At 42.4% G+C, this 68930-nt stretch overlaps 1 protein-coding gene and 1 long non-coding RNA gene across 3 annotated transcripts; one reads left to right on the top strand and one right to left on the bottom strand.

Moving 5' to 3' along the window:
• Positions 1 to 16278: 16278 nt before the first annotated feature.
• LOC140121351 (uncharacterized) lies at positions 16279 to 58001 on the bottom strand. 2 transcript variants are annotated; one of them, XR_011854067.1, is made up of 6 exons: positions 57793 to 58001; positions 46944 to 47023; positions 45530 to 45663; positions 27939 to 27969; positions 25871 to 25944; positions 16279 to 17391 (listed from the first exon to the last, which is right to left on the bottom strand). It is a non-coding gene; the product is annotated as an uncharacterized lncRNA (long non-coding RNA). The 2 variants fall into 2 exon arrangements; XR_011854068.1 differs by lacking the exon at positions 27939 to 27969.
• On the top strand, positions 36939 to 56538 carry GALM (galactose mutarotase). Its single transcript, XM_072140803.1, has 8 exons — positions 36939 to 37060; positions 40680 to 40870; positions 45952 to 46106; positions 47325 to 47531; positions 48651 to 48732; positions 50618 to 50756; positions 53905 to 54079; positions 55352 to 56538. The coding sequence occupies exons 2-8, from the start codon at positions 40684 to 40686 to the stop codon at positions 55427 to 55429; spliced, it is 1023 nt and encodes a 340-aa protein (XP_071996904.1). The 5' UTR covers positions 36939 to 37060; positions 40680 to 40683; the 3' UTR covers positions 55430 to 56538.
• Positions 58002 to 68930: the final 10929 nt, after the last annotated feature.

Raw genomic sequence — 68930 nt, 5'->3', positions numbered from 1 at the left:
ACACCCAGTAATGTGTATGTATATACAATATATTCTATTACTACAGCCACTCCTGGATATACCCTGAAGCAGGAGTCACATCCAGTACCTGACCATATACATGTACATATAGAGACTCATGCACAATAGCATACGGGTTGTACATGTGGTTACACTAATATATACACACTCACTGCAAACACTTGGCTATGTATATATATATGGTAAAACACATAACACCTGGAATATCTATAGGTACACGTATAAAGTCTACTATATTATAATAAGTACTATCTTGTAATTACTCTTATAAAGTTATATACATACAAAGAAAGCACACACAATATATACATATGACCTGGTTCCTTAAAGGGGTTGTCCGAGTTTTGATAAAAAAATATATGTGGCCGGGAGCGGGCTGACTAAAACAATAAAGCTGTACTTACCTCCCGGTGCCCTCCCGTATCCAGCGCTGCTGCCGCTCCGGTCCGGGCGCCATGTAAACAAACATGGCCGCCGGAGCAGCGCCACACATATATTTTTTTTTAACTCGGACAACCCCTTTAAGTTAAGTGCTGCTCGTCCAGGGGGTCAGGAAGCAAGAGGGAAAGAGCCTGATTTCTGGTTTTTCCAGCTCTAAATATCCCTGTGTGTAGTCCCTGCCCACCCCCTATAACTCCACCTTAGGAGACCCTCTTAGGATAGACCCTAGTGCAGTGATGGCAAACCTTTTAGAGACCGAGTGCCCAAACTTCAACAAAGACCCGCTTATTTATCGCAAAGTGCCAACACAGAAATTTAATTTGTGATTTATACTCCCTTCTCTGTCACAGTTTTCATTGATACCAGCCCCTGAGCCACCCATAAAGCAGAAAATAGTCCCAGGTAGAGCTGTCACTTTAAAATACCTCTTTGCACAGCAAGTCCTGGGCTGTCTGGGACTGCAGGAAAATACCTGGAGTCATCTCTGGTGATGACCTGAGTGCCCACAGAAAAGGCTCCGAGTGCCACCTCTGGCACCAGTGCCATAGGTTAGCCATCACTGCCCTAGTGTGTGCAGGGAATCTCACACCTGGTTCATGGTGGCTTCTTACTGTTCAAAGCCTTTTGATATGTTAATGACCCAATGGCTTCAGTACACACAGATCTCACCACAGAATATCAGTGACTGCTATTAGTATATACTGTAATATCCTAGAGCAGACGGTCCAGTTAGGAAGAATGTTTCCCTGTAACATTGTGATTTTGCAGCGTGTGCCCGGATATTAGTGCTTAACTGCTACTCTATTATTCGTCCCACAGTGGGGAAATTCACAGCGTTACAGCAGCAGAGAGGGTACAGAGAGTGAAGTACAAACTATGACAACAATAATATTAGGGATAAATGAACAAAAAGAAAAGGGGGGATAAAAAGACAAAAAAGAGACAAGCAACCTCTATATGCATAATATTACTGTTATTTAAAGTTATTTAATGATAAACTTCAATCATGCTCTTATAACCTATCTATTTAGGAAAGCCAATCACATTCCCTAACTGCATGAAACCATCCACCCCGACTACTGTCCAGACCAGATACTCAAGACAGTGTAGGAGATGTGGACTGCTGCCACTAGCTGGCCCGGCCTCTGTGCTCTGCAGTTGGACTCCCCCCTCATACTATAAATACTTGCGTATATTGCATATATTTTTACCACAAAGAAAAAAGAACTGGGAAAAGTTACTGACCGGAGCATAAGCCAGCTACCTATAGGGTAGGAAATGCAGCCGCTACTCTAATAAAATGTTCAGCAGCAGCCATGTCTCATTACTGAAAACTCCACCCCAGATGCCCCTTTTAATGAAATGTCCACCCCAGATGCCCCCTTTTAATAAAATGTCCACCCCAGATGCCCCCTTTTAATAAAATGTCCACCCCAGATGCCCCCTTTTAATAAAATGTCCACCCCAGATGCCCCCTTTTAATAAAATGTCCACCCCAGATGCCCCCTTTTAATAAAATGTCCACCCCAGATGCCCCCTTTTAATAAAATGTCCACCCCAGATGCCCCCTTTTAATAAAATGTCCAACACAGATGCCCCTCTTTAATGAAATGTACAGTCCAGATGCCCCCTTTAATGAAATGTCCACAGCAGATGCTCCCTTTTAAATTAAATGTCCACCCCAGATGCCCCCTTTATCTTAATGTCCACCACAGATGCCCCCTTTAATGAAATGTCCACTGCAAATGCCCCCTTTTAATAAAATGTCCACCACAGATGTCCCCTTTTAATAAAATGTCCACCCCAGAAGCCCCCTTTTAATGAAATATCCACCCAGATGCCCCCTTTCACTAAATATCCACCCCAGATGCCCTCCTTTAACCCCTTAAGGACGGAGGGTTTTTCAGCTGATTTCTCGCTCTCCAACTTCAAAAATCCATAACTTTTTCATTTTTACGTGTACAGACCTGTGTGAGGGCTTATTTTGTGCGTAACAAATTTTACTTTCCCGTAATGTTATTTATTTTAACATGCCGTGTACTGCGAAGCTGAAAAAAAATTCCAAATGTGGTCTCAGTTTTTACGACTTTCACTCTTCGCTCCAAATAACACGCCTACTTTATTCTTTGGTTCGGTGCGATCGCGGTGATACCAAATTTATATAGGTTTTATTGTGTTTTAATACATTTTCAAAAATTAAACGAATGTGTACAAAAAAAAAAAAAATTTGCCATCTTCTGACGCTAATAACTTTTTCATACTTTGGCGCACGGAGATGTGTGAGGGGTAATTTTTTGCGAAATGAGGCAATGTTTTCATTGCTACCATTTTGAGGTCTGTGCGACATTTTGATCATTTTTTATTTCATTTTTTATGTTATGTAAAAAGGTGTAAAAGTCGCATTTCGGACATTTGGGCGCCATTTCCCGCCTCGGAAGTCACCGCCGGCCGTAACCGTTTTTATATTTTGATAGATCGGGCATTTTGGGACGCGGCGATACCTAATATGTCTGTGATTTTTACTGTTTGTTATGTTTTATATCCGTTCTAGGGAAAGGGGGGTGATTTGAACTTTTAATATTTTATTAATTTTTTTTATTTTTTAAACTTTTTTTTTCTTTTTTTTTTTCCACTATTTTTTAGATCGCTCCTACCATTTTTGCAGGTCATATATGGCATTTTTGCAGGTCATACATTACAATGAGCCACTGGCTCATTGTAACGAACCTGCATAAACCATGTAGCCTCGTGTCAAAAGAAGACCCGAGGCTACCATGGTAACCGATCGGCGCCCCCCGATGACGTTCGGGGGGCGTGGCGATCGAAAAAAAGATGGCGGCGCCCGTGCAAAGTCGCCGGCGGCGTTTAGAGGGTTAATAGCCGCGATCGGTGCAAGCACCGACCGCGGTTATTAGCGGTGGGGGTTTTGTGCAAAATGCAAAAACCCCCACCTCTGTATGAAGAGGACTCAGCCCATGAGCCCTCTTCATACATCCCTTATACCTCTGCGCCGTAGAGCTACGGCGCAGAGCATTAAGGGGTTAACAAAATGTCCACCCCAGATGCCCCTTTTAATTAAATGTCCAACACAGATGCCCCTTTAATGAAATGTACACTCCAGATGGTCCCCTTTAAGGAAATGTCCACAGCAGATGCCCCTTTTTAATTAAATGTCCACCCCAGATGGGCCCCTTTAAGAAAATATCCACCCCAGATGCCCCTTTTAATGAAATGTCCACAGCAAGGGCCTGTTAAAAGAAAAAAATATCTTCTTATCCCCGTGGCTACGTCTTCTCCTTCCAACCTGGACGCATCACTATGACCCTGTGGTGTTACGTCTGCATGACGTAATAGCGCAATGGCCCGCATGACGCATACACTATGACGTCACGCGCCCACGACACCCTGCGTCACAGTGATGCACACAGACCAGAAGAGCAGAAGACGTGGGGCTGGGAAGAAGAAGCCGGAAGGTGAGTATAGATTTTTTTTTTTAGACTGATGGCGTCTCTTCATTTAGGGCCCGGGTATGGGCAAATTCAAAGGCCCCAGGTGCCCGCCCATAATGCCAATATGAAGATCCATTGAGTAGAGTGGCTCTGTGTAGTAGCATTCCATAGGCACGTAAGTGGTGGGGGGTCCTAGTGTCATTGTGCGCCCCTGGGCTGTGCAGCAGGGGTACAGTAGTGTCTCTACCTTGGCAGGGCGGACTGGAAACCAAAGTCAGAATCCCACTGTTCCATAAAGCATGACTTAATGTCTGGTGGGGGTGCATTGAAAATAAAGTATAGCAGAGAGATTGTTCCTCTACTGAATAGGTCATTTATACAGATATTTACAAATGCCGTGCGGGAGATTGTACCTCATGGGATTGATTGCACAAAATGTTATAATTGGTTAAGTAGGAAAAATTAGGAGGGAGGAACCTCGTTATGATACAGCGGTTTAACTCTGGACATCAGGTGCCGAAAATGGGTGATACCCTTTATCACTTCAATTCTACTCCTGGGGGAAAAGCGGAGTAAAGATTTTTTCATTAAAGGAAACCTACCATTTGGTTTGATGCATTATGAAGCAAACATACCTGGAGAATGTGATAGCTACACTGTTGCAGGATCATATCATGGTTAATCCCTGTGTGAGTGGTTTTGCTGATAAAACAGATATAACATCATGATAATGAAGCTCTGTCCCTTCTATAGCTGGTTCAGCGCTTTGTTCAGTGTAATCCCTGGGTTGTGCCTGATGCCAGAATAATCAATTGCTGCACCATCCCCCATCTGCTGTGTATGAGTGATCCGGCTCATGTTGATTAGTCATGTCTTGACTAACCTCCATTTTTAATTTAAATGTCTTTTAAACAAAAACTTATAGAGACAAAGATTACATTTTTGTTTGTGAGGAACCTTTATAGGAAAAAAGAATCAGTTATCTCTAATACAGTAATAAGCTAGAATAAAATTCTGTGTCGACACTGCTCAGAATATACGGCACTTCTGTCCAAATCTTTGTAGAAAATCAAGATAGCAGATATTCAACCAGTATTTGATTTTCCGCCAGAAAATTTGGGTGGAAAACCATTGTGTGAATTTGGGTTTTTGCAACAGCTATTTCAGTTTGATATATCTTATAACTGATGGACACAATAATATTTCAGGATTGAAATGAGGTTTATTGTACTTACAGAAAATTTAACAGGTGAAAAAGTATGGGTACCCTTATCATTTGCTTGATTTGAATCCTCCTAACTACTTTTTACTGATTTACTGAAGCACTAAATTGGTTTGGTAACCTCATTGAGCTTTGAACTTCATAGCAAGGTGTATCCAATCATGAGAAAAGGGATTTAAGGTGCCACTTGTAAGTTGTTCTCCTATTTGAATCTCCTCTGAGGAGTGGCATCATGGGCTCCTCAACACAACTCTCAAATGATCTGAAAACAAAGATTGTTCAACATAGTCCAGGGGAAGGATACAAAAAGTTGTCTCAGAGATTTAACCTGTCAGTTTCCACTGTGATGAACATAGTAAGCCCAGAAGTGGCAGGCCTAGAAAAATATCAGAAAGGCAGAGAAGAAGAATGGTGAGAACAGTCAAGGACAATCCACAAACCACCTCCAAAGACCTGCAGCATCATCTTGTTGCAGATGGTGTCATTGTGCATCGGTCAACAATACAGCGCACTTTGCACAAGGAGAAGCTGTATGGGAGAGTGATACAAAAGAAGCCATTTCTGCAAGCACACCACAAACAGAGTTGTCTGGGGTATGCAAAAGCACATATGGACAAGCCAGTTTCATTTTGGAAGAGGGTCCTGGGGACTGATGAAACAAAGATTAAGTTGTTTGGTCATACAAAAAGGCGTTATGCATGGTGGCCAAAAAACACAGCATTTCAAGAAAAACCCTTGCTACCCACTGTAAAATTTGGTGGAGGTTCCATCATGCTTTGGGGCTTTGTGGCCAATGCCGGCACAGGGAATCTTGTTAAAGTTGAGGGTCACATGGATTCCTCTCAGTATCAGCAGATTCTTGAGAATAACGTTCAAGAATCAGTGACGAAGTTGAAGTTACGCCAGGGATGGATATTTCAGCAAGACAATGATCCAAAACACGGCTCCAAATCTACCCAGGCATTCATGCAGAGGAATGTGGGATGATGTGAAGTGGGCTGTCCATGCTCGGCAACCAGCAAACTTAACTGAAGTGGAATTATTTTGTAAAGAGGAATGGTCAAAAATACCTTCATCCATTAAAAGCTACAGGAAGCAACTAGAGGCTGTTATTTTTGCAAAAGTAGGATCTACTAAATATTAATGTCACTTTTCTGTTGAGGTGCCCATACTTTTGCACTTGTCAAATTTTGTTTTAATGCATATTGCACATTTTCTATTAGTACAATTAACCTCATTTCAATCCTGAAGTATTACTGTGTCCATCTGTTTTTAGATATATCAAACTGAAATAGCTGTTGCAAAAACACAAATTTTGATAAAAATTATTAAGATTAATCATATGACTGTATTACATGCCATGTACTGGGGAGGGGGAGATGATTCAAATAAAGTAGAATTCAATAATAAATTGCATAATTATTTCACTTTTTTTTTTACGCTTTCTGCCATATTGCTGCTGATGAGCACTACAAGAGACATCATCAATGTTTTAGCAGCAATCAGTTGCCATGACAGATGGGAGCCAGTCAAAAGTTTGTTCAACCCCTTAAGGATGTAGCCAGTTTATAGCTTATGGCCCCTTCCACACTCGCGTTGCAGATCACGTCAGAGTTTGATCAGGGTGCGATCAGGGTTTGGTCAGTGAAAAACTGACATTTTGCATCAGAGTTTAATCAGTTTTCAGTCAGAGTTTAGCCTTTCTAAGGGGGTGGTCGAATTTTGACCCCTCCCCGATCTATGTTTTTAACCAATAGCAACAGGTTAAGGTTGTGGGTGTGTTTTGTGTGACGTCAGTGAGTTTTGCATGGCGGCCAGCATAAATTGTTTGGAGCGCCATGCAGTAGCAGGCAAGATGAAGCGCTAGGTTAGCGCGAAACGACTCGTCCCTCTAACCCTCACTTTTTTCCAGCTGTCAGATGTCTCTCCCTGTGAAACAGAACATTTTTTAAATGATATGAAATAAAAGAAAAAGTATTTTTAAAGAAGAACGGTGAGTGCCGACTATTTTCTTTTTTCTATTACTCTGTTGCGCTATAGATGAAGGACTTTACCTTTTTTGACTAAGTCAGAGCACCTCCCGTGTTTTTTCTCCCCAGGAAAAAATGAACTCTCTATAAAATATTATTGTTAGCCCTATAAGTTAGAGGGTAACACACAAAAAATTGAGGATACGAGCAGTGCCCCTATAAACCTCTCTGTCGCCTTCCAGTGATACTCAGAGTTTGTTCAGTGTCTCAGTTTTTCACGCGCATTTTCAATGCAATTTCAATGCGTTTTTAACCCGCAGTTAATGCGCATGAAAGGACTCAGGACTGAGCTCTATCTTTTCTATGGCAATTGATGCATGAAAAACGCATTGCACTTTTATGCATCTCCATAGACTTGTATGGTGCATTTTTCACGCGCGCGCCTTGCAAAAGTTGAGCATGTCAAGATTTAAACGTGCGTTTAAAAAAAAGTGTGTGTGTGTGAAAAAAAATGCAACTGTGGAAAAGCCCATTGATTACAATGGGTCAGAGTGCAATGCAAGTTCTGCGCGTCAAAAGCGCACGCAGAACATGTGTGTGAAAAATGCTAGTGTGAAAGGGGCCTAAGGCTCCTAAGGTTATAACTTTTGAACACTGTTAGTTATCAAAGCGATTATGAGATTACTTTAAATTTTCATAATTTTTTAAATGTCTGGATAATTTATTTTGATGTCACGCAGCTTACAAATCGAATATTGCTTTTCTGGATTTTCAGTATTTACTATTTTGGAGATAATTTTTGAATGAAATGTTGAATATTTAACATTTAAGCCCCCTATATAATAAACCCATTTTCAAATCTGCACCCCTCAAACTATGAGAAACAGCTTTGAGGAAGACTGTTAACCCCTTGAGATCTTCATAGTAATTTAATCAAAGAGAAAACCCACTTTAAAATTTGCTACACTGTGTCATATATGCATAGGCTGACACTGTGCCTTTAAGATGACATTACAGACGTTGCCGAATGTTGCCGATCCTCCCAAAGACAGCGCAGAGACCACCAGAAGGCAGTTAAACACTCACGATTGGAGCCCACCTATCAGCAGTAGATTACCACTGACAACCCGGCTCCATTGAAGAGCCAAACTGGCATCGGCTCAGCGCTGTACTAGTATGGCGCTGAGCGTGAATCGTGGGTGCCTGCGCCGTACTAGTATGCCGCAGAGCGCTAAGGGGTTCAAAGGTATTCAGACGTAACAATATAAATTTGGTATCTCAGTAATCATACTAACCTAAACAATCAAGGGGATGTGTTATCTGGATTGCAAAGTGAAACTTGTAAAAACTTTGTTTTCCTGCTTCCCAGTAGACATTACAAATATTGAAATGGGGCCACTAGGAAGTACATTGCCAAGCAGATGTCAAGCCCTTATCGCACCTCTGCCCTATAGTCCCTTAGGCTCATTTACATAGTTTTTTTTTAATAAAAACCATCATTGGGAGAGAAAAGAACTGGACAGCACATCCACACACTATACAATGATCTATTGCTGCTGGGCTGCATTTACAAAACAAACTCGAGGTTCTTAGTTATTTCTAAATAGAAAAATATAAAAGATATGGTTTAAAGGAAATCTACCGCCAGGATCAAGGAATGTACACCAAGCGCAATTTTATACAGGTTTAAGCCCCTTCTGGCAGGATCCACTCTTCTTTTGGTTCCTTATGCCCTTGTTTTTATAAGAAAAAACTAAGTTGGGAGAGAAAAGATCTGCACCGCTCATCCACACACTATACAATGATCTATTTCTGCTGGGCTACATTTACAAAACGAACTTGAGGTTCTTGGTTACATATTGATCAAATTTCATGAGCCACTAACCACTTCACGGTAAACCTCATTGTAGTGGATCCCTATGCTATTGTGTGTGGCATCACATGGCATCCACCACCGCCGCAACACAGCACCAGCAGGGACCAGGACCCAGTTGCCCCCCAGCACTCATACTGGCAGGTATAGCCCCTATGGCTCTGGGCCCCAGGTCCCCACCAGAACCGCACCACAGAAGCAGCAGATGCCATGCAACACTGCACCATGTGAACAGGACTGAAATGCTCACTGTTCCATGTGGTCTCCTGCTAGTTTAAAAGCCCCTGGGTCGAATGTGACCACTGGGTCGAGTGCTGGTACCAGGTAAAAAAAAATAAATGAGGGGATAGAATGGAACAAAAGAAACATGGTGCATAGAAGCATGATGCATAGCATCTGCTGGTTCTGTGGTGCGGTGCTGATGGGAAGCCGGGGCCGAGAGCCATGGGGGCTATGCCTGCCAGTATGAGTGCTGGGGCAACTGGGTCTTGGTCCCTGCTGGTGCTGTGTTGCAGCAGCGGTGGATGCCATCTGATGCCATACACAATAGTGTAGGGAACCCACTACATCGAGGTCACCATGAAGTGGTTAGTGGTCTAATGCACTTAGAGATGAGCGAACATACTCGTCCGAGCTTGATGCTCGGTCGAGAATTATCGTACTCACAACTGCTCGTTGCTCAGACGAATATTTTGCCAGCTCTAGAAAATGGCATCTCCAGCCGTTTAGATTTTTGGCGGCCAGAAACAGAGCCAATCACAAGCCAGGGGACTCTGCAGTACACCCAGCATCACGTGGTTGGCTGGCCTGATCAGGTGACCCTGGAATAGACTAGCCACTGCCCGCGGTGCCCGGATCATTCTCTGCCTGGAAGCCGTAAGGGAGAGAGCTGCTGCTGGTCAGGGATAGCGTTAGGGTGTTCTATTAGATTAGTGTTAGGCAGGAGTGATTCTATAAGAACCATACAGCCCTTGTTAGGGCTACAATAGCGTTATTTTTTTTTTTTATTTGCTTGTGGCTGGGCTTGCTGGCACTAGTAGTGCAGCTACTACCATATTGTGACGAATTTGCAGGGAGACTTGCGAACGTTATTTTTGGCTCTTAGTGACACACATATCCATTTCAGACAGCTAAGTGGGACAATTTATTGGGGGTTGAATTAAGCACAGTCTGACATTTTTTTTTCAAAAGTGAAAGTCACAGCACAAAATCCTTTTGTGTGCTGTCAGTGGTGCAAATGCAATTTCACCTAGCTTAGTCTGCCTGCTACTGTTTAGCAAGCTAGTCTCCAGAAATCCCAATCCACATTCTCTCTGTCAGAGAAGCGTACTGTACGTCACGTGTGGCGTAATCTAATACAGTTTTTTGTTCACATTAGTACCGGGACATTCAGCAATCCGCATTTCAGTTTGCTTTCTGATTTCTTCTTCGTGTTTCGTTCATAAAGAAATAAAAAAAAAAAAGTTATAAAAAATTTAAAAAATAAATAAATAAATCAATTTTTTGTTTTCATTTTTTGGGGGGTGGGAAATCTCTGTTATAGCAATCAAATTTTGTCTACTGTAGTTGAACGGTTGTGCCTGCTACTGATAAGCAAGCTAGTCTCCAGAAATCCCAATCCACATTTCCCTGTCGCATTCTAGTTGCCACCACACGTCTCCATAGCAGCCTCCACATGTCCTCTCCATAGCTGCCTCCAAAAGTCGTCTCCATAGCTGCCTCCACATGCCGTGCCCTTAGCAAATGAGCTGTGTCAGGCTCATTTTTCGGGTGTTTCACCAGATACGTTATGGAACTTGGTCACTCTGTCGCCGCCATGCTGTGTTATCGACTGAATATACCGTCAACCTTTTGTTCACATAGGAAATCATTTCAGCGCTTCTTGCTTACCTCTTTTGGTTCCTCTCTGCTGAGGACTGATACATACAGTGCTACACGTTATCCTCGCCAAAAGGAATTTTTTAAATTGGTGTGAAGCCTGAGTCCATTTGGTGTATGTCGCCATGCCACTCTCTAGCCTGCCGCTGCCTCCCCATTCCGTCCCCTATAGTGTCAGGGTCAATTATTGGGTGTATTAGATGCTATCTAGCCTCACTCAGTCACTCTGTCATCGCCATGCTGTTGGCCATAATTTTGGCATAAAGGTGCGATTAGGCAGCCTCAGAGGCATCCATGCATGCTGCCCCTGCTGTTTCCTGTCCATTCCGTGGTGTTTCCATCATTTTCTGAGGTTTCCAGATTTTTGTCCAAGCTTCCCTGTGCAGAGCCTTGGTCCCCTTGAAAAATGCTTGAGTCTCCCATTGACTTCAATGGGGTTCGTTATTCGAAACGAGCACTCGAGCATCGGAAAAAGTTCGACTCGAGTAACAAGCACCCGAGCATTTTAGTGCTTTCTCATCTCTAATCAAAATGTAACTAAGAACCTCAAGTTTGTTTTGTAAATGTAGCCCAGCGGCAATAGATCATTGTACAGTGTGTGGATGTGTGATCCAGTTCTTTTCTCTCCCAATGTTAGTTTAGTTCTTTTCTATGCCCTAATTTATTACGTTTTTTGCCTGGTACCAGCACTCCGCCCCATTTCAGGTGTTTTGAACTTAGCAGGAGACTAATTTAGTGGCAGCCTACTTCCTCTCAGCCAGTTTCTGTGACCACATGGAACAGTGAGGGCGCATTCACATGATGCGTTGCTTCACGTTTTTTGATACTTTTTTGACGCATTCAAAAGGCTTCAGCCTTGATCACATGCTAAGGTTATATTGCATTTCCACTGCATCTGCTAAAACGCAATGTGATCAAGGCTGAAGCCATTGGAATGCATCAAAAACGCATTAAAAAACGTGACGCAACTCATCGTGTGAATGCGCCCTGGGTATTCAATATCTGTTCACACATAGTGAGCATTTCAGTCCTGTTCACGTGGTGCAGTGTTGCATGACATCTGCTGCTTCTGTGGTGCGGTGCTGGTGGGGACCCGGGGCCCAGAGCCATGGGGGCTATGTCTGCCAGTACTGGTGCTGGGGGGGGGAGTGGGACTTGGTCCCTGCTGGTGCTGTGTTGCAGTGGCGGTGGATGCCATGTGATGCCACAAACAATAGCATAGGGACTCACTACAATGAGGTCACCATGAAGTGGTTAGTGGTCTTATGCACTTTGTGAAAAATGTTACTAAGAACCTTTTATTTTGTAAATGCAGCCCAGTGGCAATAGATCATTGTATAGTGTGTGGATGTGCGGTCCAGTTCTTTTCTCTTCCAATGTTGGTTTTTATTTCAAAAAAGGCTTTTAAAATTATGCAAATGAGCTTGTGGGGCTCTAAAGATCGGGAGGATGCTGGACATAAGCCTGCATGGAGGTGTGCATAATCAACAGACAGAGCCCAGAGTCCCTCAGGCTCATTTGCATAATTAAAAAATATTTTTTTGAAAAACTAGGGAATAAGGAGCTAAAAGAAGAGTGGGTTCTGCCAGAGGTGGACACACCTGCATGTAAGTGTTCTGGATTTGCAATCCTTGATCCTGATGGTAGTATTACCCATGAGTGAGTTTGATGCTTCGAAATTGCATCAAACTTGCATCATGTTGCTGCAATTTCTGGCCTGAATGCTCAGAAATTGGAAAAGGACTGACATGCTGAGATCATATCTGGTTTCTGAGCATTAGCTCCAGACATTGCTGCAAGCACACAATACAAGTTTGATGCCATTTTGATCCATGAAGGGCAAGAGGCCTTAAGGAATGAAGTGAAACAAACACTCAAAGGCCAGCTATTGGACGTGTTAATATCTATAAATAAATGTTTCATCTATGGGGGGAGCTACTTTTGTATTGTTGTAACTCTGAACTTTTTCTACTTGAATCATCAGTTTATGAGTGGAAATATTATTAGGTGTCCTACAGCTTCTAGCATGTACGCCAGAAGCTTTCTTGCCTTGGATGCCAAATGTGTCTAAAAAACAAGATGTAAACCTAGCCTCTGAACGGAGGGGTAGGATTTTAGCATGGAAATTATTACAGAGAAAAGTTTTCAACTTTTAGCTAAGCTCCATAAAACTTCCTGATTTATTATAGACAACCACCAAAAATTGGGTCAATTGTTAGGTTACACAAACTTTAAAATCATCTTCCATACATTATGTTTCAGCTAAATAAGTCACACAAACAAAGCCAATAACAACATATAAATAAATATAAATAATTTGATAATAATGAAGAAATTTAAGATATAACAACCAGATATGAAATAAATGAGAAATAAACTGCCACAGGTTCTCCCGTGCCCAGGCTCCCTGACTTCACAACTTACCTGTCTGCGTCCCTGCTTCACCTCCGGCGGTCAGGGGCCCATGTCCCCATCTCCTAGGGTGCGTGCGCTGGCTCCCGAAAATTTAAAGGGCCAGCGCACCATTGATTGCCACTGGCCATTCCCAGAATTCTTCATAAGCCAGCCTCTCCCTGCACACCCCGCCTTTGAGAAAGCTTTGTTCCTGATGCCCTGTGCTCGTGTTCTGAATTCCTATATTGATCCCAGTTCCGTTCCTGACTATGCTCCTTTGCTTCCTGCCCTGACCTTCTGCTTCGTCCCTGACTCGGATTCTGTGCGGCCTGTCCTGACCTCATGCCTGTCTCCGACGACGATTTTGCTCAACATCTCTGTACCTCGCCTTGGCTGCCACCGCAGAAAAAGTGACGCCTGTGGAACGACCTGGTAGTACCATGCCGCAACAAGTCCAATCTGCTTTGTGGTGGGCTCTAGTGAAAACCGGGTCTGCAAGTCAGAATATTTCTAGTTGCCCATGGCGACCAATCACAGCTCAGCTTTAAAATATTCATGAGCACTGGTAAAATTAAAGCTGAGCTGTGATTGGTTGCCTTGGGCAACTAGAAATATTCTGACTTTCAGACAGCTTGATAAATCTGCCCCAGTTTGTTAATAAATGGTCTAAGGTGGCACTCATCATCAGCCTTCTCTCCAGCTACTCCTACTGGGACAGAAAAGACCGGGTCACAGCTACTATTACATCTTTCTTTGCTGAGTTTGGATCCGTCATTGAAAAACCTGCATGGGCGTCTTCTGCTAAGACCGCACTGCTGAACCTGTGTCAAGGGACTCATCTGTCGGTGATTACGCGGTTCGGTTCCTGTCGTACCTGTCCTGACCTCCTGCCTGTCCCCGACTACGATTCTGCTCAATGTTTCTGTACCTCGCCTCGGCCACCACCACAGACAAAGTTACGCATGTGGAACGACCTGTTGTTACCACACCGCAACATGTCCAACCTGCTTTGCGACAGGCTCTGGTGAAAACCGGGTACCAGTTAGACTCCATTCCCAGGTTCAGCTTATGTCATCGTCTGTGGAGGTCCAGTGGATCCATTTCCCCGGGTGCCTGACATAAGCATCAGTCTGAGTTAATTCTTCATCACATTTGCACCAGAAATGTGGAGTTTGTCTTTGTCAAGTATAGAGAATTTTTTCCTGGCAAAAAAAGAGGGTAATTGGAGCAGCAATTATGTAAGGAAAAAGCAGTGAAGCAGCACTCCATAAAGATTGTTTCTTTATTCCACCATAACAAAGAGATAATGCCTTCATAGAGAGGACTAAACGTCGCTGCTTTTTTTAATGGTGGAATAAGGAAACAAATTTATTTATGGAGTGCTGCTTCACTGCTACTTCTTTTAGAATTTTTTTTTCCTGTGTCATCCCCCCATGCCTATGTGAGATGATTTTTGATACACATATACTGTATATGTGTGTGTGTATCAAGACTGATAAATATGATATATATGCCTAAATGTTTGCTATGTGTTACATCCTGATGCACATCTGTATTCACTATATTGTATCAGCAAGAAATCATATGCCCAGAACAGCATTAAGACCCCTATTTACTACCTGGAAGCAGATATCTTTGAAATAGTAAACATTTGATGGACAAAAATGACATCAGTGCGTGTTTGCGCTTCAGCGTCATCCTCTGTCTGTTAAGTTTGATATTCTGCCCTATACTGCCCTCAACACTGCCTCACTTCATTCCTGGCTGTCTTAACTGATTATCACCACAAGTGTGTGTCTCCTGTTGATTTTGTTCTGGGCTGGAGCCAGTTAAGTTAGCTGTGATAGACAGATCCCTCCTCTACTCACAATCCTTGTCTGCTAGTCTGCTTTGTTTGGATATTAGGAATCCAATCACCTTTTGGACTGAGATACAGATTATTCTTACAAAAAGGATTATCTTCCAACTTATCAGTGCTTGTTATAAGTGTTCCTTGGAGCTTGCTAGCAATTTCTGGACTTTCATATTGTGGAATTTTTGACCCTTACATGGTCTTCTGGTTGATTTTGTACTGTACAAACATTATCCAATCGTCAACTTCAGTTTAGGGTAGGATGGGCAATTAGGTAGGGACAGCTGGTGGTCTAGCTTTAGGGCTAACTGTCTTAATCTGTCCTACCTTTTCATTTTATTGCCAATTCCCTAAAAAAAGCATTACCTGACCTTTTGACAGGATAGGTAATTAATATCATATTAGTGGGGGTCTTAAATAACTAACCCAACCAAACTGATTCTAGTTCTCTCCTAAGAATAAACACTGAGAAAGAAGCAACAAGAGCAACTGGACAAAAGTGTTCTTTTGTAACGGTAATCTTCCTATATTTGTTAACCATGACCGCCTTCCTTTCTAAGATAAATTTGTAAAATTATGCTAATGAGTGCCTCAGTGCTGTATTTTTACAGGCTGTTACAATGAGCAAAGCAGGTCTCCCCTCCCCATGCATTTCCTCCTACTGATCGATTACACAGACAGAGGGAGGAGGGAGACAGCAGGGGGAGGGTGAGACATGTTCTGTTAATTGTAACTGTGACACTGCAGCAGTGAGGGGCTCTGGAAACGAGAGCCCCCCAGGGTCACTAGTATATGCAATATACAAGTTTATTTTAGAAGGAAGAAGGTCATAGATAATAAATATAGGAATATTACCACAGATATAGCCATAAGTTTACTACTGCCTTTACTAGTGGCATAGTGTGAAGCTGATGGGCCACAGTGCAAATTCTGTGCCAGGCCCCCGACTTTAATCTATGGATTAAATTCCTTCAATGAACTAGCAAGTGCTAGACTGTTGTGTTCAGTCTCATAGCCTTTCAAACTAAACTCAAAAGGAGATGTGCAAGTCATGTAAACCACAAAGGAATAGGGATCTTGAGAAATGCATTTCACAACAAAACTTGAAAGGGCTACTAGACCAACAAGCAAACAATCTACATCAAAATGTATGTTACATAAATAAGAATATTACCCATATTTAAATATTTCCACATGAACACAGTATCTGATACTGAATAACAAGACAGGTTTGACCAAGTCTGCAAAATTTCTGAAACCAACAAACAATGACATATATTTACTCATAAATAATGGTGATGCGGCAGATTGACTTCTTCAGAATGGTGCATAAATAACATGTTTCAGTACAGGAGACGCCCCCTCCCTCCTGCAGGATGGACACCCTCTCACCACCACCATGTACATCTTGGGACCTTAAGACAGCAAATTAAAGGGACAAGACACGGCATAGATGACCAGCTTTGTTGTACCTTGCCATCACGGGAATGAACGGTGGCCCGACCCCAGGGAAAAAAATACTTGCAAAACATGCAAAAGATTGACGGGTTTCAGAGTTAGCCTTAACCTAGATAAAGCACACTCCCCCCATATATATGTAGCCCAGAACACCCCCGGTATATATGTAGCACAGCACACACACCGCCAGTAAATATGTAGCCTAGCACAAGCCCCTAGTATATATGTAGCCCAGCACATGTCACCAGAATATAGGTATTCTGAGCCTCGAATAGAACAGAACTGAAAGCACAATGCAGCTGTGAATGGGAATTTATCACATTCTTTTCTCTTTTTTTGCCATTTTTTCAGATGCCAAAGCTGAGTTTTCACGTGCTATCCCACTTCTTTGAAGGCTGCACAAGGGGAAAAAAGTCACAATATGGTGCAGTTTGTAAAGTCCTGTTTGGCAGAAAATTGCTGTACAAAGCATGTTAAAGGGACGGTTCACTTTCAGCAAATAATTGATATGGTTTGTGTAAGGAAATGTTATATAATTCTCCAACAAACTTTCTTCCCCATCTTCTTCCTGTTGTGTCTGTGTTTTACATCTTATATTTACAGGTCTTAGTTACCTCCTTGATACATGTGAAACTGACCACTCCAGGATGGCTTCCTATTTTGTGTTTTTCTTCATGCACCTGTTGCCTTCACTGGACAAGTTTCACACATGACGGGTCAGAATAGTTTCTCAGATAGGATTGGATCAACTAGCCATGGAAAGCATCTGAAGTGTCCATAGCACAAAATACTATAACTTACTCAGTTTTCGGACTGCACTCGTATGATAAAAGCTGTTGTGGACAAGTAAAAAAATGTGATTAAAAACTTCCTAAAACATTCATAGCAGTACAGTAGAAGGTTCATGTTTATTTTTGTGAAGTGGGAGAGTTTTAATAAAAGGTAGTGGTAACTCAACACAGAAAGTAATGGTGGTGCTTTGTGGTTTAGAGGTTGAAAGAGGCAATAGTTTGTTCATGAAATTCTGAATGCTGTTTTGCAGAATAATCAGTGGCATTATAGATTGAATGTGTTGAATTTTTCAACTTTCTTTAAGGTCACTGGTGATTTTTTACATTTTTTTGGATATTTTTTGCATGTATGCGGCCTAAGCATGTCCACACAGAGCACCTGCCAGTGGTAAAAGCATGAGAGTCACGGGTGCCCCCCCAACCCATATCTTGAGTCGCAGGCTCATTCATGCCCCATGGCAGTCGCCAGCGCTACGATCACACAACTTACCTCTCCCTGCGTCTGATTCTGGACCTCAGGTCGTGTGCTCACGTCCCCGACTCCTAGGGCGCATGTGCCGGCTTTGGGAAATTTAAAGCGTTGGTGCTGGCCATTTCCCAGAATTCTATATAAATCTGCCTCTCCCTGCACACCCTGCTGGATCTTTGAGTCTATGCCATTGATAAAAGCACCCCTGCAATATTCCAGAGTATCCCTGCACTCCTGTGTGTTCCTCTTGAGTTCCCGTGTTCCTGTGCTCCTGTGTGTTCCTAAGTTCCTGTTCCCGTGTTCCTCCGTTCCTGTTCCCATGTTCCTGTACCCATGTTCCTGCATTCCTGTTCCTGTCTGTTCCTGTGTTCCCGTTCCCATCTGTCTGGACCTCCCGTTGCTGACCGCGGATTGGACTTGACCTTGCATCTCTGCCGCCTGCCCTGACCCTGTGCCTGAACCTAACCTGCTGAGGTACGTCGACCTCGGCTGCCACCGCGGGTTAGTTGCACCTGTGGAACGACCTGGTGGTACCCCGCCGCAGCAAGACCATCCAACTTTGGCAGGCTCTGGTGAAGACCAGGTACCACCTCCCGATGTGGTCCAGAGGATCCACTATTCTTGAATCCTGACAATCACTACTATTCGCCAGGCTGTGCCTGATACAGGTACAACCAGGCAACTAGTGACAATCCAATTGAGTTTACCTACACAAGGATGCATAGTTTATGGGCATTGTAAGAGTATAAAATTGTCTTCTTGGCCAACATAACGAATGTTTAAGCTTAAAGAAGAGTACTCAGGAGGAAGTTCTGCATATAATAAAGCTGTGCAACTATTCACTCTATTGTGGGTCTCCAGTTGGTCATCACCATTAGTGATACAACGGACACTAAACTATTTGGTTATATGAGCGGGAAATCACAGGGCCACATGTGTTGGCTGGACTTCCAAAATGTTTTTTTTTTAAACAAGATAATGCTCTAGGTACTATGGAACCAAAGACAGGGGTGTCTGAAGGGGCATTCTCCCTTCAGCCTCTCAGCGTGACTCATCTCTCTTCTTTGCCTCTTCCCAGCTGATTTACCTATGATTTTGGTGGTGATTTGTATTTTATTGGTAAACAGAGATTTAACATATATGAGGGAATTCTAAAAAGGATATCATACCCTATTGGAGGGTGCTATTAGTTTAGTGGGGGGGGGTTAAACCTGGTGACGGTGTTCCTTTAAGCTACAAGGCCTCATTGCTGTGTTATTAGGACTTTAAATAAATCTACAGACCACTTCGATTTTTTTTTAAGTTTTAACATTAAAGGGTTCTAACAAGTCCTTTAACCAATCAGTGTTGGTGAGACAACTTGCAGGGTCGGACTGGCCCACCAGTGTGCCGTTAAAAGCATCAATGCCCTCCCCATGCTTTTTTAGACCCGCCCCATGGTGGATGCTGACGCGCTGCTGTCTCCGCCCCCTGACATCAGTGTCGGGACTTGTCTGGAGAATCTGGAGACTCTTCACCCAAAACACAGACGTGTTTAGACTTAAATGCTTGCATTGCCTAAGTAGGCTTACTGAAGACAAGCATTTAGGTCTAAACACATCTGCGTTGTGGGAGGAGATGTTCCAGATGTGCTTAAAATGCAATTTAAAAGCTGCATTCACATTGGGCAAAATTTATAAAAAAAAACTGCAATCTGCAAAAAAAAGAGTGCTCCAGATTCAGGATTTGTGGTGCCCATTCTTCGCGAATCTGGTGCACCCTGCACTGCTCCGACAGAGTGCACCAACTTTTTTTTTGGTGCACCTTTAACATAGGTTGTGCAACAAATTTCTTTTGGACACTGCATGATAAATGTATCGCACAAGACGCCCCCTTATATGCAGAATTTTGTGTCACGTTAGGTAGTCAGGTGTAGTGCAGCAACAACACAAATACATGTGCAAGCAGTTTGCACTAAAAAGAACATGCAGGGTGTTTAATAAATCTGGGCAAACACATTGGGAAAAACGCACATCAAAATATATCTGTTTTTTTACTTTCATCAAGGCCGCATTCACACAACCGTATGGAGGACGTAAGTACGGCCGAAAGCCTTCCCCCCATAGAAAGGAATGGCCGCACGGAGCGGCATCGTACCTATCTTTCCCCATCTTGTGGGCCATGCACAATGGATCGCTATGGAGAGGGGAGGGGTCACCGCTCCTTATCTTCATCGTGGCTGAAATATGCCGTCTGGCAGTAGTGAAGAAGTAGATGGAGCCTCCGAAATGTTGCTCAATATGCTATTCCCTTGGTGAAAGTCTGCACATCATGAAGTAGAGTTATGGACTACTACTGGTTAGTTCCTATGCTTTTTTTTAGCTTTGATACTAATAAAGAAGAAATATAAGTTTTTAAGAAATTGTGTCAGTGGTATATCGTTTGGAGTTTCATCACAGAGTGGAAATACATTCTGTAAATGTGGTCTAAGTATATACAGAAAATATTTCCATGTAGCAGTAGGTGGGCCCCGAGAATCAATTCCACTGGAGCGATAGACAAGTTTCAGAACACAGTGTGCCTTATTTCCTAAAGGTCCCGCGGCCACATTTCCATCGGGTTTTCCGACGTTTTCGGGGATTGCGCCACTGGGACAGGGATTTAGAAGGGGATCGGATTTTGGCGCATGGGAGACGGCTTCCATGCGACACAAATCGGAGGGCGGGCCGTCGGACGATCCGACAGATTCGGACTAAGCGCGGGATTTAACTTTTAAATTGTGTCGCAAGACAATGCACTTACATGAAGAAGAAGGTGAACTCTGGCGAACCTGAGCGGAGAGCGACATATGCAGGATATCGGGGGGCGCATAATCTAAGTGAATCGTGGCACAATGCATGATCATCTGACATTCCGGATATGGGATCGCAGCATGGATGGGTAAGTAAATGTGGCCCATTGTATCAGGTATGTGGCCGCTCTAGGTACAGATTTAATTGAAGTGAATGAATAAGCTGTGTTCTTTTGGGTCCTAATTAATGTACAGCAACCCCACTAATCAACTTCTACCGTAATAAACAATCCTGTGGATGGATTTTTAGTAGTATAGGAGCCCAGAAACTTTCTTTAAGTCTAGACGCTTATTACTTATTTATCATCATGACTCTTTTCTGCAATATGTGCATTTTAATGGTACTTGCATATTTTATGTATCAATCTGAGTAATGCTGAAACAATCAACAATGTCATGCAGAAATATTTCATTGCTGCTATCTCAAGTTCTGTACAAGTAACAGGAACTGGAAGGAGCAGGTGACTAATGTAATAAACAGGAATAGAATAGTTTCTTATTCCATGTTATTGGCTACTGGAATTATTTTCAGATATTTATGGTATTATGTTCCTACTTTTTACTTTCAAGCATATAAACCCATGCTACAAAACTGAGCATGGCAAAAGGAGGTTCATATAAATTTCACAAAATGTATAGTACTTGTCATTGGATCTTATTTATCAATACATTTAAGGCTATGTTCATATTGGCATAGTGACTTTCCATGCAGCTTAAAGATATCAAAATGTATCTTGAATAAATTCAGTATTGATACAGAGCTACACGATACAACTCTTGTACTATAAATGTATTAAAACTACTGCATATCATTCTGCTAATATCCCGAAAATTCTATGCTTATGCATTTAATAATATTTCTGTATTAATAATACGTATTTCCATAGCTGTGTATCAGGTGTGAATTACCTCCAGCCTAGGCTTGCATTTCCATTCTGTGTAAAGGACCCAGATTGACATGGCAGTGATAAGGAATTGTTTATGCACATCATATTGTGGTACTAAACAGTAGTATACAGCATTTTAAGTTTCATATGGAAACATTATTTGGTCATATTATTTAAAGGGGTTATCGCACCATACTTACACTTATCTTATTCAAAGAATAGTAGAGAAGTTGGCGATTGCTGGGGAGTCTGACTTCTGGGACTCATCATATACCCTATCAGTGTCGGACTGGAGTACCTTGGGCCCACCAGAGAAAATTTGGGGGGGGGGTGGGGGGGTGGGAGGCCCACCCTTCATGTAACAAGAAAGACTACCAGACAACTCCTAATTGAAGTGTAAAACACTTTCCGGTGGATTTATTAGAAGAGAGGAGCAGTGCTCACTCCTCTCCATAGGAGATAGTGGTGCATTGCTGTGCACACAGGGAGAGATAGCACATGCGTGTATCTCTTCCCCGTGTATGGTGCCACACGTGTGTGTGGCACCGTACCACCAGCGGGAACCTATTGCTGTCTATGGGGAGGTATTTAAACTTGCAGCCATATATGCGTCCCGACAATGGCAGTGTGAGTGCACCCTGTGTCTAACCATTGGTGGGTAAACATCTTATTATTTTACTGTGTACTGCTGCTGTAGCTCCATGTATGGCTGTATACTGTGGCTGTAGCCCCATGTATGGCTGTGTACAACGGCTGTAGCTCCATGTATGACTGTGAACTACGGCTGTAGATCCATGTATGGCTGTGTACTGCGGCTGTAGCTCCATGTATGGCTGTGTACTGCTGCTGTAGCTCCATGTATGGCTGTGTACTGCGGCTGTAGCTCCATGTATGGCTGTGTACAGCGGCTGTAGCTCCATGTATAGCTGTGCACTGCGGCTGTAGCTCCATGTATGACTGTGTACTATGGCTGTAGCTCCATGTATGGCTGTGTACAGCGGCTGTAGCTCCATGTATGACTATGTATTACGGCTGTAGCTCCATGTATGGCTGTGTACTACGGCTGTAGCTCCATGTATGGCTGTGTACTACGGCTGTGGCTCCATGTATGACTGTGCACTACGGCTGTAGCTCCATGTATGGCTGTGTACTGCGGCTGTAGCTCCATGTATGACTGTGTTCTACGGCTGTAGCTCCATGTATGGCAGTGTACTGTGTCTGTAGCTCCATGTATGACTATGTACTACGGCTGTAGCTCCATGTATGGCTGTGTACTGCGGCTGTAGCTCCATGTATGACTGTGTACTACGGCTGTAGCTCAATGTATGGCTGTGTACAGTGGCTGTAGCTCCATGTATGACTGTGTACTACGGCAGTATCTCCATGTATGACTGTGCACTATGGCTGTAGCGCCATGTACGGCTGTGTACTGCGGCTGTAGCTCCATGTATGGCTGTGTACTGTGTAATGCGTCTGTAGCTCCATGTATGACTGTGTACTACGGCTGTAGCTCCATGTATGGCTGTGTACTGCAGCTGTAGCTCCATGTATGGCTGTGCACTACGACTGTAGCTCCATGTACGGCTGTGTACTGCGGCTGTAGCTCCATGTATTGCTGTGTATTGCGGCTGTAGCTCCATATATGGCTGTGTACTGCGGCTGTAGCTCCATGTATGGCTATGTACTGTGTACTACGTCTGTAGCTCCATGTATGGCTGTGTACTGCGGCTGTAGCTCCATATATGACTGTGTTCTACGGCTGTAGCTCCATGTATGGCTGTGTACTACGGCTGTAGCTCCATGTATGACTGTGCACTACGGCTGTAGCTCCATGGACGGCTGTGTACTGCGGCTGTAGCTCCATGAATGACTGTGTACTACGGCTGTAGCTCCATGTACGGCTGTGTACTGCGGCTGTAGCTCCATGTATGGCTATGTACTGTGTACTACGTCTGTAGCTCCATGTATGGCTGTGTACTGCGGCTGTAGCTCCATATATGACTGTGTTCTACGGCTGTAGCTCCATGTATGGCTGTGTACTGTGTACTGTGTCTGTAGCTCCATGTATGGCTGTGTACAGCGGCTGTAGCTCCATGTATGACTATGTATTACGGCTGTAGCTCCATGTATGGCTGTGTACTACGGCTGTAGCTCCATGTATGACTGTGCACTACGGCTGTAGCTCCATGGACGGCTGTGTACTGCGGCTGTAGCTCCATGAATGACTGTGTACTACGGCTGTAGCTCCATGTACGGCTGTGTACTGCGGCTGTAGCTCCATGTATGGCTGTGCACTACGGCTGTAGCTCCATGTATGGCTGTGCACTACGGCTGTAGCTCCATGTACGGCTATGTACTGCGGCTGTAGCTCCATGTATGGCTGTGTACTGTGGCTGTAGCTCCATGTATGACTGTGTTCTACGGCTGTAGCTCCATGTATGACTGTGTACTGTGTCTGTAGCTCCATGTATGACTGTGTACTATGGCTGTAGCTCCATGTATGGCTGTGTACTGCGGCTGTAGCTCCATGTATGGCTGTGCTCTACGGCTGTAGCTCCATGTATGGCTGTGTACTGTGTCTGTAGCTCCATGTATGACTGTGTACTACGGCTGTAGCTCCATGTATGGCTGTGGAACGTGTCTGTAGCTCCATGTATGATTGTGTACTACGGCTGTAGCTCCATGTATGACTGTGCACTACGGCTGTAGCTCCATGTACCGCTGTGTACTGCGGCTGTAGCTCCATGTATGACCGTGTACTACGGCTGTAGCTCCATGTATGACCATGTACTACGGCTGTAGCTCCATGTATGACTGTACACTACGGCTGTAGCTCCATGTACGGCTGTGTACTGCGGCTGTAGCTCCATGTATGGCTGTGTACTGTGGCTGTAGCTCCATGTATGGCTGTGTACTATGGCTGTAGCTCCATGTATGGCTGTGGACTGTGTCTGTAGTTCCATGTATGACTGTGTACTACGGCTGTAGCTCCATGTATGGCTGTGTACTGCGGCTGTAGCTCCATGTATGGCTGTGTACTACGGCTGTAGCTCCATGCATGGCTGTGTACTGCGGCTGTAGCTCCATGTATGATTGTGTACTACGGCTGTAGCTCCATGTATGGCTGTGGACTGTGTCTGTAGCTCCATGTATGGCTGTGTACAGCGGCTGTAGCTCCATGTATGACTGTGTACTACGGCTGTAGCTCCATGTATGACTGTGCACTGCGGCTGTAGCTCCATGTACGGCTGTGTACTGCGGCTGTAGCTCCATGTACGGCTGTGTACTGTTACTGTAGCTCCATGTATGACTGTGTTCTACGGCTGTAGCTCCATGTATGGCTGTGTACTGTGTCTGTAGCTCCATGTATGACTGTGTACTACGCTGTAGCTCCATGTATGGTTATGTACTGCGGCTGTAGCTCCATGTATGGCTGTGTACTACGGCTGTAGCTCCATGTATGGCTGTGTACAGCGGCTGTAGCTCCATGTATGACTATGTACTACAGCTGTAGCTCCATGTATGACTGTGTACTATGGCTGTAGCTCCATGTATGGCTGTGTACTGTGTCAGTAGCTCCATGTATGGCTGTGTACTGTGGCTGTAGCTCCATGTATGGCTCTGTACTGTGGTTGTAGCTCCATGTATGGCTGTGTACTGTGGCTGTAACTTCATGTATGGCTGTGTACTGTGGCTGTAGCTCCATGTATGGTTGTATACTGCTGCTGTAGCTTCATGTATGGCTGTATACTGAGGCTGTAGCTCCATTTATGGCTGTTTACTGTGGTGGTAGCTCCATGTATGGCTGAATATTGCGGATGTAGATCCATGTATGACTATGTAATGCTGCTGTAGCTTCATATGTGGCTGTGTACCGCTGCTGTAGCTCCATGTATGGCTGTGTATTGCTTCTGTGGCTCATTGTGTGGCTGTATCCTGCGGCGGTAGCTCCATGTGTGGCTGCGTACTGTGGCTGTAGATCCATGTATGACTGTGTAATGCTTCTGTAGCTTCATATGTGGCTGTGTACTGCTGCTGTAACTCCATGTATGGCTGTGTACTGCTTCTATGGCTCATTGTGTGGCTGTATACTGCAGCTGTAGCTCTATGTGTGGATGTGTACTGTGGCTGTAGCTTCATATGGGGCTGTGTACTGTGGCTGTAGCTCCATGTATGGCTGTGTACTGCTGCTGTACTCCATGTGTGGTTGTGTACTGTGACTGTAGCTCTTTGAGTAAAAGTTAGATTTTCTCCTCATATGAGAAAATAACAGAGAGTCACAGCACAAAAGAGATGCTGCAGCATTGTGAGTTTAGGGGTAATTCCAGCACTTACTATAAATCTTGCTTTCATCTTCTTCTATGACCTAGCCCACTGTGTCAGCTTCATGAAGTCCCCAAGCTTTTTTTCTGTAGAACACAAAAACATTTTAGGCTTCTCACTTTATAAACAGTATAACAGTGTCCCAAAGTGGGCAATTTTACAATGATGACCCCACTGTAGCCAGTATTGTTATCGTGGCCAGTATAGTCTCAGTACTTCCGTAGACAGTATAGTCACAGGGCCTCCTCCCAGTAGCCAATATAGTCACAGGGCCTCCCCCCAGTAGCCAGTATAGTCACAGGGCCTCCCCCCAGTAGCCAGTATAGTCACAGGGCCTCCCCTCACCCCACTATAGATACAGGGCCTCCCCTCACCCCGCTATAGATACAGGGCCTCCCCTCACCCCGCTATAGATACAGGGCCTTCCCTCACCCCGCTATAGATACAGGGCCTTCCCTCACCCCGCTATAGATACAGGGCCTTCCCTCACCCCGCTATAGATACAGGGCCTCCCCTCACCCCACTATAGACACAGGGCCTCCCCTCACCCCGCTATAGATACAGGGCCTCCCCTGACCCCACCATAGATACAGGGCCTCCCCTGACGCCACTATAGATACAGGGCCGCCCCTCACCCCAGTATAGATACAGGGCCTCCCCTCACCCCAGTATAGATACAGGGCCTCCCCTCGCCCCAGTATAGATACAGGGCCTCCCCTCGCCCCAGTATAGATACAGGGCCTCCCCTCACCCCAGTATAGATACAGGGCCTCCCCTCACCCCAGTATAGATACAGGGCCTCCCCTCCCCCCAGTATAGATACAGGGCCTCCCCTCACCCCAGTATAGATACAGGGCCTCCCCTCACCCCAGTATAGATACAGGGCCTCCCCTCACCCCAGTATAGATACAGGGCCTCCCCTCACCCCAGTATAGATACAGGGCCTCCCCTCACCCCAGTATACATACAGGGCCTCCCATCACCCCAGGGCCTTACACTTACCGACCATGACGCTCCAGAGTGCCTGCTGGACCCTGACGACTGCTAGTCCCCTGCGTCCGGCACCTGCTAGGCCCCAGCGTCCAAGGCCTAGCAGGCGCCGGACGCCGGGGCCTAGCAGGCGCCAGATACCGGAGCACAGGATGTCAGGCCCGGGGCCTAGCAGGCCTTGGATGCCGGGGCCTAGCAGGCCTTGGACGCCGGGCCTAGCAGGCGTCGGGACCTACACGCGTCGGGGCCTACCAGAGGTTTCTCCGGTACTCTGGCGGGCCAGTCCGACACTATACCCTATTTACCAAGAGTATAGTTTTATAACAGCTGGAGAAAACCTTGACAACAATTCCAATGATACCCATTTTTACTAGCCTGATATTATAGCCTGGTATTTCAGCCGTATCAGTAAAATCCTCACTATTCTTCTCCTGAAGTGGGCGGCACTTCTGACCTTTCTTTTTGTGTTATTTGTTTGTATTGTTCAAGGTTGTCCCGTAATGTTTAGGAGAGTCCTGTGTTCCCATTACAATTAGGGCTTCTTTACTGTGGGTTAAAATAAGAATTTGATAATATCCATGGTAAAGCCCATTAAATTTTTTTTAATAAGTTCCAAGAGACTATTCTCATAGACTGTGACACATGTGATGTCACACAGAAGAGATCGCTATAATCACATATTGAGCCCGGTACCTATGTGACATCACATGACTGTGATGAACAAGTGAGATCCACATGCCAGATATTATCCTGTGCATCTAGCCACTGATATCTCTTACTTTCCCCAGCCTCAGCTTAATAAGACTAATTGAGCTAGCTACCTAATAAGAGCAAGGCTGGACGCGTTTCGGAACACCTGTTCCTTCCTTGCTGCCGAGAAAGGAACAGGTGTTCCGAAATGCGTCCAGCCTTGCTTTTATTTTACTTTATTGTTGTTTTACTTTTCATTTGCAATCCCACAGAAGAGCATCCAGGATTTATGGTCTTGTGATCCCAAAGACTAAGACTAACTATATAAAGTTTACAACCAACAACTAACAACCTATACAATAGGGACTAACTATACAAACCAATCCTCGATTCCACCCACCTGATACCAAGCCTCGACTGCAAGTGCTGACCTGGAATAGGAGAATGGAGAGGCAAATGCCTTCGATTATACGCTGAGATCCAAAAGCGGCTTTAAAAGATCTACATATAACTACAGAGAGTGGTATTGTATTAACATCATTTTCTTTCAGATCAATTATAAGTACTTTTTACCAACTCATTAGGATTGACTCTTACTGAAAAAACATTTTTTTTTTGCTGCTAATACTTATATGCATATGCAGGTGAATTATTGAATATATGAAGACAACTTTGATCATATTGCAATTGGTTTAATACCTCTGTGTTTTATTATCTATTATATATACTGACTTTGTATTATATATACAGATTTCATATATTGTATGATACTCTATGGGGCTAATTTACTAGCACATTTACGGAGCACATTTACGGAGCACATTTTTGATGATTTCCGTTTTAAGCCTATTTTAAAAGGGGATTTTGTGCACGCAATCGGATTTTGGTGCACGGGCGCCGGCTTGCACGCAACACAAATCGGGGGCGGGCCGTCGGACAACCCTACGGATTCGGACTGAGCACGAGATTTAACATTTCGAATTGTGTCGCAAGACACGCACTTACATGCACCAGGAAGAAGAAGGTGAACTCCGGCGGACCTCGGCGGGGAAAAATTTCAGACACTTGCTAAATCTGCCCCTATATCTACTACTACCGTAATTGCACTTCGCTGATCAGCCAATATGTCATGATTCAGATTCCTTGTTTCCATGATAATTTTATTAAACCTGCCAAGTACTCTTTTATTGACTACTGACTCCCAGTAGTCCTTCGAAATTCCTACGGCAGCATGGTGGCTGAGTGGGTAGCACTTCTGCCTTGCAGCACTGGTGTCCTGGGTTCTAGTCCCACCCGAGTCAACATCTGCAAAGAGTTGGTATGTTCTCTCTGTGTTTGCATGGGTGTCCTCCGAGTACTCTGGTTTCCTCCCACACTCCAAAACATACTGGTAGGTTGTTTAAATTGTGAGCCCCATGGGGACAGGGACCAATTTGTCCTGCTTTATGCAGCGCTGCGTAATCTGTGTGTGCTATATAAATAAAGAATTATTATTACCCAGTAGTAGTCGTCCTGATCTGACTACTAAGTCTCGACCTGTCACAAGCTGAGATTCCTGTGCCCCATGCTACAACTGCAAAGAATAGCATGTTTTCCAACACTGTTCAATAGAAACTATACAGTAAGCGGTTGCAAATATTAGAGGAACTTAATGAACGAAAACAATACAATTTACTCTGAAATTTCTTCACCTTTGTATTAACATGGAATTGCCAATCCAGTTTCTTGTCAACATAGACCCCTAAATATTTATATTCTGAAACTTGCTCAACTACAAGCTCATCTATGCAAAGCAGGAGACACACATTTTCTGCCTAAAATCATTAACCAATTCTTTAGTTATCTCGATATTAAGTAGTAGTCCAATTTCCCTACACCATCTTACATAACGGTTCACTGTACCACGATACTCCGACTCATTGTTGTCACAAATACAGCCTACCACAACAGTGTGATCACTAAATTTTTGAAGCAAAGCAATGTCTGAATTTAACTATTTCATTACAATGTACGATTTACACATTGTAATGAATGATGAGGAAAATCCCCATATACTGGCTTACTGTAGAGAGTCTGAAAAATAGTATAAAAAAATAATAAAAAAGGAAAATAAATAAATACAAAAAATTCCTAAATCTTAAATAACTCCTTTTTTCTAGAACTGATCTAAATATAAATAGACAGTAAAAATCATAAACATGTTAGGTATCACTGTGTCCCAAAATGTCCGATCTATCAAAATATAATAACGATTATTCCCAGTGTTTAACCTGTCACAGAAAATAGCACTCAAAGTCCCATAGCACCCATTTAGCAAAATATAAAAAGCATTTTGAATGTATTTTTTTTACCAATTTCACTGCAATTGGAATTTTTTTCCCCACTTCCCAGTAGACAGCATATTAAATATTAAATATTAAATACCGTCACTATGAAGTAAAATTTGTTACGCAGATTTACATGGAAAAATAAAAAGTTATGGATTTTTGAAGGAGAGTAGTGAAAAATGAAACCGCAAAAATTAAAAAGGGCCTTAAGGGGTTAATCTAGTGCAGCAGAGATGTGCCTAGTTCTACTCTGCACTAAAACACACTATTACATCTCACACTCAAATCTTCTTATAGAATGACAGCAAGTAGAGATCTAGAAAACTGTAAAAAATCGATACAGAAAGTATACAGGCAGTCCCTGGGCTAGAGTGTCTTGGTTGCTTAGTATGTGAAAAGTTGCAGATTTAGCTGCAACCAGTTCTAATTTATTTCCTACAACAAGAGAGGGCTGGATTGGATTTATGGCAAAATTTGCGAAGTTGGATGGAATAAAGCCGACGTGCATCTGGGATCCCTTAACATATCTGGGGCTAACAAGCATAAGTGAACCGAGGAGTAGGTAGGCAAAACTTGATAAAGAAGAAAGCAGCACTTACCAAAATGTCTTCATACTGTTTTCAGTGCAGCAGGACATTAACAAGCAGCTGAATAAAGTATGGAGACACATCAGTAAGTGTGACTCTTTCTCAAGTTTACTCACTGACTGGTAACCTGAGCACCTATGACTTCTTTGGAAAGTCTTTGGAAGTCTTTACTTCAGCAAGTCTTGTGATTACCGCACTGGTATTAGAACAACCTGCAGATTGGCAGTGCCTCTTAGTTTGTAAGTAGATAGGAAAAAGTTGCAAAAACAGTGCAAACTGGCTGATTCTATAATTTTGCAGTAGATGAGTGTAACTAGCAGACATTTACTGGGATATTTATAGATGTATTTGTGTTCTACAGGAAACTGATAGGTAGAATTTTATTTTAATTTGTAAGTTATGTTCATATAATGATGCTACTTATATTAACTCCTCATAACATTGTGCCTGTGACCCTCATAACTGCACTACCCCTATAATACTAGGGCACTGGTTTCCAATCCACAGCTGTGCACACAGATAATAAGGAAGACTTGTAAATGCTTAAAAGTAGCATGTTGAAGAATACTGCAATGTTCAAATCACCTCTCGAAATAGGTTTCCTGTTGCTTGACAAAATGTATTTCTTGATTATAATCTGCTACTTATTTGCTACCTGTAGAATTAAAGCTATTTCCGTACATGATGTAATCACCAAGAGAAATAACCTTTTTACAGGAAACTGAGTTTAAAATTAATAATGCTACAATATAAGAACATTTCACTTTCATGTCAAGCCAACAATTTAAAAGACAAATATGAAAATAAGGTAAATGGAAAATAAATGTGTTGGAGCACTAGCGGTAGCCTGCGCTCATTCAGACACGAGCTATAGCGCAATTATCCATTGAGTCTTTTGCTGCATTGGATATACTATTAGGAGGCTGTGGCCTCCTTAAATATCCGGTTGCCGGCTGTGCTATTGGACAATTGTCCAGCCATAATTTGATATGTATGATGTATGAATAATATATATAAGGTTCATATATAATGACACAGTATGTGATATATGTTCTATGTATTATGTATGTGTATGATGTATCTAAGGGATATGATGTGTAGAGTGTATATAATGTATGTTCTAAGTATGATGTATAAAGTACAAGTTTCTGTACTACGCCTTGGCCGCCACAGCGGACAAAGTCACGCCTGGGGAACGACCTGGTGGTACCACGCCACAACAAGTCCAACCTGCTTTGCAGCGGAATCTGGTGAAAACCGGGTGCCACTTAGACTCCGGTCCCAGGTGTCGGCTTACATCATCGTCCGCGGTGGTACAGAGGATCCACTACCTCCGATCCTGACAGTAAGATCCAGCCATGGATCTCATGAGGTTACGCAATCTTTTCTGGCGAATCTTCCCACCATTGTGGCTCAGCAGACCCAGCAAGTTGCCTTGCAAGGTCAGCAACTCAAGTTTCCGCTATGCTACTGCAGCTACTGTCATCCCAGCAACAGCAGCAGCATCATCATCCGGTTCCTGCGGTACCCTCCACTACTGCGGTCGCATTATCTTCTGCAGAACACAGACTGCGTCTATCTATGCCATCTAAATATAATGGGGATCCCAAGTTGTGCAGGGGCTTTATCACTCAGTGCTCCATGCACATTGAACTCATGCCTACGCAGTTAGTCTCAGAATGGTCCAAAGTTGCTTTCATCAACCTCCTCTCCGGGAAGGCCCTGACATGGGCTACCCCTCTCTGGGACAGGAGAGACCAGTCATTGCTTATATCACCACCTTCTTTGCCGAATACCAGTCCGTCAAGAAGACACCTCTTTCGACGATAATGCCGTCCAGTTCCCTACTCTGGCGTTTAACTTGCCTGCAACGAAGCCGCCCTGGTCGCAACTTTTAAAAAGGGATTGTCTGGTCAGATCAATGACACCATGTCTGCACAGGACCTTCCGTCCAAGCTGAGTGAACTAATCTCTCTGGCCACTCAGATAGACGTCCGGTTTACCGAACGCTCTGAGGAGTGATGTTTGGAACAACCGCAAGTCAGGCCCCGTCGTCTGTCCCGCTTGGCTCCAGTCTTCCAAAGACCACCTCAGCCGTCTTCCGTGCCTGTTGCAGAGGAGCCCATGCAAGTGGATAGAGCTTGTCTATCTCCCCAGGATTTTCCAGACAAAGGCAGAATCTCTATTGTGCCAGCCCTGAGCACTTTCTTTCATCTTGTCTAGTCTGTCCACAGCGCCCGGGAAAACGCCCGCACCTAGGGTTCTTGGGAGAAGCATCCCTAGGTGAGAGCAAAGCTTCTCCTTGTCTGAATGTCTCTGCTCTTCTCAGTTTTGGAACAGGCAACCCACTTCAAGTCCCAGCCTTCCTGGACTCTGGCTCTGCAGGGAATTTCATGGATGCTGCCTTGGTCTCCCAGCATCTAGGTTCGCCTAGAGAAGCCGCTGGTTATCTCTTCCATCAGCGGACAGATTCTCCATGACCCGGTCCAGTATTGCCCCTGCCTCTGCAAATTGGGGCGTTGCACAAGGAGAGACTGTCGTTTTATGTGCTCCTCCACACTACGTCCTCAATGCTTTTGAGCCTCCTGTGGTTGCAGCAACATGCTCCAGTGCTCAACTGGCAGACTGGGGAAATCCTTCGCTGGGGACCGGAGTGCCATTCCTGCGGTCTCATGACCCTTCACCCAGTGTCCGTAATGTCCTCTGTGGACTCTCACAATCAGCTGGCAGGCCTTCCCGCTGTTTATAAGGACTTTGTAGATGTTTTCTCGGAGAAGCAAGCAGAGATTCTGCCACTGCACCGCCCTTATGACTGTCCCATAGAGCTGCTGCCGGGTAAATCTCCTCCACAAGGTGGGGTATACCCATTATCTGTGCCTGAGACTGCGGCTATGTAACCCTACATAAAGGAGAATTTGCCGAAGGATTCATCCGCAAGTCGTCTTCCCCTGCTGGTGCTAGATTCTTCTTTGTGGCCAAGAAGGATGGTTCCCTCCGTCCGTGCATTGATTACCATGGCCTCAATGAAGTCACGGTGAAAAAACGCTACCCTTCGCCTCTCATTACTGAACTCTTTGATCGCCAACGGGGTGCCAAGATTTTGACCAAGCTGGATCTGCGAGGGGCATATAACGACATCCGTGAAGGTGATGAGTGGAAGCTTTCAATACTCGTGACGGGCATTTTGAGTTTTTTGGTAATGCCCTTTGGACTCTGCAGTGCCCCAGCGGTGTTCCAAGAATTCGTCAACGATATCTTCAGAGACTTTCTCTACATCTGTGTCGTTGTCTACTTGGACGATATTCTGGTGTTTTCTCCTGACCTTCAGTCTCATCTGATCCACCTCCGCCAAGTTCTCAAGCGTCTAAGGTCCAATCACTTATATGCCAAGCTGGAGAAATGCCAATTTTCTTAGAGTAGTCTTCCGTTCCTGGGATACATCATTTCCGACAAAGGACTACAGATGAACCCTGCCAAGTTGTCTGCTGTACTTCAGTGGCCTCAGCCAGTGGGACTACGTGCCATACAGAGATTTCTGGGCTTCGCCAATTATTACCGGCAATTTATTCCACATTTCTCCTCTTCTGTATCTCCCATTGTGGCGCTGACCAAGAAGAATGCCAATCCGAGACTCTGGCCACCGGCAGGTGAAGAAGCCTTCACCAAGCTGATGTCTGCCTTTGTCTCTGCGCCTGTTCTCACAAAGCCCGATACGGAGAAGCCTTTTAAATTGGAGGTTGACGCCTCATCCGTTATTGCTTGGCCATTCTCACCGAGAAAGGGCCCAAAGGTTGAACCGTCACCTGCGGCATCTTCTCAAGGACATTCTCAGCTGCCGAGAGGAATTATTTCATTGGTGATCGGGAACTTCTGGCCATAAAGTTTGCTTTGGAGGAATGGAGCTATCCTCTGGAAGGAGCTCATCATCCGGTCTGTATCTCCAGACTGCTCAGCTTCTCAATCCTCGTCAGGCTCGCTGGTCTCTCTTCTTCTTGCAATTCAACTTCCTGATTCACATCAAAGCTGACCTCTCTCGTGTCTCTGATGTTATTGGGGAAGAATTGGCTCCTTGTCATATTGTTCCACTGGAATGATTGGTTGCTGCAGCTCCTGTGGACCTACGGCAGCTCTCTCCTGGCAAGATCTATGTCCGACCGGCTCTTCGGAAGAGGATACTAACTTGGGGAAATTGCTCTCATGTGGCCGGGCACCCTGGGGTGCAGAGATCTGTAGCCTTCATATCTCGTTACTACCGGTGGCCAGATCTGGTCAAAGACATTCGAGAATTTGTGGGTTCCTGTGCTTTCTGTGCCCGTAACAGGTCTTCACGCCTTAAGCCTGTAGGTCTGCTGCTCCCGTTGCCGATACCCAGTTGCCCGTGGAGTCACATAGCCCTGGGCATCTCCTATCTTCCGGTAATACAGTCATCTGGGTGGTAACAGATCACTTCTCTAAGGCCCGTTCCACACTTGCGAGTGTGATGCGATGAACTCGCATCACGCTCGCAATACATGCTGCCGGGAATGCACGGCCAGAACGCTGCACCGCGGGAGTGAACTCAGCATGTCAGTTCACTCCCGCGGTGCAGAGTTCGGGCCGTGCATTCCCAGCAGCATGCGTTGCGAGTGTGATGCGAGTTCATCGCATCACACTCGCAAGTGTGGCACGGGCCTTAGATGTTGAAACTTTGTTCCTCTGCCAAGTCTGCCGTTGGCTCCACACCTTGCAAGCCTTTTCTTTCTGCACATCTTTCGGCTTCATGGACTTCTCCTGCACATTGTCTCAGACCGTAGGGTTTGTTTCCCGTTTCTGGCACTCTCATCAATCCCGTGGCCTATAAGCTCCGCTTTCCTCCCACCATGCACATCCTGAATTTTCAGAGGTTTCCGGTAACGCTATCCTTCTAACACTGTGGCGGGATATTGTGAGCCCCATGGGGACAGGGACCAATTTGATATGCTTGTGCAGCGCTGCGTAATCTGTGTGCGCTATATAAATAAAGAATTATTATTATTAATGTAATCGTCGGACCGCTCGCAAAGCTGTCCGACGTATTCATGAGGGGGCGGGGTTGTGGCTAGGGCGGTGACTACCGCATGACGCGCGGCAGTAACTGCCACCCTATGGAGCGAGCAGGGGGTCCGGAGAAGAGGCAGCGTGTTGGACCGCCCCCTCATGAATACATCAGACCGCTTTGCGAGTGGTCCAACGATTACATTGTACCCCGACGCAGTGTTAGATAGCGTTACCGGAGGTTTCCGGTAACGCAATCCTTCTAACACTGCAGCGTTTGTTCAAGCACTAGTAGCTTTAGTAAGCATCTCCTAGTGCCGAAATTTTGGGTGACAGGTCCTCTTTAAGCAAGTCTTCAAGGCTGAAGCCTTGCAAGCAAGGTGGCCTAAAGGTCATTGAAATATAGGTATAGAACAGACCATGTGCTGGCCAGATTTTACAGACCAACCCCAGTGCAGAGGACGAGACTCCAAGCATCAGCTCTGTGCTCCTAGACAAAATAGGGGACCATTTTTAGAGCAGCACCGTGTAATAAAAATGGCGGGTGCAGGACTTCAAAAAGATCAGACTCAAACCACAGTGATCTTCAATAAAAAACAATGAAGCAGCACTCCGTAGTGAAAAAAGTGAAGTTTCTTTATTCCACCTCCAAACTTTATCCCACCTCCAATGTTTTGCCTCCTCCATGAAGGCATTGTCAAGCATGCCTTGGTAATGCCTTCATGGAGAAGGCGAAACGTTGCTCATTAATGGTGGAATAAAGAAACGTCACTTTTTTTCACTACGGAGTGCTGCTTCATCGTTTCTGAAGCTTCATGCTGCTGTTATGCAGTGAAGAAGTGATCACTATAATGCATACAGTCCCATTCTATGTACTGTGCATGGTATGTGAAATATGACCATTTTCCCCAAGCGACCATGGTTGTCTGCCACTGGTCAAAGATTTGATCCTAAATTTAAAAAGGGAAACATATTCGTAAATAAACTATAGTACAAATAATTGTACATCTGCCCTGTGTGAACTGAACCAGGTATGAGACCAGTGGATTAAAAACTGAGGGCACGTTTACATGTTTTTTCATGCTTTTTTTTTACGCATCCATAGACTTCAGCCTTGATCACATGCAAAGGTTAAATTGTGTTTCCACTGTATCTGCTAAAATGCAATGTGATCATTGATCAGCATGTGATCAAGGCTGAGACCTTTGGAAGGCGTCAAAATGCACCAAAAAACATGCCGCAACACATCGTGTGTATGCGCCCTCAGGGTGCGTCTACATGTTCAGTTTTTGATGTCCAAACCAGGAGTAGAGTGAAAAAAGAGGAGTTGCAGCTTTTGTCAATGATAAGTTCTCACCCATTATGATCCGCACCTGCAATTGGCTCAAAAACTGCATCTGAAAAACTGAACATGTTATGAATACATGCAGCAGACTAGTCCTGACTTCCAGGATTCCTCTGTTCCTACTGAATAAAGTTTTCTCTTCTGTAGTAAGAGGAGCTGTGTCTCCTCCTCTGGCTGCACAGTACACAGGAAGAGGTGAATGACACCCTGTAACGCTGGTCACGAGTCTTCAGCAGTCATTGTCATTCAGGTGCAGTATTTCCTGATTTCCGCAGTTTATAATGGGCCAGATGTTTGCATTTTTACATTAGATTCTGTACAACGTAGAGGATTGCTTGTGCAGAGTTGCATGCACAATGACTGCATTGTGTAATGTCCATGAGAACCCTCCTTGTGGCTTCATTTCTTCAAAACAGCTTTGTTTGCATCTCTGTACTAAATTGTGTCTTACAATCTGCCCGTCATTATGTTACCAGACAGATCATATAATTGATAAACAGTGATACAATCCCTTATACACAGTTACATTGCATCTTCCCTTCTGACAGCTTGCACATATTTAATGAGAAGTGTAGCACTGTTATGTGTAAAATACTTAACAAGTCAGATTTATTAACCCCTTAAGGACGCAGGGTTTTTCGGCTCATTTCTCGCTCTCCAACTTCAAAAATCCATAACTTTTTCATTTTTACGTGTACAGACCTGTGTGAGGGCTTATTTTGTGCGTAACAAATGTTACTTTCCCGTAATATTATTTATTTTAACATGCCGTGTACTGCGAAGCTGAAAAAAAATTCCAAATGTGGAAAAATTTTTTAAAAAACGCACGTGCACGTTCTTGTGGGCTCAGTTTTTACGACTTTCACTCTTCGCTCCAAATAACACGCCTACTTAATTCTTTGGTTCGGTGTGATCGCGGTGATACCAAATTTATATAGGTTTTATTGTGTTTTAATACATTTTCAAAAAGAAAAAATTTTTGGCCATTTTCTGACGCTAATAACTTTTTCATACTTTGGCGCACGGAGATGTGTGAGGGGTCATTTTTTGCAAAATGAGGCGACGTTTTCATTGCTACCATTTTGAGGTCTGTGCGACATTTTGATCATTTTTTATTTCATTTTTTATGTTATGTAAAAAGGTGTAAAAGTCGCATTTCGGACATTTGGGCGCCATTTCCCACCTCGGAGGTCACCACCGCCCGTAACCGTTTTTATATTTTGATAGATCGGGCATTTTGGGACGCGGCGATACCTAATATGTTTGTGATTTTTACTGTTTATTATGTTTTATATCCGTTCTAGGGAAAGGGGGGTGATTTGAACTTTTAATATTTTATTAATTTTTTTTTATTTTTTAAACTTTTTTTTTTTTTTTTTTTTCACTATTTCTTAGACCATCTAGGGTACATTAACCCTAGATAGTCAGATCGCTCCTACCATATACTGCAATACTTCTGTATTGCAATATATGGCATTTTTGCAGCACATTCATTACAATGAGCCACTGGCTCATTGTAACGAATCTGCAGATGCCAGATAGTCTCGGGTCAAACGAAGACCCGAGGCTACCATGGCAACCGATCGCCGCCCCCCCGATGACGTTCGGGGGCGCGGCGATCGTAAAAAAGATGGCGTCGCCCGGGCGTTGAAAGGGTTAATAGCCGTGAACGGTGCTAGCACCGACCGTGGTTATTAGCGGTGGGGGTTTTATGCAAAATGCAAAAACCCCCACCTTTGTATGAAGAGGACTCAGCCCGTGAGCCCTCTTCATACATCCCTTATACCTCTGCGCCGTAGAGCTACGGCGCAGAGCGTTAAGGGGTTAAAGAGGCTTCCACTACTTGATAAATGAGGAACACGAGGTGTTAATTTTTGTAGTAAATATGCAACTTTTTAGTTAACGGGTTGCAGAAAACAGATAATTAGCACATCTAGTTTATAAGCTGTTCCTAAACCACTGAGGGATTGGATTTGCGCCTAAAGTCGGACTTCATAAATCTGTCTAGCACATCTAGATAGTCATATGATAAATACAGGGGCACATTTACTTACCCGGTCATTGGAGTTCACAGTACATTGTCCGTCTATAATGCACTGTGCGGCGATTCACTAAGATTGTGCGCTCGATATTATGAATGTGTTGCTTTCCTGCTCAGGTCCAACAAAGTTCACCATCTTTTTAGAGGTGCGTGTCAGTGCTTGGGACACAATTTGAAAGTTAAATCCCGCACTGACTGCTTGCCCCCTAATATCTGCTGCATGGAGGCCACGTAATTTCACGTAAATGAAATGAAATGCTATGATTTTATGACTTTGTTTTAAGGGGTGCTCCCATTTCAGCAAATTAATGTTTTTACTATAAAAAGTTATACAATTTTACCATATGCTTCTATGTTTACTTCCAGTGGACAGAAATCTGACCATGGTCACACAGGTGCTCGGCTCGTTATATCACACAGCTCTGATTACTCTTTATGATACTAATGAGCCGTGCACCTGTGTCCCCGTGGTCAGATTTCTGCAAACACAGAAGCTTTCTACAGATTGACAGCAAGCAGAGATCTAGAAAACCGTGAGGGCGAGTTCCCACAATGCATTGAGTCACGTTTTTTGCTGCATTTTTGACGCATTCCAAAGGCTTCAGCCTTGATCACTTACTAAGGTTACATTGCGTTTCCACTGCATTCGAGCCTTTGGAATGCATCAAAAACGCAACAAAAAACGCAACGCCTAGTGTGAACGCGGCCTGACGAATTGATACAGAAGTATATATGTAAGTCGTATTCAGTTATAAATAAATAAATAAATGTTGGAAAAAATATGAGCAAACATGCCCACACCCCTATAGGTGCTTAGTATTAAAAAGTGTTGGAAAAAATGCAACCAATATACAGTTTTGTCGCATGAACACAATGGGGGACATTTACTTAAAGTGTCGGTGTCTGCATTGGCTTTGTTACCAACCTGCTCTGGGAAAGAAGACACACATTTAATATTGTGGAGCTGTGCAGAGACATTTCTGGTGCAGAGACCATTTTCTGTCCCTGGGACCAAAATCTGTCCCGAGCACCAGAAATGTGTCCAACAGTCCCTGCTAGATCAGTTTTCTTTTGGTCTACTTTCCGCCAGTTTACAGCGCCCAAAAAGGGCTGCGACACATATTAATTGTGTCTGAGTTTCCACTCCGCCAAAGCCACGCCCCTTTTCGGAGAAGAGTCGGAGCAGACGGAAAAAGTCATTTTTTCTGTCCCCGACAGCTAATAAATAGGTCTGAGAGCAGAACATGTGGTGAGAGCGCCACAAAACTGTCGGAAACACCATAGTAAATGTCCCCCAATAAGTACAAAAAAAGCACCAAAATACTTCCGCAAACTCAATTATATATCTGCCCCTGTATTAAAAAAAAAACTGTTTATCAAAACAGTTTAACAGTAAAGCTGTGTTTGTTACCCTTTGGGAATAATCACAGCTCAGTTCTCATTTTATCATAGCATTTAAAAATAATTTGAACTTTGGTTGCTATAGGCAACAAGGAAAGTTCTAATGATTAAAGTCCAATAATTGTGCATGAAACCACCTTAAGAGTTTATTTATTGGAATGTGTAAACTGATTGCTGCATTGGGGACAGGACTCCAAGCATAATTTTTTTTTTAATCTATATGATGCAAGGATTCCCGTCATATCTAGGACAACATGACTATAACGTTCTGGAAAAATTTAATTCCGAACCATTTGAGACAGACATTTTAGGCCATAGAGAATGTTATAGGACATCCTCTAGGTGGCTGTAATCTGGGCACCTGGATATGATATGGGTATACTTTACAGTATAGTAATGCAAATTTTTTCCTTTCCCCCTATACCAGAGCAATGACGTCCGTGACGAGAGATGTGTTTGGTAACCTGCCAGGTGGTGAGATGGTGGAGAGGTTTCTTCTTGAGTCAAACTTTGTCAAGGCAGAAATTATATCCTTCGGCTGCATCATAAACCGCTTAGAAACAAAAGATAAACATGGAAACTTCACAGATATTGTACTCGGGTTTGATAGTTTAGAAGGTGAGCTTTTTCTTTATGAGTCCAATGTTAAATAATATAATGTTAAAAGAAATCGTTCCTCTATATGTTCCAATCCCTGTCTGTCAGAAGGCCCTGCCAGGGTCTGGGGTCAATGGCTTCCCCTTGCTGAGGCTTGGGGATAGTCCAAAGGCTTCTGGCTTTCACCCAGTGGCATCAAACTTATATGAGTTTGGGCATCCCACGGTCACGACTTCTCGGACACTTTTTCAATATGGGCTTTCTCAATTCCTGACTTCTGACTTTGACTAAAATGTCATAAACGCCCCTATCACAAATAAAACAATAAATAATTTTAAAAAGTAAAAAAAAGTAAAAAAAATACAATATTCTAGGTATCACCGTGTCACAAAATTCCCAATCTATAAAAATGTAGAAACTGTTATTCCCGGTGGTAAACACCGTAATGAAAAAATACTCTCAAATGTCCAAATTGCTACTTTTTTCCCCTATCGCAACACATAAAAAATTTAATAAAAACTGATCTAAAGATCGCACATCAGTTCATCCCAGAAAAAATGACACCTTGGCCAACTCTGTACTCCTAAGTATGGTAAAAGTAATAATTTTTTGGGGTACATAAAACCTATATAAATTTAGTATCCCTGTGATTGTACTGAACCAAAGAATATATTTGAGATGCTATTTGAAATGTACAGTGAAAGACATAAAAACAGAGCCCGACAAGAAAATGGTGGTTTCTTGTCAATTTTACTGCATTTTGAATTGTATTTCCACTTCCCAGTATACGGCATGGAAAATAAAATACCGTCACTAGGAAGTACAATTTGTTAGGCAGAAAACAAGCCCTCACACAGCTCTGTACATGGAAAAATAAAAAAGTTATTGATTTTTGAAAGTAGGGAAAGAGAAAGAAAAAAATTAAAATGGAAAAAGCCTATCAAAGTCAAGGGGTTAAGATTCCCCCTATACCACATAATAAAAAGTTTACAAATTCTCTGTGATAAAGGTCTGTGGTACCTGAGGCCATGTTCACACGTGGCATTTTGGTTGCGTTTGGAAACGCAATCCAAAGGCTCCACTCATGATCACATATTTTGGTAACATTGGGGCACATTTACGAAGGGTCCGAATTTTTCCGATTTCCGACTAATTGCCCCGGGATTTTGGTGAACACGATCGGATTGTGGCACATCGGCGCTGGCTTTCTGGCACGCGACAGAAATCGGGGAGCGTGGCCATCGGAAAATCCGATGGATTCGGAAAAAACGCGGAATTTAAAAAAAAAGTAGTGTTGCAAAACTAGCATCCACATACACCGAGACGAAGAAGGTAAATTATGGTGGACATCAGCGCAACAGTGACACCTAGTGGACATCGGGCACACCACCGTAGTGAATCCCGGCAGAACCCGAATCAGCGTCGGAGAACGCACCGCTGGATCGCGACTGGACCGGGTAAGTAAATCTGCTCCAACACGTTAACTGAACGCGAAGGAAATCCAATCTTACCTCAACGGGGGATCACAGGTGGAGCCTTTGAATTGTGTTTCAAAATGCTGCCAAAATGCCACATATGAACGTGGCCTCATGGGCCCTACAAACACTTCATGGGACCTGAAAAATATTCTGCCCTACAAAAGCTCAATGGCTCCTTCCCTTCTGCGCTTCACCATGTGCCCTGACAGAGGGTTACATGCACATGTCGGGTGCCCTCTTACTTGGAAAAAAACTGCACAACATATTCCTATATCCATTTTCTACTTTTATTCAATTTATGTGGGTAAATTTTAAATGTATCAATGATAAATATTAGTGAATTCCAAACCATCATTTTGTTTGAATTTCTGTAAAATGCATAAAGGGTTAACAAGCTTCCTACCTGCTGTTTTGCGTAGTTTGAGGGGTGAAGTTAATAGAACGGGGTGATATTTGTGGGGTTTCTATTAACAGAACTATAGAAATTAAATGTTCCCCAAAATAATTTACTCTAAAATTTTCTAAAAAATTTGAGAGAATTCTGTTTGTGATCTTCCTAGCGTCGTAATAAAACAAAATGACACTTATAAAATGACGCTGAGATATGGTAAATGTTAGTTAGTAACTAATTTGTGTAGTAAGACTATCAGTTTGAAAAAAACAGAAAATTTCCAAGTTTGAAAATAACAATTTTTTTTCAAAATGTTTACCAAATTCACCTTTTTTTCATAAATTCAAAATATATCAACCAAAATTTCCCACTAACTTGAAGTACAAAATGTCACATATAAAACAAATTAAAAAACAATTAAGTCAAAGCGTTCTAACGTTATAACCTGATAAAGTGACACATGCTGGTTGTGAAAAATAGGCCTTGGTCATCAAGGCGTAAATGAGCTTGGTCACTAAGTAGTTAAATATCACATTAGCTAGAGTCTTCATAATGTCTAATTAATTGGTTTCAATAAGTACACAACACGTCCCACTCAGTATATTCTGTTCCCATTGTTACCTATACATGTAAGGCCCCATGCACATGAATGGCACCCTCCTCTTTACATAGAAACCCGTGCGGCTTCGCTGTACAACTGCAAAATATATGACATGTTGCATGTTAGGCACAGCATACACTGGGGCACATTTACTTAACAGGTCCTGTCGCGATCCAGCGGCGCGTTCTCCAACGAGGATTCGGGTCTTCCGGCGATTCACTAAGGTCGTTCTCCCGATGTCCACCAGGTGTCGCTGCTGTGCCGAGGGCTGTTGGAGTTCACCATCCTATTCCTGGTGCATGTAAGTGCGTGTCAAGAGACACATTTTTTTTTTAAATACCGTGTTTTTCCCGATGGGCACGCCCCTCTATTTCCGTTGCATGCATGCGCCAAAAACCCAGGGCAATTCGGCGCAAACCGGTAATTTTCGGGAAACACAACGAAAATGAGCGATTCAGGCCCCTTAGTAAATGAGCCCCACTGTATGCTCACCGGACCATGATTGGGTGCCATAGAGCTCTATGCTGGCCATGATCTGGCCATAAATTTTGCGACCAGATCACAGACCCCCATAACGGTGAGGTGCATGAGACCTTTCACTCAGAATTTCATTATCAAACAATGTGAACAAAAACTAAGTACTGTATATCACTGTCCGACCGTAATGAATCTATCTTATCACACTGTTAGACTATATTCAGACAACGTGTGGCCATCGTACCCTAGCACGGTGGGCACACATCGGTGCCTGGGAGAGGAGGAGGGCGTAGCTCACCCCTGACCCTCTCTATAGCATTGTATGGCACACAGCGCCGTATTCCGGGGAAACATAGGCCATGTCCTATCTTTCTTCCAGGTAAGGAACGATACGTACCGCTCCATACGGCGCCATATGCCCATTGACGGCCTATGGGGGAATGGGGGATGTATATCCGTTGGCCGTATATAAGTCCCCCAAAGGCCGTCTGAATGCAGCTTTAAAGACATTGTTGTGGATCGCCCTGTTTTTTGTTTTAATATACTGTACATCATGAATGATCTCCTCTCTCAGCTTTGAAAAAACAAGTTTGGGTTTATGGCCAGCATTAGATAATTGTTATTCCTTCACACAAATGGTCCCTTGGGCCTCTACTTTTAAATTGGTCCCCATAGTTCAAACACAAATAACACAAATAAAACAGATTGTAGCCAAATTAGGTGCTGTCCCTGAGATGCACTGATTGTGATGTGTGATTACATCTTTGCACCATCTATTATAGGAGGTATGCCTTCTCCCCTTCTTGTATCTCTTGTGCAGGATATCTGGCCTGCTATATCTGCATGTTATTGCACATTTATTGCACTTTTAGTACACCCTGCATCAGCCAGCGTCTCACAATGATTTGAATGCCTGCAGGGTGAGATGCTAGTAGAGGATAGTGGTAACATCAGTAACATAGGAAGTGTAGCCATGAAAAAAACCTTGATGAGCTGCCTCCCCCCCCCACAAAATTTCTTGCTCTGATTTTCTCCTATATTCAGCCACTGAATCTACAGACACATCTTTAAAAGCATCTAAAACATCTTTAAAGTATGCCGACAACATTAATAACAACATCCTCCTCAGACAGCACCAATGATCAAGAACACCCTGTGTCTGACACTACACAGGCTGACGCTGTCTCACACACTGGTACCAGTCAATGACACAATTGGTGGCATCTAGTACCTTACAGGTGATGATCTGCTTCATCAGGAAGAGGGCTTCATTATGATTACTCCTGGTCATGACAATCCCTGTTTAGTTCGGTGTGAAGTCATCAAATGCCGCCTCACCCTCCAGAGCAATAGAGCAGCGGAGACAAGCGCTGTGCTGCACCATAGCTGTTTTGCCGCCCCCTCCAGGGCTCTGTTTCTCCTGCCCGAGGCGGAATTTTTATCCTGCCTCATGGCAGATGTGGCCCTGGTTAGGGTGACACACTAGCTAAAAATAATCACTATTAATGATGATGAAGTTTGTTCACACAATGCAGTTTAAACGCTATCACAACAGCATTTTTTAACATTTTCTCTTTCCACTTTGCTGCTGTGTGTTCGGCAAGTACATGTCTGCTGCCTAAGCTGCTGAAACATCTCGCAGACCCAAGCTCCAAAACCTTCTCTTTATTGGAAATGTTGGTTTTATGTCAATAGCAAACACATAGGGCTATGTCTACACATGCCAACCATACCTTTGTTTTATTGTCCAGCTGCTTCTTCAATGTCAAAACTGCACTTTAGAAATATTCAAATGAGAATAATGTGCTTTGGCAGAGCCCATTAGGGCTCCAAGCTCCATACCATGCTGGACCCAGGAGTGATGTAGCTGAAGGGGAAAGATAAGAGAGATGGTGGTGGAGATGCAGCAGCAAGATTTGTTAATGTTGTCGTACAGCTGGAGCCCTGATGTGCTGTGTTTAGGCCACCCAAAGCCTTTCAGTCAAATTTGGCCAAATTCTGCTACAGTTCTCCTATTCCAGAGTTAATAACTGCATTGGATGTAAGTAACTTTTACTGATTTTTGGCTATATCCATTTATCGTAGTTACCTTTTACAAACTCATTAATTGTTACATATCCAAGTTTGGATTTGTTTAAGATGTTATTTTTTTCAGGTTACTTAAACAAGCATCCTTATTTTGGAGCAGTAGTTGGCCGAGTTGCAAACAGAATTGCCAATGGTAAATTTAGCATTGATGGAAAGGATTACCAGTTACCCATTAACAATGGGCCAAATAGTATCCATGGAGGACTGAAGGGCTTTGATAAGGTAAAAATATGTAATGAACATATATTTTGACACTGCGGTTATGTTCATTAGTGAACCACATTTTGATATTACTATTGAGAAACCCATATTCCAATGAAGAAGCAATGTCCATTTTTTTCATTGCCTCTACAGAAAATTATGTCATGCTTCTTTCTCACAGTATAAAAATCAAACCCTCCACACTGCTACTAACTCGGGAATTTACATACAATCTACGCAGTAGAAAATGGGCTTTGGGGTTAGAATGGGTTACAATGTGCATTCTATCCAATGGTATGTCCACCCCTGCATCAGTCACTGCTCGTAGCTCTGGAATTAAATTTTTTCTTGGTATTCCAAGAACATACAATTATGATCTATCCCTAGGATATGGTATCAATATCAGAATGGCGGGTGTCCTAGTGCAGAATATTAAGTAAGCCAAAGTTTTAGTCTTTCGTTATGTGGTATGGGAAAAGGTCAAAGAAAGCTCATAAATAAATGACAATTGATATGGGACTATGAAATTAATGAAACTTATGTATACAAGACACAGCTTTTTTTAACTGAAAATAACATATGTTTATTAATCCTTTACTGAATTCTAAGGACACTATATTCTTTAATATAACAGAAATATATCATATAGAAGCTATAGATTGATTATTCCTTGTCATTGCTTCACCCATAAAGATTAATATGACACATTTCTTTTAAATTAAAGTGTAACCTATTCACAGCTATGAAAATAAATAATTAAATCAAGTATCAAATTAATAATTCATGTATCTGAATCAGGAGTATCAGACATCCATGTACAATGGACAAACTTATACACAACTTATACCCTTGTGTTACCTGTAATGTTGGGCCTTAGTGGGTAAGAGGGGGCCGTAGTATGACTGGTGATCCTTCTGTATTCCTTAGTACTGTATTACCTAAGGGGTATACAAAGAAAATATAAACATAAAACCTATAGTAGGTGCTGTTCACACCACAATCCTGACTGTATGTGAAGTAAGTCCTAGTGTCCCATCTCATTTTCAGGATGCTAAATTAATCTACTGTTTATCATTGAACTGTTGTGAAGTCTTGTGGGATTCAGTTGTTTCCTTAACTGTGGAAAATCTTATTTTATTACATTTCCTTCAACTCTAAATGTTTGTATTGGCCTCGTATGGCCATCAAATAAGCATGAGATAGAAATTACATAAGGATTTCAGGAATACCATATTGCAGGTACTCTGGAAACCTAAGGAGATAGAAAATGGTGTTGAGTTCTCCTATACAAGTGCTGATGGAGAAGAAGGATATCCTGGTGAATTAAAGGTTCAGGTGACCTACACACTCGTTGGTAGTGAGCTTACTATAAACTATAAGGCTCGGACCACTAAGACCACACCTATCAATCTAACAAACCACTCGTACTTCAATTTGGCAGGACAGGTATGTGCATTATATATAGAATATGGTACCAATATGCTTTAATATACTACCTTTTGAAAACATAGTTCAGGAAGTATCTGTTAGATGTCACAAGGGAAAGTTTACTAGGGTAAGAACAATATGGGTGACCCTATTAGGGTATTGTGCTTACGCTGGTAAACTCTATTGTATGTGGCCAATCCTTTTAAGTGAGTTTAATGAAATAACTAAACACTATCCCCTTCTTCTTCCTCCCTGCATTTCTCCATTGATAGTTAGAAATTAGCCTACCTTAATTCAAGGGGTTTGTACATGAAAGTTCTCAAATTTTAATCCCCTAGTGATGTTTACACAATAAAGATAATTTTTAACCCTACTTTACAATTGTACTCAGTGTTATTTTACTCTAGTCAGTGTAAGATTCCAGAGTGTGGGCAGGGACTCTCTAAGCAGACACTTCACGATTCCTCTTTGCTTTGAAATTTTGTGTGCTTAGATTATAAGAATGTATCTAAACTTTTATTTAGCTTCTGAACATTCACTAGTATATGAAACCTAGAAAAAGAAAGATGAGACAGATCAAAGAGATGAAGAGATCCCTGATATAAAATACAATGACACTCTCAGCTCTGTTAACTCAACTATAAAATAGAGTCAGTTCTGTTATATGCCTCTTACTCCTCCCCTGGATAAAGACCTTATCTTGCTTGTAGCTAGCAGAGCAAGTCTCTGCACACTGTTGCTTACTGGGAGGAAGTGCCTGTGTTTGAGCTGGCAAGAGGCAGAGAGCACTGCAGTATGCAGACAAGAGAAGCTATTCATGGGACGAATCTGACCATAGTCAGAAGTTTCACAGTTGGATCCAGGGGAAACCACCAGGACTGATGGATACAGCTTGAAATTATATCTGTAAAATGCTGTATTTTTGTTAATAACACTGAATTAGATAATACAGTATTTTGTTATTGTAAGTATATTTAAGAATCTTGTCTTCGTAATGTTGTTTTACTTGTTAAATGATTTGGGAGCTGGTAGACTTTATTCAATATTGCCTCCATATATTACATTTTAACTCATTTGAATATATCTTGATTATTTATATATAATTTTGATTTAATTTTTTGTTTTAACATTTTTAAGGGGTCAGAAGACATATATGACCACGAAATTACTATTGATGCACAGGACTATCTTCCTGTAGATGGCACCATGATACCAACAGGTAACAAAGTAATCAAAGTACTGTAGAGAGCTGGGATAAAATTTCATACTTTTATATGTACTCAGAGATAGCTTATGATTTATCATCTTTGGCTTTTATGGAGCAGTTTATCGACCAAAGCCAGGAGTCAAAGTAATTCTTTACGTAATACAGTGCAGTGGGAAAGTCTTCAGGCTATTTCACTTTTCATTTCTGTTGGAAATTTCTGCAGATGTATTGAAAAGGGAAAACTAAAATCGGAAGCACCGAAGCAGCATTGACCATTATTATAGCCCCCAAGTTTTTCTCTGATTAGATTTAAAGAGAACCTGCAAGAACTTCATTAAGTTCTATGATTAAAAAGCATTATTCTTATCCCTAAATGGTTCCTTTCCATGGTTGCAATGTTGAAAAATTAGTATGTAAACTTTTATGCATCACACCTGATGTGAGTCCAATGATAGTAATAGGGTCCGGTATATGCAGTGTTAACTGCACTGTCCTGCCTCCTTGTTCCTGATTGACACGTCTCACTGCTACAAACATGCTGCTGGAACTAGTGCTTAGGAACCGCATGCCAATATTCAACTATAGACATATTAGGGCAGATTTATCAAGCTGTCTGAAAGTCAGAATATTCTTAGTCGCCCATGGCAACCAACTACAGCTCAGCTTTCATTTTACCAGTGCTCATGAATATTTTAAAGGGGAGCTGTGATTGGTTGCCATGGGCAGCTAAGAATATTCTGACTTTCAGACAGCTTGATAAATCTGCCCCATTGTTGTCTGTTTTTTTATTTTAGAACAAAGACAGAACATAACAAAATGTGAAAAAAGAGAAAGGGTGTGAAGATATAGTTAACTGAAACTCCAATGCTTTGTAAGCCCACTGCTGTGTTTTTCTTTAAAAAAAAAACTGCAGCAAAAGACATACAACAATTCCATGTGTGTCTTTCGCCTAATGTTAGTAACATTATCATTACTTTTACAACAGATCAACATGGCTGAAACGGTCATGCATTCAATTACATCCGGCAAGCCTAGCTTTTACCGTGCATTTTACAGGAAACTAGTAAAAGATAAAAATTGTGGTTTCCTTTTTCTCTGCAATCTGATTCATTCAGGTGTGTAAAAATAAAACCAACAATATGTAACTTGCTTCGTGCATTGTTTTATGCACTGCCATATCTGAACAGAAATCTGAGAAATGATGTCCTCAGCTTTTCTGTGACCTGGTTAGAGCTCCCAGGTTGTAGGCTCTTCTCAGGTTGTTAAAAAGTCACTGTGTTCATAAGTCATAATGTACAACAATTTGGCCGGCAAATAATGAGTCAATGCATCGTATTCTATATAATATAAGGACACCCATAATGTGTGCAACCTTTGGGATTTGACCAACAGCTCCGTTTTCATGGGTTGAACATGTTTGTAAGCAGCCGACCTATCAGTTTTGCCACTGATTTTATGGTTCAATTCAGGTTTTAATTTTATACAAATCCTGTCCACTTTGACATGTGAACTTGTGGTCCCTATCTGATGCGTGACCAAGAAACTACTGAAGCATAATACATTCTATCTCAATGTTGATGTTCTATTTAGCTGCTCTTTTCCTTTGATATTACTCCTTTTTTCCTAATTTATCCTTGATTTTGACTTTGTAATTAATAGTGTTTAATGTTATTCACTGTTCTAAGGGGAACCTAAACACTGTCCTGGAATGAGGTCTTTCATCTAAAGTTGAATATAATGGATTTGCCTGTCATAAATCCTGTTTATTCTTTCTAGTCCTATAATCCTCTGGCAGGAACAATAAAAATCTCTGCTTTGTTTATTGAGATGAGTACAATTTTCTTACTGTTATACATTGGCTTCCCATTCCTGTTCTAAATTCTGATGATTCCTACAGGAGAGGTGTTGCCAGTTCAAGGAACCTGCTTTGACTTACGGATGCCTGTTGACCTTGGGAGTCAGATAGCCAAGCTGAAAGAAAATGGCTTTGACCACAACTTTTGTTTGAGCAGTGAAAAACAACAGTATTGTACAAGGTACAAAAAAGTATTCGAAGTGTAGATTATCCATAATACCATGAATAGTGATGAAAAGCCTTGTAAATATCCAGGATGCTGCAGCAGCTCTTTATTCAGTTTACACAATTTGAGATATGGTGGTCCTGGTCCTAAGAAGGGGATATTACTGCAACCTGGGAGGTATTGCTTATTTTAATGTCTTGAGATTAATGTCACCCATCAATTTTTATTATTATTTTATCAAACGGGCTTCTAACTAGTACATTATTTCTTCACGTTCTTAAGGTGCATCCATATTTCTTTGCCGAGGTGTTTTTCTCAGAGAAATCTTGCATTGCATATTGTTTTTTCCTCTTCTTTTTATTTAGAATTTTTAAAAAAACTTAAGAAACAGTCATCAGTAATTCTTGAGAGTTTTTTGTTTGGTGACTACCAAAATCTCTTAAAATTACACATTTAGTCATGCTTATACTAGCACAAAATTATTTTATTTTCCATTTAATTATTCCCCAGTCCCTCAATAAATTCAATTCAGCTTTGTCTTTAGTTATTTCTTTCTATTTGACTCTAACTCATATGTCATTGGTTGTCCCATTTCTGTTCTCTAAAGGATATAACCATTTCAGCTACCAGGCTTTCTGTATTATGTAACAGCATGGACTGTATCACACAGGGTCACCAGAGTTAGCACTCATCATATTTCAGTTACTTCTGTTGATTTAACAAACTTCTATCACACAATAATCATGGGGATGTCTATATACAGATTTTTAGGGACAATATAGAGAGGATTATCCTATTTTCCTTTTTTCAGTAGCTGTCCAGGTAATGTCGTGCTGAGGCAACATGGTATTAATATGAAAGATTTAGTGGCACTTATCAAATTTATCTAGCCGTCCTTATGTGCTACCACCTTATCCCTAAAACACCCAATGGGAAAAGGTCAAAGCTATTGCATAAAGTATAAGTGTAGATGGGCACTAATAAGGAAGGTTCCGGATTTCTTAAATAAATTAATATTTATTTGTACATCCAAAAACATACAGATATCAGGTGAATGATAGCTGCACACAACGGGGTGCGTCCACCCCAAGCAATAGAGTTTACAACACAGGATATTCTGCTATAAATCTCTTATTGCGTTTTGAGTTCTTGGTGCTTTTTTGTGAGTGGTTGTTAGATGGGTCTCGATCCTATGATTTATAGCTGTAACTGTGGCTAGACGCGTTTCAGAGCAAACAGCTCTTTCCTCAGTAGCCTTTATGGACCTCCTTGTCTTTTCCTCTTTATATAAAAGTGTTCAGGGTGTTTTAGAAAACCTGACCCGGATACCTTGAACTAGAACAAAATTTTGTTTGGCTGGAAACTGTGGACTGGATTTTCTCTGTCAGAAAAAATTGTTGGTAAGCTACGTAAACAAGTATAAACAAAATATTTGAAGCTAAATTTAAACAGTAACTCTTAGTGGGCTAAAGAGACCGATATATATATAGTGTGTTAAAAATTTCAATTCATACAATATTATTTAAGATATCTATTGTGAAGATGTTCCATTTGTATAGATGTTCCATTTGTACAATATTATTTATGAATATGGATTCATCTATACAAATGGAACATCTTCACAATAGATATCTTAAATAATATTGTATGAATTGAAATTTTGAACACACTATATATATATATATCGGTCTCTTTAGCCCACTAAGAGTTACTGTTTAAATTTAGTTTCAAATATATTGTTTACACTTGTTTACACTTGTTTACGTAGCTTACCAAGTATCCTGTTATCTTATATTGTCTCCAAAACAAACATCTCAGCGTTCAAGAGAACATGAATGCACATATTCGCTGCATAATATAATTCAAATAACAATTTTTTCTGACAGAGATATGTCACCAAAATCCAGTCCACAGTTTCCAGCCAAACAAAATTTTGTTCTAGTTCAAGGTATTCGGGTCAGGTTTTCTAAAACACCCTGAACACTTTTATATAAAGAGGAAAAGACAAGGAGGTCCATAAAGGCTACTGAGGAAAGAGCTGTTTGCTCTGAAACGCGTCTAGCCACAGTTACAGCTATAAATCATAGGATCGAGACCCATCTAACAACCACTCACAAAAAAGCACCAAGAACTCAAAACGCAATAAGAGATTTATAGCAGAATATCCTGTGTTGTAAACTCTATTGCTTGGGGTGGACGCACCCCGTTGTGTGCAGCTATCATTCACGTGATGCAAGACAATTGACCGGGACTGCAAAAGGAGAAGACGAAGCAAAAGCTTTGCTGCTTGACGCAGGACTCGCGCCAGAATACCTACCTTGGAGCGCCATTGCGCAACACACGCGGCGGTGGAGACGCCAAAGTGTACTCAGTCCACACTGCCTTTCATTATTCTCCATTGCGAAGAAACTTTGTCTAATATGAAAACAAGCTAGAACCGTCTAACCGTGAGTGTATGACTACAGTCATTTAAGATTACCTGTCATTTATACTGGTCCGATCCGATTTTTAGCCTTACAATGCAGATATAGGGCCCTATATCTTGCCAGCCACTTAAAATACCTCCCGGATACCTACCTCTCATACGGCATCCGAACTTTGAACCCTTCAAAGAGATATCACCTTTTCCTCTCCATTTTTTAACTTAAAATAAATTTTTGACATATCTCTAAAGCGCTATATTTTTTTTTTTTTTTTTTTTTCAAGCTAGTTGTTTTTTGTTACAAAGACCAACTTTTAACACAGACGTCTGTAGGTCTCTTTTTTATATCTGTATGTTTTTGGATGTACAAATAAATATTAATTTATTTAAGAAATCCGGAACCTTCCTTATTAGTGCCCACCTACACTTATACTTTAAACATGGTATTAATAGCACACAGGACACAGATAAAGAAAATAATACATTTCCTTCTGGCTTGGAACAAAACAGAAAAAACATTGAAGAAGCAATCCTGTGAAACCCATTTTTTTCTCCCAATTCTTGCACTTTTTACCTGGTTGCAGTACACATAACAGAAGTACAGAAAATAAGAGGCACTCATTTCCTTGCAGTGAAACTACTGTATGCTCTGTGTGGACACCATCTTGATGTGTTAGATTTATAATCATCTCAGTAAAGTTTTATTCACCTGTGTTGTACTTTAACTTTTTTTTTTCCCAGAGTACATCACAAGCCAAGTGGCCGAGTGCTTACTGTCCGTACAACTCAGCCTGGAGTCCAATTCTACACTGCTAATTTCCTGGATGGATCTCTTAGGGGAAAAGGTGGTGCTGTTTATCCTAAGCATTCTGCATTCTGCCTTGAGACTCAAGCATGGCCAGATGCTATAAACAAGGTTAGTAGTTTATTTCAATACAAAATTAAAGAACGTAGAGATACAATAACTCAAAGGAAATCTAACACCAGTATCAATGATTGTAAACCAAGGACACTGACATACTGGTGTGTGCCCCCTCTGGCAAGATCTACTCTTCTTTAACCCCTTACCGGCGCATGAAGTAGTACTAGTATGTCACGTGTCGGCTGCAGGTGAATACCCGGTAAGTGTTTGCTGCATATTACAGCAAACACTTAGCGGGAACACCCGTGGTCAATGCTAGCACCGATCGTGGTGTCAACCCGCCCATGGGCATGGGCACTGCCATCTTGGTGAAGATCTCCGCTCCCCGTGACGTCATCGGGAGGTGGCGATCAGTCCCCATATACTACCATATTGTAGTATGGTAGGATAAGACAACCTAGAGTTAAAGTACCCTGAGGGGGTCTCAAAAATATTAAAAAAATAAATTATATTAAAAAACCTAAAAATTCTAATCAAAAGTGATCAAACACTAAAAGGGGTTTTCTAGAGAGTGTGAATGGAGCAATCCAAGGCTGCAATACTTAAATATTTGCTGTTTCATATCCTAGTAAGTTAAAATAATGTATTATTTTTGCTTATATTTCTAGGAACTAGGGTTGAAAACAATTTATATAAACTCCACCTATTTCTCTTTGCTAAGATTTGAATTTGTGTAATGATGGATGCCCTGTGCTGCTTTGATATGCCTGCATTACATCAGTGTTCTGTCATGTTTCCCACACATAAAAGAGCAGAATTCTAGCATTTTTCACTAAATCTGTGATTGAAGCTTCCAATGCCTCCTGCGCATGTGTGTACACACCATGGGGGTCATTTACTAAGGGCCCGATTCGCATTTTCCCGACGCGTTACCCGGATATTTCCGATTTGCGCTGATTGTACCTGAATTGCCCCGGGATTTTGGCGCACTCGATCGGATTGTGGCGCATTGGCGCCGGCATGCACGCGACGGAAATCGGGGGGGCGTGGCCGAACGAAAACCCGACGGATTCGGAAAAACCGCCACATTTAGAAAAAAAATTGTGTCGCGAAAATTTCACTCACCTTCATCCAGGATAGGCCGGTGTATTTCGAGGCATTCCTGCGGACTGGAACTACCATCATAAATCCCGGCCGGACCCGAATCCAGCGCAGAGAACGCGCCGCTGGATCGCGAATGGGCCGGGTAAGTAAATCTGCCTCCATAAGTTCAGTGATCTATGTGAAACATATTTTAAATGCTTTGTGTGTGTTTTTTTCTTACAGCCACAATTTCCCAGTGTTCTTCTACATCCAGGAGAAGAATATGACCAGACAACTTGGTTTGATTTCTCTGTACAGTGAGAATACTTTCATTATACAGCAGAGGTGGCCTTTCCGTGTATGTACTGAGAATAATATTAAATGGCTATTCCCGTGAAGACAAGTTTCTTAAATATACTCAGGATAACAAAGTACCACATTCTCTAATTCACTGTTATTAACAAAAATACAGCATTTCACAGATGTAATTCCAACCAATCTCTATCAGTCCAGGTGAACACAATATCAGTTGACCCTCGATCTTCTGACTTCTTGTCATCTTGTCTGAGGCTGTGCTGTTCTATCCTCTCTGCCTCTAGCCCCCGACCCTGCAATCCAGGACGAGCTGACACACACACACACATACTCTCTCTTTGTGCTGGAAAAGCTACAGGCAGATAAGATCTTTATCCGGGGAGAGGGAGGGAGACTCATCAGATCTGATAGTGTGTGTATAGCAGTGCTGACTGTGTAATATGCATCTCAATGATCTCATCATTTCATCTCTGATCTGTCTCATCTCTCTTTCTATGTGTCAGATACTAGTACAATGAATATAAACCTTGCACCCTGATAATCTAACCACATTGTTAGCACACTGTATCTCTCAGCACTACAGGGATCATGAACACTCCAAACTGAGTAAAATTGTAAAGTAAAGGGGTTAAAATGATCTTTATTGTGTAAACCACACTAGGGGATTGAAATTTGTGAATTTTCTTTCGTGGGCAAACCCATTTAACCAACCGGAAATAAACGGCTCCAATTAGTATCTCACACTTTATATCCACACATTAACATCTCAACAAACCTGAACCAATTTAAAAAATTTACATTCACTAATACAGGTTGTTTTTCTTGAAGGCCTAGAACTTATCATAATGAAAAATCTAATTAATATATTCCTCTGTATATTACTAACAGAACAATAAATGGTTACCATTTTTAAGTTGATGCATTAAAAATATTCACATATATTCCCTATGAATAATCAATTGAAGGGGGCATTGGAATGTTTTACTGTTTTTGTTATTTTGTGTAACAGTATGTCTGTGAAAATGTAAAAAAAACACAATAAAGATGTTTTGCTTAAAAAATCTCATTAATAAGCTAATGACCAACTAAAATGAAGTATTTGTAAAGTGCATCTAATTTTGAAGAAAATAACACCTTATTTATCCAAATTGCCAAAAAAATAAAGATTGTATAGCCAATAAAAAGTGCCAATGCATAATCTGCTCTTAATGGCGCAGCTTCTCTTTGATGCCCTGGCGTGTGCCCATACAGCAGTTTACCACCACATATGGGGTATTATACTCGGGAGAGATTGGGTATCAAACTTTGTGGAGCGTTTTGGTATTTTATCCACTGAGAATGTGTAATTTTTTTGAAAAACACATTCATTTAGCCAAAAAAATTGAAATTTCAAAATTGCAAAATGATTTTGTTTTAACCCCTGTAAAACAATGAAATGGTTAAAAGACTTCATAAAATTTGTTTTACATACGTTGAGGGGCGTAGTTTCTATAATTGGTTAATTTATGGGGTTTTACTATTATTTAGGCCTCTCAAAGTTACTTGATACCAGAGCACCTAGTAGCGTGATTTTGCGTTTAGGTGCAATTTTTCACATTTTCGCAAAGTTCAAAGTCCAATAACCTCCTACAAAAAAAAGGATGCGTATAAAAACCATGTCAACATAAAGCAGACATTCTATTAATGTTAGTTATCAAGTATTTTTGCTGTTATAACTCTGTGTGAACACGTGTCTTGGACACTTCTTAAACACCTGTGCAAGCAGTTTGCACATGAAAGAATGTGCAGATCCGCTGGAAAACTGGTGCAAGGTTCTTAGTAAATATACCACATTGTGTTGCGGATGGGGACACAGAAATGCAAAAATTCCAGCCAGCTATAATCTGATGCTCTGGTGCCACCTAGTGCCTTTATACTCACTAAAAGAAGTCAATCTAAGCTCTCATGCACACAAACATTTTCCATGTGTGCTAGCTGAGGTCCTCATGTATTTCTATGGGGGCACAGACACAGCTCTGTGCATTTCCTCAGCCCCATATCCAAGTGTCGTGGCCCTGAGAATAAACTCAGAGCAGGGACTAGGGGAAACTCTATGTATTTGGGTAAGTATTTGGCTTAGTGATAGAAAACAGAGGTTTTGTAGGTCTAAATGGTAATGTTTATCAAACGTCAAAGAAGATACCCAGGTAGCCGCCCTGCATATTTGGTCTATGGATGCTCCTTGTTTTTCAGCCCAGGATGCCACCATGGCCCGTGCTGAATGAGCCTTAAAGGGGTTGTGCCACCATAGCAGACAGACACACTTTAGCTCAGTGCACGGTAAGCTATAATTTCACCATTTACAGTTATTACAAAATATGCAGCCTTACTGAGTTATCCTGATTTGAGCTGACTGCTGGCTCCCCCTGCTGGTAGCTGTGTCCCGTCCTGCTCGCCTTCTCCCCTGGCCGAGTCTGCGCAGAAGGGTTCAGCTTTTTCTCCTCAGTTTACATCTCTGACTGCAGATTCCTCCTTCTCACACTGAAGGAGACCAGCTGACAGGGAGCAGCCAATGGGAGAGGGGGGGAGGAGCCAAACGAGCTGTGTAGCCGAGTGCAGGCTGTGATCTGCACTACATGTGTCAGAGCTGCTAACACCAGGCTCCACCAGAGCAAACAGGACACATTAAAGGTAAATACACCCAGAATTACAGAGGGTCCATGCAGAGCACAGTCTGCCCCTATCATGTCTGTAACTCTAACATATTGCAGTGTAGCAGCTCTTTCCCCCCCCATGTAGCCACCATTAGTCAAAACAAGCAAAGGAGCTGAGCCCTGACCTCACTTTATCTCATTCATGTCCTGCAGCCCTCCCCCTGTAAGTCCTGACTATCTATCTATCTATCTATCTATCTAATATCTATCTCATATCTATCAATCTATCTTTCTATCTCCTATATCTATCTATCTATCCATCTCATATCTATGTATATATCATATGTATATATCTAACCTATGAATCACAACCTATGAATCTGAGGCACGGAGGAAACCTGGTAACACCCCATAGAATCCTTCAGGCTCATTAACATCGTTTTAAAAGTGGATATTAGAAGGAAGGAGGCCATGGATGACAAATATAAGAAGATACCACAGTCCCGGTGCCTGGATCTATAAGTAATGTCTATGGTTTATCAGGATGGATTAAGATGGTAGACTTCCTATAAGGGCGCTGTCACACGGGACCTTTTGTTGCGTTTGCAAACGCAGACCAGACCGCGCCCATCGGGGCAGGCCGCTGCCCGATCACATCAGCGTTTCTATGAAAACACCTGCGATCGGGAACGGGCTGCCAGTGTTTTTCAAACGCAGCAAAAAGGTCCCATGTGACAGCGCCCTAAAAGATTATTGCTATAGTTCTAGATCACAATGGCGGCTTGTCTGCACATGCACATTATCATCCACACAGGGCTAGCGTCCAGATGTGAGAACTGAGATTCCCTTAGACACCCCTGTTGGAATCTCCTATTACTACCTGATAGGGATTTTTTTATGCAGGGCCCCAACAGCCCTCTTGACTTTTGTAAGGTGAGTCCTAATTAACCCTTTCATGATTGAACATAAAGACCAAGACACACGTCAATCTCTTAGTCAAGATCTTCTACCGTTTTAATAATCCAAATGCATAATATATAACAGACAGAAGAATCATCAAAGGGGCGTGAATAGTATACTCCAAAACTATTGGTCATCAGCACATTCTGGGAAAAAAGTTAATTAACCCCTTAGCGCTCTGCGCCGTAGCTGTACTGCGCTGAGTCCCGCGAATAGCGCTCAGCGCAGTACAGCTACTGCGCAGAGACGATGCCGGTTCAGCGCTGTATAGCAGCCGAACCGGCATCGTTAGCCGCGGGATTTCAACGGTAATCTACCGTTGACACCCCGGCTAACACCCGCGGTCGGAGTGGGCTCCGATCGCGGGTGTTTAACCCGTTAAATGCCGCGGTCAACGCGACCGCGGCATTTAACATGCCTTCTGGGGGTCTTTACCCCACGATCGGCCCCCCACGCACCGTTTTCGGGGGGGCCGATCGCTGTTTTGGCATCTCTGGGGTCCGATCGGGACCCCAGAGAAGCCTGGAGGGTTTACCTTTAAGATGGCGTCTGTGACGTCATCTTAAAGGCAAAGTGTCAGCCTATGCATCTGCATAGGCTGACACTGATAATACCCTGCAATACATTAGTATTGCAGAGTATTATCAAGAACAAGCAATCAGATGATTGTTTGTTCATATCCCATGGTGGATCATGTAAAAAAATGTAAAAAAAAATGTTTTTCAATAAAAAATTACTTTATAAATCACTAAAAATGCCCATAAGCCCCAAAACATATAAAGAGACATATAACACTCAAAAAAGTCTAAATCATAACACAAACCCCACATATATAGTATCACCGCGTCCGTAACAATCCATAGAATAAAACTAAATAACTATTGAACCCATATGATGAACGCCGTAAAAAAAAAACGTTAAAAACCCGCCAAAAATTATGATTTTTACCTATTATATCCCACTAAAAATGCAATAAAAAGTGATCAACAAAACATATGTACTCCAGAATGATATTGTTGCAAAGAACAACATGTCTCGCAAAAAACAAGCTATCAACCAGCTCTGTAGCCAAAAACGTAACAATGTTATGCCACTTGGAAGACGGCGATGCAAAAATGATAGATTTTTCCCCACATTAGGGTTTTATTTGGCAAATTTAGTAAAACATAAGAAAAAATATTCATGTCTGGTATCCCCGTAATCGTATCGACCCATAGAATAAAGATAACAGGATTATTAGGCTATACGGTGAACACAAAAAAAAAAAAAAGTAAAAAATCCAGTACAGAATTGATGCTTTTCCACTCATGACCTCAAAAAAAGTTCCAAAATTTTCAACAATAGGTGATACCAACCCCAAAATGGTAACACTGGAAAAAGCATCTCGTCCCGCAAAAAAAATGCCGTCAAATGGCCCAAATAACGGAAAAGCGAAAATGTTATAGCCTTCAAAAGGGGGCAACCAGAAAACTAAAATCCTGGCAGCTGCAGGGTGCTCCTTCCCTTCTGCGCCTCGCTGTGCCCCCATAACACAAGTAATGTCCACATGTGGGGGGTCTCTGCACTCAGGAGAAATTGTAGAACAAATTGTATGGTGGGTTTTCTCTTTTTATCTTTTGGAAATGTGTAAATTTTAGGGCTAGATGAACGTATAACCGACAAAATTTGACCATTCTAAATTTCACCGCCATTTTGATTCAATTACTATGAAGATCTCAAGGGGTTAACAATCTTTGTAAATGCTGTTTCTGATAGTTTGAGGGGTGCAGATTTGAAAATGGGTTGGTTATATAGGGGGTTTTGTTGCTAAATATGTAAAATTTGATTTCAAACAGTATTTATCCCCAAAATAGTCAATTCCGAAAATACGGAAAATCGCTATTCGATTTGTAGGCCGCGTGACGTCAAAATAAATTATCCAAACATTTCAAAAATTATGAAAATGTAAAGTAGACAAATGGGAAATGTTATTCTGCAAGTTATTTAGGTGGTAAATTTATCTGCCTGAAAACGCGGTGATTTTGAATTTCGAGAATGGCAAATTTTTCTAAAAATTCATCATTTTTTTCTTTTTTTTGTAAATAAACGCAAAACGTATCAGCCAAAATTTACCACTAAAATGAAGTACAACATGTGGGGAAAAAACAATCTCAGAATCGCTTTGATAAGTAACAGTGTTCAAAAGTTATAACCATATAAAGAGACGCAGGTCAAATTTCAAAAAAAAGTTGCGAGCCTTAACCTGCAAACAGGCTGCGTCCTTAAGGGGTTAATTGTGCTCAGTTCTCAGAGACCTTGTACACAGATATTGTTTATACTAATTTCCTCTGCCAGAAGGAGATAAGTGTACTCCAGAATCCTAATATCATGCAGCATCAAGGACAGACTGGCTTCTCATTAAATGTCAAAGGGTATTAGCTGACAGGCAAGCAAACAGGTTACATAAAATGAAGTTTAAATGATGGTCAGGGAACATGGACGCTGTATCTAAGATGGGGGACAGTAGTCAAGATGGCGTCCGAAACCAGTGCAACCTCCTTAACACTACCTATCCTGATTTCCTATTCACACGTTTGGTATCATTATACACTGGCACTCTCCACCTTCAAAAATCCATAACTTTTTAATTTTTCCGTGTACAGATCTGTGTGAGGGCTTATTTTCCGTGTACTGCCAGAATTCCAAATGTTGTGAAATTAGCAAAAAAATGCACCACTTTTGCATTTCCATCACTTTCTTGAGGGGTCAGTTTTTACGACTTTCACTGTGCGCTCCAAATAACAGCTCTGCTTTATTCTCACCCCCCATAGTGTGTGTGTGTATATATATATATATATATATATATATATAACCACAAGTTAGTCCTCAGTATAGTTTATATGTTATATTTTATGAGAAAAAATATTTATAAAAGCTGTTACGGTAAAGCTGTCTATATTGCCCCTAGCAGCCAATCCTAGCTCATATTTAATTTTTTTATATGTGTTTGAAAAAAGTATAGCTTAGCTGTTATTAGCTGTTATATGTATCTCTCATATATACGGTGACAAGGATTGAAAGGTGAACGAAACAGTATCATGGCTTTGATGGAGGAGACATGGCGTTTCTTTAGCAGAATCACCTGTAGTAAGTGTAGGGACTACTGTAAAACATCAGGTGAAAGCATACTCTAAAAGCAGTGATGTAAGAATGGTGGAAGGTCAATGAGAGAGACTGGCCTGTAAAGCATTATAGGACTTGTGGCATAACTGCCTCTGTCAGTGCTGTGCATGAGCCCGCTAGGCCCCTCCCACATGTGCTTTTCTGTGACACAGAATAGATGCCGCACAAGCATCAAAATGTCAAATAAAAAAGTATTTATTATTTCAGGTAACCATTATGAATAGATTTTTGAAATATTTTAACCTCTGTCGGAGGTTTTTGAAGTAATTAGTTTTGTGGCATAACCCCTTTAAGAACATCGGGAATTGGCTTCTGTTGGATTCCATAGCAAGTTGACATGGTCGTTTTTAACCATCTGGCAATGGTTGCTCTTTTTTTTTATAATTTCGTTTATTAATGACAAACAATAGGTCAAGGTACAGGAAAGCAAATGGTTGCAAGACATCTTGCATAACTTTCGTACAGTAAAGGAAAATTCTTTGAGTGTTAAAACATAATGAAGTATAAGCAAGGCCATTGTCATTGATGTCTATGTAATCTAAGTGAGTAAATAAAATCTACATTCCCGCCTAGCCCACATGTCTTTCTGTTTTTGAAACAAAAACTCGAACAGTAGGTCCAGAGGCCACGATAGGGCACATCAGGACTCATGCTAAAACCATAAAGAAAGATTCAGTAAACTCCAAGTTCAGAGGAGTACAGAGTCGTAGTTAGAGGAAAAGAAAGAGGGATGTTAAGGGGGAGTAAGACTGGGGGCAACATAAGTGTCGTCCAGGAGGATAAGGTGGCATTTAAATTTTTACAGCAGTCCTCTGTACTCAGGAGACTGTTTGAACTGAATCCAAGGTTGCCATGTTTTGTAAAACTTTTCATAGGAGGTAAGATCCTCCACGTACATCAGATCGTTGACTTTTGCGACCCACATTGCCATTTTTGGTGGGACGGTTTGTTTCCACAACAGTGGGATACAAGCTCTCGCAGCGATGATCAGGAAATGCACCAGAGATCTCTTATATCTTTGTGTAGACATATCACAATGATGGAAGAGAAGGAGGGAAGACTGCGGTAAGTGGTGGATCATTTGGGATTGACAGTAAGCATGAGTACGTTAGAGACAAAGTATGTCTAAGGCTACATTCACACTACACACTACATACACTTCTATGGGCTCACGGCCCTGTACGGGAGCGGTACGGTGCAGCACACAGTACCGATCCGTAGCCCGGGGAAAGATAATGGCGCTCCGTAGCCCGTGCGCCATTAATTCCTATGGAGAGGGGCGGGGGTGAGCTGCGCTCACCTCCTCCTCCTCTCCCCGCGCTGCCGTGTGCCCGCCGCACTACGGTGCGGCGGGCTCACGGCAGTGTGAATTTAGCCTTAGGCCGTTTACATTACCACATAAACATTTGAAGGTAGTTTTCTCTTTGGTGTATTGCTCACATTGGGGCAATGAGGCCAAATAGTGTCTCAGCTGACCGACTCTCAACACTCCAAGGGGTCAAGCATCTGTTAGCTATGAAAGTTCCTGGTCCGTCATCAAATTTAAGTCTTTAATGAAATGCTCTGCCCTAAACTTGCCCGCTCCCCTTCACTGTTTGAAAGTCAGGTCTTCACAACCCGAAGTAAAGTCTGGGTTGCCAAAATCGGAGTAAGAGGAGATTTTAGGGGTATGAATCTATCTCGTACACGTTTGGATTGGCATATTGTCAAAGTTGGGCCAACTGTAGGATGTCTCTGTAAAGGTGTCATTTAAGAGGGTTCCAACCAAGGCAGAGTCTGCAATGGAATTTGCGTGAAGGATTGCTCAAAGTGGACCTAAGGCTTCACACATTCTGATTGCAACAACAGTCCAGGACTCATATGTGTTGCGTTGTAGTAATTCCTGATATCAGGGAGACCTATCCCTCCTGACCTTTTAGACCTGAACAGGGTATTCTGGCTAATTCTAGCCGGTTTACCTGCCCTTACAAAGTCATGTTGTAGGGCATTCAGTGAGTGGAAAAAAGCTGTAGGTAAGTGAATGGGAATTGCCTGAAATAGATAAAGCAAGTGGGGTAGGTTTTAAAAATGGAACATTTCCTGAACAACAAGAAGATTTCCTTGGACCACTTGGAGCACAGTCTCTCTGAATGTTTTGAAGAACCGGGGGAAAATTTAATGTGTATAATTAAGATCTACTGGGAGGTGTATGCCAAGATATTTGATACTGTCTACGGCCCATTTAAATCTAAAAGATGCTTGGAGCATCTCTTTAAAGGGAACCTACCACCATGAATCTACCTATAAAGGTAGATTGGGTGGTAGGTGGATCAATAGGACGTGAGGATAGCCCTTTTGAGGGCTAATCCTCACCCCCCCCCCCCCCCCGCACTTTTTTGATAACTCATCAAATTATGTAAATTTTGTTAAGAGGTTACTGGGGCGTGGAGCCAAAGCTGAGGTTACATGGCGTGGCTACTCCACTCCCCAGTATCCTCTTTGTTAATCCTACCTGAAATCTTCGGTGTGAAGCTGCGCGCCCTCGTCCGACGAACCTGCTGTCTGCGCATGTGCAGGACAGCATGCTCACGTCTGTGCAGCCCCGGCTTTGGAGCAGTGACCACGCAGGCGTGGGCCTGCTGTTCTGCGCATGTGCAGACGGCAGGTTCGTCGGACGAGGGCTGAAGATTTCGGGTAGGAGGTACAAAGAGGCTACTGGGGCGTGGAGTAGCCACGCTGTGTAACCTCAGCTCCGGCTACTCCACGCCCGAGTAGCCTCTTAACTTTAATACTTGTAATATGTAAATTTTGTCATAAAAAAAGTGCGGGGATGATAGGATTAGCCTTTAGTCCTCTTGATCCACCTACCACCCGATCTACCTTTATAGGTAGATTCATGGTGGTAGGTTCCCTTTAAGAGATACAGGCAGGGATATGTTCAATGCTTCTGACTTTGACCAATTAACACAGAAATTGGATAGTGACGAAAAGAGACATAATTCCTGCATGAGGTTAGGCAAGGAGATCTGCGGGTTGGAAACGAAAAGTGAAACCTGAGCATAAAAGAGGCTCCTCCTACTCCTCCTCAGTTTGGTTACAGAGATTTTCTTGGAAGAGCCGTTTAGTTAGTAGACCAAAAAATATACACATATTCAATTGGCATATATATATATATATATATATATATATATATATATATATCTCTTCTTAATGTCTTTTTTTTTTTTTTTTTGTGACACCGTGAACCAACACCACACAAAAAAGTAACACCCAGGTGGGAATACCAAGTGCCGTCGTGACTTGAGGAAACAACATTACCGTTAAGAGTAATTCATTGTTTTCCCCTTCATCACGACGGCACCACCAGAGAGAATTACAGAGAAATAAACGAAACAATTAGGGGGGATAATAGAGGATAAGACTTTTCTTCCAAATGAAAGAGAAGAAGAACCCATCACATCCACCCTATAGTATTTAAGGAAAGTATGAGAGAGAAACCAGGTGGCCGCCTGGCAAATTTGCTCCAGCGTAGCATCCCTACACTCGGCCAAGATGAATGAGCTAATGATCTAGTTGAATGAGCACGGATGCCATCCGGGGCAGGAACTTCCGAAATCTCATAGGCCATCTGAATAGTCACTTTAATCCATCTAGCGATGGTTGTGGAGGATGCCTTATTCCCCTTATTCTTTCCTGAAAAGAAAATGAACAAGCTATCTGATTTCCTCCACATAGAAGTAGCATCCAAATATTGTACAATACTCCTTCTAACGTCAAGACAATGAAAAGCCCTTTCCTTGGTGTTACTACAGAATGATGGAAGGATGATGTCCTGAGATCTATGAAAATCGGATACTACCTTAGGCAGGAACCCTGGGTCTGGTCTAAGGATAACCCTGTCAAGACTCTACAATATGGATGTTTATGAGACAAAGCTGCCATTTAGCCTACTCTTCTGGCTGAGGTGATGGCTGTAAGAAAAACTGTCTTAAATGTGAGAAGTTTTATTGAAATACTTTCCAATGGCTCAGACGGAGGGCCTGACAAAACTTTGAGAACCATAGATAAATCCCAGGGAGGTAACTTACTCCTAATTGTGGGCCGAATTCTACCTGCTGCCCTAATAAATCTGGAAATCCATGAATGTTTGGCTAACTCCTGATCAAATAAGGCTCCTAGAGCTGACACCTGATCCCTAAGTGTAGCTGGCTTGAGTACCTTCTCTAGGCCTTTCTGCAGGAATTCAAGGATCTGACTAATATTAGGCAGAAAAGGAAAAGAAAGCCTTCCAAATTCTATGATAGATCTTATACGTTACTGGTTTCCTACTCTTCTGCAGAGTAGAAATAACCTCACTTGACAAACCTTGCTTTCGGAGAATCATCCTCTCAATAGCCATGCCGTCAGATGCAGGGCTTTTATCTCTGGATGGAGGATCGGACCCTGTGACAAATTCCTGGATTCCGGAAGTACCCAGGGATCGGCTATTGATAGCTCCCTTAGACTGGAGAACCATGCCTGACGAGTCCAGAAGGGGGCGATCAATATCACCTTTGCCCTGTCTTGTCTTATCTTCGTGATTGTCCTGGGAAGGAGAATCATGGGAGGAAAGGCATAAAGAAGAGGACTGTCCCACTTTTGAGAAAAAGCGTCCACAGCCAACGGAAGGTATGCCCTGTTGAGGGAAAAAAATCTTTCTACCTTGCGATTTCTCCTTGTGGTGAAAATCATTGGCATCCCCCAAAGCCTGGCTATCTTTAGAAATATTGACTGACTCGACTCCCATTCCCCTTGATATAGGATCTTTCGACAACCCTTATATGAATCCCTTTTAGGGATGTAAAAAAGGTCTCTGCCAGGGTTAGGATCTGAGTGGCTATGGACATAAGGCCTGAATTTCTTGTGCCGCCCCGTTTGTTGATATAGGCAATGGTCGTAGTATTGTCCGACATCACAGCCACCCCATGTCCCTGTAATAGAGGAAGAGTTTGCATCAGGGCTTTTAAGACTGCTAACAGCTCTTTTTTGTTTGACGACAGCTCCCTCTCTGCTGTGTCCCAAGTACCCTGAAAAAACTGATCTTCCATGTGAGCTCCCCATCCCCACAGACTGGCATCCATAGTAATTAGTCTGTCCTGGGGTTCCAAGGAAGACCAACCTCTAGATTCCTTACTTTAACCACCAATCTAGGGAATTTTTAATTTTTATGGGGAGGAGAACTTTTACATATAAAGAGGTCTGATCCCGGTCCCACTTTTCTAGAAGAAAATTCTGTAGACTTCTTGAGTGGAACTGAGCCCAAGGAACAGCACAGATGGCGGCTGAAAAAAGACCCAGAAGAGACATTCCCTTCCTTAAGGAAATCAAGGGATTTTGTTTTACTTCTAACACCAGAGATCTTATTTTCTCTACCTTGTCTGTTGGAAGAAAGGACCTCTGTCTTAGGGAGTCTAACCATATTCCTAAAAAGAGCTTACTTGTTGTAGGAACCATAGATGATTTTTCTATGTTTATTAGCCACCCTAATTTCTTTAATATCTGAAGAACCCTGGACAGCTGACTGTGTACCTCCTGACTCGATGACCCTACCAGCAGGAAATCGTCCAGATATGGTATGAACAATCCCCGAGTTTCTCTTATGTGAGCCGCCATTTCTGACACTATCTTTGTAAAGATTCTTGGAGCATTAGCGATCCCGAATGGTAGTGCTCTGTATTGAAAATGATGAATTTCTGAGTCTACCTGAATGGCCACTCTGAAAGTATCTCTGAAAGTCCGGAGGTGATAATACGCATCGCACAGGTCTATAGAAGCCATGAAGCAATTGGGGAACAGTAGATTCCATCTTGAATTTTGGAACAACCAGGAATTTGTTTAAGGGTTATTTTAAATCTAAAACCCTTAACAAACCCCCCGGTTTCTTTACCAGGAATAGATTTGAGTAAAATCCCTGGCCCTGTTCGGCAAGAGGAACCTGACACAGTACCTACTTCTGGACCAGGGTCCGGACCTCGGTAATCATCGCTTCTCTGTTTTCTCCTGAAGCGAGATATGTGGTAATCAATCGAGAGGGAGGAGAGAGAAATTCCATCGAGACGCCCTTCAGAATTGTTTGCAACACCCACTTGCTCCCCGATATCTCCGACCAGGCTTCGAAGAAGTGGGCCAGTCTTCCCCCTACGGTGAACCTGGCGTCATAGAGCATTTGGCCTCTGACGCTTAGGGTTTCTGGATTGATTAAACAAGAGTCCTGTTTTTGTTTTGTTTTTGAAAGGGTCTGAAATTCTGATTCCTTTCTGCTCCCCTTCTCTGAGACCTTGCGTCACATGGAATTCCATAGGCTATTTCTCGACCCTATGTCCCCTGGCCAGGTTTTTAGGCAGAGGGCTCTTCTGGCTGAATTGGACAATGCTGATGAACAAGCAGCGAGTCTAGGGGCATCAACAGAGGCATCTGCTAGAAAAGCTGCCCCCTTTGGTACATTAGAAACAGACAAAGCTATGGAATCCCTCGGCACCTTATTTCGAATATCAGTTTCTAGTTGATTTAACCAAAACAACATAGAACAGGAAACACACGTGGCTGCAATTTTAGGCTTAAAGGCCGAAGTAGCCAAATCCCAAGACCTTTTGAGGAAACTTTCAATTTTCTTATCCATGGGATCTCTGAGGGAACCTAGATCTTCAAACGGGAGAGATGACCTGCGACGGACCTTTTCTACAGACGCATCCACCTTAGGAGCAGAGCCCCATGTACTGAATACATCTGAGTCA

Source organism: Engystomops pustulosus, chromosome 3 (genome assembly GCF_040894005.1).
Source record: "Engystomops pustulosus chromosome 3, aEngPut4.maternal, whole genome shotgun sequence".
NCBI lineage: Eukaryota > Metazoa > Chordata > Amphibia > Anura > Leptodactylidae > Engystomops > Engystomops pustulosus.
The sequence above is the reverse complement of the archived record's forward strand: the minus strand, read 5'-3'. Positions and strand labels throughout refer to the sequence as shown.

What these genes read in the sequence shown, in the direction of transcription:
- GALM (XM_072140803.1), top strand. Translation starts at nt 40,684, where the DNA reads ATGACGTCCGTGACGAGAGATGTGTTTGGTAACCTGCCAGGTGGTGAG. An exon ending in CGGGTTTGATAGTTTAGAAG is followed by an intron (nt 40,871 to 45,951) that starts GTGAGCTTTTTC and finishes TATTTTTTTCAG; the next exon opens with GTTACTTAAACAAGCATCCT. An exon ending in GACTGAAGGGCTTTGATAAG is followed by an intron (nt 46,107 to 47,324) that starts GTAAAAATATGT and finishes ACCATATTGCAG; the next exon opens with GTACTCTGGAAACCTAAGGA.